The sequence below is a fragment of the Microtus pennsylvanicus genome, chromosome 21 (genome assembly GCF_037038515.1).
Source record: "Microtus pennsylvanicus isolate mMicPen1 chromosome 21, mMicPen1.hap1, whole genome shotgun sequence".
In the NCBI taxonomy this organism is placed as follows: domain Eukaryota; kingdom Metazoa; phylum Chordata; class Mammalia; order Rodentia; family Cricetidae; genus Microtus; species Microtus pennsylvanicus.
In genome coordinates this window covers 22179287-22251375 of record NC_134599.1, presented here as the reverse complement: position 1 = coordinate 22251375, position 72089 = coordinate 22179287, and the positions used below count along the sequence as shown (strand labels likewise).

Sequence of the window (72089 nt, the reverse complement as noted above, 5' to 3'; positions counted from 1 at the left end):
CTCCCTCCCTCCTTTTCCTCACTTTCTCTGTCCTTCCCTCCCTCATTTCCTTCCCTTCCTCCATCCTTCCCTCCCTTATTCCTTCCCTTCCTCCCACTCTCCTTTCCCTTCCTTCCTTCCTTCCTTCCTTCCTTCCTTCCTTCCTTCCTTCCTTCCTTCCTTCCTTCCTTCCCTTCCTCCTCCCTCTCTCCCTCCCTCCTTCCCTCCCTCCTTCCCTCCCTCTCTCCTTTTCTTTCCTTCCTTTTCTTTCTTCCTTTTCTTCCCCTTCCCTCCCCCTTTCTTTTATCCTTTTCTTTCTTCTTTTTCTGCATCATATTCTAGTTCAAAAGCAAAGCTAAAGGATCTGGAGTTTTCTAGTGTGGACACTATCAGTTCAATGGCTGGCAATCTGCTATGAATCCTTTCTCTTGCAAGAGCCCTTACATGTTTACAAGTTCAGCTGCTTTTGCAAGGCTTTTACCACAGCACAAATCCCCCCTGCATTTAGAGGGTAGTTAAGAAATTCCCTCACTGCTCAGCTGGCTTCAACTTGTAAGTCACATGACAGTTTCGTGCAAGCCTGCTAATACATCCTTAAGCTTTGGTCTGAGGTTTATGTAAACCCACGCCTTATTTGCTGAGTGTTTTCTGTCTATTTGTTTGTGTTTCATGGTGAAACAAAAAAATCCACTACAGAGGCTGGAGAGATGGCTGTTAACGAGAGTTAGGGGGACATAGGTGGACAAAGAGAGTGAAAGTGGGCTCCCCAAGATGGTGGCTTCTTGTTTCCAGAAGCAACTGGAAGGAGAAATGGTGAGAAGGCATGGGAGTGGGTTTCTAAATGGGACCAATGGGAGAAAGGGAGGACCCGTGACCCCTATGAAACACCCAAGCAGGAAGTGTCTGATTTAGAAGACTCCCTGCCTTAATGCTTGCTCTTTCTGCCCAATGTCTCCAAGCCTGGTTTTGTTTGTTTGTCTGTTTTTATCTATTCTTTCCTCCTTTGTTTTTGCCCCGTCATGCCCTAGATACATGCTTTTGTTTACACTTTTCCGTTCCTGTAACAGAAATGGGCAAAGGACAAAGAGCATCCCATATTCTCTAAATGATGGGTAAATTACCCACTCCAAGGGCATTAGAGAGGGGTCAAAGAGAATGCTTACTGTGGAGGACTTTTGAATGGCAGATTTTATACACGCAAGATATGATTAGGAATTCGTAGCGGTTACAGTGTATTAAAGAGTCTTATTGATAAGAATAGGCCCCCCTTCTTTTGTGGTCACTAGTGAGGAAGGAGGGGTTACAGGTACCCATACCCATGTCAGTGTATCTCCAGAGGAAAACACCCCCAAATATGTTATTTTGTGTTACGGTTGAGTAGTCATCATGTAAAGGATCCTCTGGAAGATTGTGACATTACCCATTGGAATCTCCTTAAACCATGGGCCCCTGATGCTGGGCGGTGGTGGCGCATGCCTTTAATCCCAGCAGAGACAGGTGGATCTCTGTGGGTTCAAGGCCAGCCTGGTCTACAAGAGCTAGTTCCAGGACAGGCTCCAAAGCTACAGAGAAACGTTGTCTGAAAAATAAATAAACAAATAAATAAATAAAGTAAAAAGAAGCACTCAGTATTTTTTCTTTATAATGGCCTGGCCTAAAAAGTAGCCTTTAGTGGAAAATACTCACCAGACTATGTGAAAACCAACAAGGTAAGACCATCTCCACAGCTGTAGCAGGCATGTTATGGGTTGAGAGCTGCAGGGCCAGTTTCTGGCTGGGTGAAGCTTGATGGGCTGTTATAGGTTTGAGTCTTTCCTAAGTGTAAAGGAAGCACCTCCAGGAAAGCCCCAGAGGTGATGGAGAGTGTACTGGAAGAGTTCCACAATATGGGCTGTCACGGGTTTGAGTCTTTCCTAAGTGTAAAGGAAGCACCTCCAGGAAAGCCCCAGAGGTGATGGAGGGTGTACTGGAAGAGTTCCACAATATGGGCTGTCACGGGTTTGAGTCTTTCCTAAGTGTAAAGGAAGCACCTCCAGGAAAGCCCCAGAGGTGATGGAGGGTGTACCTAAGAGTTCCACAATAGCTCAGAATGGAGTATAACAAAGGTCTATTTATTTGGGGATCAATTCGCAGTAAGGGTAGCGATCTGCAGAACTCTATGTGTGTTGGGAACTGGAACTGAATCCAGCAGCGAAGAGAGCCATGCATGATTTGTGTCTGCCTTTATACCACATGAGATCAAGGCCAAAGTGGGCTGATATCTTAAAGGCTTTTGAGTGAAGGAGTTCCCACAACACCTTTCCCTTACTTTAAAAATGGCTTGGCTAAGTCATGAGAGGAAAGTTACTATGACTATCTAGTCTTCAACCCCATCAAAGTCTTGATAAGGGAAATAATATTACCTGAGTAAGCAGGAAGTGCAATCTTCCAAAAGGTGCAAGAAATGACAGAGACAACAGGCTACCTGAGCAATCGCTCAAAATCTCATTTGCAATGTTGTAGCGACCAACTTTTGCTAAGGTCTAGAGTATCTGATAGGCCATTTTCAGAGGCAGGAAAATTTGAAAAACTGTCTTACTCTATCTTGGCAAAATTTGGTAGTCTTTCCACTAGTATCCTGCTTGTCCAGTTTGGACAATGTGCATTTTGTCAGTAGTCAAGGCAGGAGCAGTTCTTTGCCCAAAGGCCTGTTTTGTCAAGAAGGAAACAAGCTCCAAGTGTGGTGTCTTTGGTGCCCAACAGTCTCTCAGAAATATATTGGTGCTGCCAGGAGCAATCACGTCTCAGGCCAAAAGAATTAAATTATTTAAATGCCATATTTTAAAGTTATCTGAAGTGTTTGAAGATTACTTATCTATGTGGAATACAATCTCTATGCATCTAAAGAACTTGAGTAGTCTAACTATAAGTATGGCAAACATGGATGACTATTGACCTGTATTTCTTAATACCTATATAGCTTAAAGACTAAAACTTCATACTAAAAAATTGAACAATCTTTGAACAAATGTGCAGCAAATGAGGACAATGACCTCAAAGTGCAAGCAATATATATAAGTACTTGATCAGAGGTACAAATGTAGGGGATCATTAGGTACAGAGGACACCACTCTCCACTAAAGGGTCAGGAGAATAAGAAGGAGCTATGTTCTGGAGTTCTGGAGTCCAAATAACATGCTCTGAGCCCCTTGGTTGAATCTCTTAGGTTCTGGCTTTCCATGGTTAAGAGGGTTTGCCACAACACCAATCATCTGTGTTTGGTTCCTAAAGCCCTCATAGTGGAAGGAGAGACTACAGCTTGCTGATGGCCTCTATTTTCCACTAAGTTTTAGTGCTTTAGGGAAAAAATACATAATTGTATAACCCTGAGCTTTGCATATGCTTCCTAATAAGAATACACTACTGTGTTTCTCTGGATAGAAGAGAGGTGTTGAGTTTCACTGCTCTTGGTGACACTTTTCCACTTTGACCTGACCCTGGACCTGGTTGCTATAGCCAAGAACCTTTATAGATCAGAGAATGCCATTATCCTAGCAACCAAGAGAGTCCTTTCTGATGCCCGCTAGTTGATCTAAATGATCCCTGGAACTATAGCCACTTTTGCTCTTAATTAGACAGTCTGCCCCACCAGGAATGGCTTTTGACCTTTTCCCATTGAGGAGCCATTCTCTCTGTGACTGCTGTTTATGATATAGGTTTGTACTGGCTAATTTTATGACACAAGGCAGAGTCATCTGAAAGGAGGGAAAATGCCTCCATAAGATCTGGCTGAAAAGCATTTTCTAAGTTAGTGATTGATGGGAAGGATCCAGCCCATTGTGGGTGGTACCATCCCTTGACTGGTGGTCCTGGGTGCTATAAGAAAGTAGGTTGATCAGGCCATGAGGAGCAAACCAGAAAGCAGCACTTCTCCATGGCCCCTACATCAACTTCATGCCCTGTTTGAGTTTCTGCCTTGACTTCTTCAGTGATGAACTGTTACTTGGAGATGTAAGCTGAAATAAGCCCTTCCTTCTCAAATCGCTTTTGGTCATGTGTTTCATTACAGCAATAGTAACCCTGACTAGGACAGGAGTCTACTTGTTGCAGCCTCGAACCTTTGGTCCCATGGTTGTCTAATGAGATGTGATTGGAAAGATTGGTGTGAATAATCAGTGTCTGCTGAAAATTGGAACGGTAGCAGTGACCTCAGTACAGGCCCAGCATCGTGACTGAAACCTAGCTGACAGAGTCTAAAAGAACCCGTGAGCAACATGTTACTCATTTTAGTTGGGTGACAGTAGTCTCAGCCAAATCACAGGTCCCCAAAACACCTCTCGTCTGCTCATCTGGGGACCAGTTGTGATGGTCACTAGAGACAAAACTGTGAGTGAGAGAGGCCTAACCCTGTCCATCATCTGTGTCTCATACTGGGCTACTAGTTCCGGCTAATGAAGTTTCAGAGGGAAGCAAACATTCTTTCAGGGCTGACTATTGTGAATGAGTTATTTCTGATTGTGACTATGTCCTGGTTCTTTCCTCTTGAAATTAGAAAGTATGTAATTCTAATTGTTTCTCTAGAATTTCTAGAAATGACCAACTCTTGGAGGATTTCTGAGTTGGTTGGTGGGTGGGACCCAGAACAAGGCAGATAAATTTTGGTTCCTGGGCTATCCCTAGTATATTCTTGATCTTTTGTACAATAGTCTAATGAGTTGGGACTTACCTGCCCCTTTTCTGCATCTGGATCTATCTCCAAATCTGTGAACTTGGATGAATTTTTGATCACAGGAAATGTCTTAAATCAAGGGTGACTGGAGCAAGTAGCATCCATCACCTAGAATGGCATCACCTAGCATGCAATCGCCTAGCATGCCCATCACCTAGAATGCCCATCACCTAGAATGCCCATCACCTAGCATGCAATCGCCTATCATGCCCATCACCTAGAATGCCCATCACCTAGAATGCTCATCACCTAGCATGCCCATCACCTAGCATGCCCATCACCTAGCATGCCCATCACCTAGAATGCCCATCACCTAGAATGCCCATCACCTAGAATGCCCATCACCTAGAATGCCCATCACCTAGAATGCCCATCACCTAGAATGCCCATCACCTAGAATGCCCATCACCTAGAATGCCATCACCTAGAATGCCCATCACCTAGCATGCCCATCACCTAGAATGCCATCACCTAGAATGCCCATCACCTAGAATGCCCATCACCTAGAATGCCCATCACCTAGCATGCCCATCACCTAGAATGCCCATCACCTAGAATGCTCATCACCTAGCATGCCCATCACCTAGCATGCCCATCACCTAGCATGCCCATCACCTAGAATGCCCATCACCTAGAATGCCCATCACCTAGAATGCCCATCACCTAGAATGCCCATCACCTAGAATGCCCATCACCTAGAATGCCCATCACCTAGAATGCCCATCACCTAGAATGCCCATCACCTAGAATGCCCATCACCTAGAATGCCATCACCTAGCATGCCCATCACCTAGAATGCCATAACCTAGCATGCCCATCACCTAGCAAGTCCATCACCTAGCATGCCCATCACCTAGCGTGCCCATCACCTAGCATGCCCATCACCTAGCATGCCCATCACCTAGAATGCCATCACCTAGTATGTCCATCACCTAGAATGCCCATCACCTAGAATGCCCATCACCTAGAATGCCATCACCTAGAATGCCATCACCTAGAATGCCCATCACCTAGAATGCCATCACCTAGAATGCCCATCACCTAGAATGCCATCACCTAGCAAGTCCATCACCTAGCAAGTCCATCACCTAGCATGCCCATCACCTAGCATGCCCATCACCTAGCATGCCCATCACCTAGCATGCCCATCATCTAGAATGCCATCACCTAGCATGCCCATCACCTAGCATGCCCATCACCTAGCATGCCCATCACCTAGCATGCCCATCACCTAGCATGCCCATCATCTAGCATGCCCATCACCTAGCATGCCCATCACCTAGCATGCCATCACCTAGCATGCCCATCACCTAGCATGCCCATCACCTAGAATGCCCATCACCTAGCATGCCCATCACCTAGAATGCCCATCACCTAGCATGCCCATCACCTAGAATGCCCATCACCTAGCATGCCCATCACCTAGAATGCCCATCACCTAGAATGCCCATCACCTAGAATGCCCATCACCTAGCATGCCCATCACCTAGCATGCCATCACCTAGCATGCCTATCACCTAGCATGCCCATCACCTAGCATGCCCATCACCTAGAATGCCCATCACCTAGAATGCCCATCACCTAGAATGCCCATCACCTAGCATGCCCATCACCTAGAATGCCCATCACCTAGAATGCCCATCACCTAGCATGCCCATCATCTAGCATGCCCATCACCTAGCATGCCCATCACCTAGCATGCCATCACCTAGAATGCCCATCACCTAGCATGCCCATCACCTAGAATGCCATCACCTAGAATGCCCATCACCTAGAATGCCCATCACCTAGAATGCCCATCACCTAGAATGCCCATCACCTAGAATGCCCATCACCTAGCATGCCATCACCTAGAATGCCCATCACCTAGCATGCCTATCACCTAGCATGCCCATCACCTAGAATGCCCATCACCTAGAATGCCCATCACCTAGCATGCCCATCACCTAGCATGCCCATCACCTAGAATGCCATCACCTAGAATGCCCATCACCTAGAATGCCATCACCTAGAATGCCCATCACCTAGAATGCCCATCACCTAGAATGCCCATCACCTAGAATGCCCATCACCTAGAATGCCCATCACCTAGCATGCCCATCATCTAGCATGCCCATCATCTAGCATGACCATTACCTAGCATGACCATCACAAAGTAAGCCCAACACTCCATCATATAACTTGCCTATCATATAGCATGTGCTCAGTGAATGAGGCTTCTGGTGCCTCTTGGAGCTTGTGTGGTTTACATAGAAAGTGACTCTTATGAAAAACCAAGTGTTTAGAGGACATCTGGCATTGAATGTCTTGTGTCCCAGGGACTAGTAACAAGACAGCAATACGGCCTCAAGAAAGACTGAAGGAAGAAATGGGAATGGCAGGGGAATGAGTCTGGCCTCTCACTGGGGTAGACTAGACTACAATAGCTGCTCCATGTTGACAGGTTGGACATGTCCATCCAGTTGGACAAGTGAGTTAAGGATAGGGAAAGGGTATCCCTGACCCAAGGACCTCTCGATCTCTCTTCCATCTTACTGTAGATAGGATAAACTGGTCCAAGATGCTTCCAAAGTTGCCACTCAGCTGCCTTCTCAAACACCGGGCAGATTCAGACATCCAGACCCTCAAACAAGAAACCTGATTTCTTTTGTCAGGAGGTACAGCCCCAATATCTCCTAGATGTTTCTCTTTCAGGAAAATGGTGGGAGAATTTGGAACCACTCATAATCGCACAGCCCTCCGATTAGCAGAGCCTAAAGACAGCAGAGGGTGTTAGAGGCTTCCAGACATTGGGTCACTCCAGCTCTAGCCAGGGAGGTTCAGGTGGTTTGATTATATTGACGATAAACTCAGAGTCGCCAATAATGCATTGGCATCACATTAAGGAATGAAAGCGGAGCACCTGCCCTAATGTCATTTAACTAAGAACAAGCTCTGATTCGAATTCTCTACTTTCTTGTGTGTTTTCCATTGCCTCCTGCTTGTCTGTTGTATGAGTCTGAATCTGTGCCAGCCTTAAGGCTGTCTTTCGATCTGTCCCTGTGTCTGTCTCTGTGTGTTTGTCCCTCACAAAGGGCTTTGCACTCTCTTTTACTGAACAGCACAGACAGCATTGCATCGGGAAGGAAAGAGGGATACTTTACAGACATCTTAACAGAGCTTCACAGGGGATCGAGTCACTGACTCCAGCTGACCCAGATAACCCAGATAACAAACAATATCACAAACATTGTTCATCAAGCAATATCTGTATGTTGTCTTCAATATTTATGGTGGTCAATCTTGTAAGGTTGGTTTCAACCCCTATTTGCTGTTTCAGCACAAGAATATCATAACACACATGAAAACACATGTGTTGCTCTCTAGGTCAGGGCACAGAAGACTTCCTATCTTAAGACACAACTATGCATTCGCTTAAGTTATTAAAGTTGATTATATGAAAAATCCAAGGGAAGTAAGGTTGCTCGCTGCATTGTTCTCTTGAAGACAAAACTCAAGTGAATAAAAAAAAGGCCGAGCACACAGTAGGACAGCATGCTTAAGTGCCCTCAAAATGTGTTCCTGACTTTGGTGATGAGGTTACCTGAAGTTTCAGTCTCAGAATGTGAGAGAGATTTCCATCATAGTGCCTCACCAGGGAGAGTCTCGGGGTGGAAAGGCAAATGTGTCTGTCGGCTTGATCCTTCCTGATCACAGGTCTCACTGATGGTTACTCACCCATGACCTCATCCAGAGAGAAACATGTTTTCTGTTTCCCATAAATCCCTGTTCCTACTGCATGGCCCAGTAGTTGAGACTCATCTGGAAATCTGCACTGGTTATACAGAAGACAGGTGTTTTGTTACTGAGCTCAACAGTGAGGATCCTGTTCAGTGTAGACAGCAAGGCCCCCACTCCGTGTAGACAACAAGACCCCCACTCATTGTAGATGGCAAGGCTCTTGCTCAGTGTAGATCGTTTGTGGAGAAACAAATGCCTTTTGTGTAAACTGTCCCGTGTTGTTTGAGCTTACTGAGAAGCTGGCTTTGGAGAAGGAATTGGGATGTCCCACTTCAGACTGAAGCTTTTTTTTTTTTCTCAAAATGTCCTTCAAAGTGCTGTTTCCTGAGTCAGGCTAGCCCCTGACTCTGTGTCAGGGATAAAAGAGAACAAGAAAACAGCCAAAGGTTAAAGGTATCGTGACTATTATTTATCTCATGAGAAAGCTGCTGCTTACCAAAAGTGTGGTTATGCTAGCCACTTTATCTACCTTATGAAGTCTGTCTTGTTTTCTATAATACTTGCCTGGGAACTCACCAAGCTCCACAGTTTAAGAGTATTTACACAGCTAGCACTGATTTATTGTGCATGTAGTTTGGAATCAACTTTCCTTTATTAAGGTGGTGTTACACAGCATAATTTTTCAAGTTAAACAATTGCCATGATATCACCATGTTGCCTTGGCAAATACCATAGTGGCTAAGCTTGTTGATTTGTTAGTGTTAGGATGTCTAGTCACATTTTATTTATTTGGTTTTTGTTCAAACTTTATCTAAGTAATACATGGGAGTTGCAAGTTTTAGACATATGCTAATGACTTTCTGGCTGTTCAATAGCTTTTCTTGGATGCTGTACTAATGTATTAGAGGGATTGAAAGGAGGAGTATTTACTCATTTGCCCAACATCGTCAGCTAGGTTCTAGGGGAACTGTGGAGTATCTCCCACTGTTTTGTAACTGGGGTGTCGCCTGTTTTCTAACTCAGGAAGGTTCTAGAAACCCCTGGTAATCCCTAACCAGTGTCTAGTCTACCAAGGGAAGTATCAATACAGAGGAAAATTTTCCTCCATGCTTCCCAGTGAAGCCTTTGACTTATCCTCATACAGATGGAACACCTGGGGGAAAAGGAAACCTAAAGGAACCAGTGGTTCCTTCCAAGCCAAGTGAGCCTCAGAGACCAGAACTTTGATAGTGGGAAAATTGATTAATTTTGTCTACCTGAATGGTCTTAAACACCTAACAGAAAAGTATAACCAAAGACTAAAATGATTGGCATGTTTCTCTAACAGTTTAAGGAATCACACCCCTTAGATATTAGCACAAACCCATATGAGATATTACTTAGGCAACGATTTCTCATTAATGATATTCTTGATAAGTAAAATCCTTCTCAGATACGTGAAATTATTACTTTGGCTCAATCCAACATTGTAGCACGTATATGCAGCCAAGAGAGTCAGACCTGCTATTGTTTTGACCTAGAATCAAATTGTGGTTGAGTTTCTTCTCCAGAAGCCACTCAGAAGCGATCTCACACAGGGATGCTAGCCACTGCCGCTCTGGTAGCCATTAAAGTGACTCAGTGCAGATTCACTGTTCATTACTCTTAAGCCTGGCCTTGTATTGATCGTTACTATGTGAGACTTTTCCAGGAATGGTGACCCGACTCTGGGCAATACTGTGTTGGCTCTGGATGGTCTCTTCTCCATCCCTTCAGCCCCTCTACTTCTACAGACGGTTCTGCAGACAGATCACTAAATACACTTCCCACCAGGATTTCATCACAAATCCTCTGAACTGGTCTGGTGAGCCTGCTTCCTAAAACCCCTCTGTCTTAGACTGACACCTCTAGACTCCTCCACTTTCTCGGCATTAAGCAGCTCTCCCATTAAGCAGTTGGTGCTAATCTCTGAGAGGGGGAAATGAAAGAGAGTTAAAGAAGCAGAGGTAAATAAGGAAGATAATGGTGGGCTCCCTGAGAGAGTGGCTTTCTGTTCTAGGAACACATTGTAAGGAGAAACAGTGGGAAGGCATGAGGTGAGTTTCTAAACAGGACCAATAGGGAATAAGGGGAGGACCCAGGGGTGCTATATAATACCAAAGCCAGCATCCACTTAGTAGACTCCAAGCCTCCAAAAGGATAAAGCTATTATTTTTCCTTTCTCTATTGTCCTTTGTCTATCCTGGACATTCAATTCTATGACTGTGACAGGCAATAAACTTGGCCATCCCCTTGACAACCAACCACTATTACATTTAGCAAGTAAAGACCTTGACCACCAAGCCTGGTGACCTGGGTTCAATCCCTGGGACAGGGCAGAGGGGAGAAGTGACTCCTGCAAACTTTGCTCTGACTTCCACCTGCACATTATAGTGTAGGCACGACACAAACAAACATGGAATTTTAATTTTTTCTAAAAGAAAACAAGCAATTGCAGGAAACCTGGGCTTGGGCCTTGGTTCTGAAGCTGGGGCCTTTATAAACTTTACTGTATATATTGGGTTTCTTCATCCATATTATTCACAGGCCGTGTTCTCACATGGTGGACAGAGCGCTAAAGGGTCCGTTAGTGGGACTGTTTTTACCGGTTCACTAGTGGGACAGTCTCTACTGGTTCACTAGCCCTTTCAGGAAGACCATCTCTTCACGAAGGTCCCACCTTTGTCTTAGGATTCTAATGGACGAATTTTTCTGGGACATGAACAAGCAGTCCATGACATCCCCATCTCTAAATACCATAGGCTCCTATCTTCTTTGTTACCAGCATTAGGAAGGGATCGTTTGTGCTGTGAGACTATCCCTGCAGAGGGGCTGATCAGCTGGGCCTTTGACTACCCATAGACTGTAATGTTCAACCTGGAGCACCCTGTCTAAGATTGAGAGATCACTTGTCACATTTTACAACCCTGGTAAATAAATTTCTTAACTTCAGAGAATTGATTTCATTCATCTAGAAGCAGTCCAAGGGAAGAAGATCGAAAGAAAATAATTAGGCATAATTGTTCTGGGTAGAAACTCAGTAACAAGACAGAGATCTGGCAGCTCTTAAAATACTCAAGAGTTAGGGCACGGCATAAAAACCCAGCTCATACCTGTCACGGTGAGGGTGTGTGTCATTGCCAAAGGCAAGCTACTCAAGGACCCAGCTATGGATTCTGTGTACTAATAGAACAGGTGACAGTTAATACAGGCCCGGATGAACAAGAATCAGACAAAAATTCAGACGCTCGTGGGCAAGAAGAGGCAGAATTTAGAGGGGTAAAAGTCGGTTCAAGATAAGCCAGTCTGAACTGGTCTCATTTTGGAAACTCAGGATTATTTCCATAGTAAAATGAGACATCTGTGTGACTGCTAGAGGATCTTTGGCGCAGCCTAAGTTCCTGCTACAGCAAAGCACGGAGACAGTTACTATGGAGAGGGAGAGCCATGGAAGGGATCACAGCAAGATTTCGTCTAGGACCCACTTTTCCTCGTAGTCTCCTTTTAGAAGTGGGGAAGAGAGACGAGAGCAGGAATGAGTTATCCACGTGACCAAGGAGTAGAGGGAAGAGGTTAAGATCTTAGAGCCCTGTTATACTCTTACCTCTAAGCAGCCCACAGGATGCTATCATGGAAGACACATTGGACTGGCAATTGGGAGAAGTTGGCTGTATTAATGACTCACCAGGTGAGACTGGGCAAGTCTCCTCCAAGCCCCAGTTTTCCCACTGGTAAAACGTAGTAGAACCGGGATCTTTCAGTTCACGTGCTATTACAGTCAGAATCAGCTGGATTTAGTACTGATAACAAACAACTTCTCAATCTCGGAGACTTATTTCTCACTCATACACCGTGTGAATAACGACTCGGCCTGATCATGGCCAAGTGACCTTGGCTTTTAGAGATACTGGCCAAAACTGACATGTGTCATTGCCACTTAAAATTTACTGGCCACAGCTCATCACAAGTCATCCACTATGTGCCCAGAGGAGAGAAGGATGGGGATATTAGATGACAGTCCTATTACCGAGAGACAGCACTGGGAGCTATGCAGCTCAGGCGGATAGGACTCCTGGCCTGAATAGACGTCACAGAAAGACCATGTCAGGCTGCACTCGGAGATAGATATTAGCTGTCTATGAATCTAGAGGGAATAGAAGAAATGTGAGCAGGGTATGGGAAAGGTCAGGACGTGATGATGTAATGGGTACCACCTGTGTGGATGAACACACAGGAAAACAGATTAGGAAGAGAGAAATTAGAGGGCAAACCCTGCAGGGCCTTAAAGATGAGTCACACCAGGGGCTTGAAGAGATCCATCTTTTGTTTTCTTGGCCCTGGGATTTCCAGACCAGCTTGAGGTCCTATCAATCATTGTTGGGGCGGTTTTAGAAGCTCTATAGACGGTCCCTGCCCTCCTTTCGGCAGACAGGATGAGGCTCTGAGAAGCAGAGGCTTCATTCCAGTACACAGCAGAAGAAACTGGACAAATGCACAGGTTTCCTGTGAAACCCAGCAAGGCTTTGGTACCTTAATCAGAGCTTGAGCTAGGCAATAGATGAATTCCGCACACAGATAGAGAACCGAAGATGAAGAGGATGGGTGGAGTCTGAACATCCAAACAGAAGGTGCGCCATTGGCAGGAAGATGGAGTTAAAGAAGGGTTGGGCTGGAGTGAGGAGCTGAGGGGGAGGCCCTATTCTGAAAGCCAGGAGTTAGTCGCTTAGCTGCTGCTTTCACTGGGCATGGGAATCTACCAAGAGGGGAGCCCTTGCTAGGGTGTTCAAAGGGGCTGCAGTAGTCTTTCTAGGTGTGTGATTTCAAGCCAGCACTTCCCCAGGACGGCTAGGAGAAAACATCCAGCCAATGTTTTCCAAAATTAGACCTTATGTCCAGTGACCATGATATCCCAAAAGGGTGTTGCCTGGGCTACTGTGACAGATGCATTTTCCAAGGTCATAAAATGGAAAGAGGATAGATCTCTTCATCTTATAGTCTATGGGAGCTCCTTCTTGAATCCCCAGTGTTAACCAGGATGAGTCACATGGAGGACACGCTAGCTAGTACAGAGTCACCGTCAAAGGCACAGGTAACATCTAGTGCTAAACCAAGAAGGGAACCGGAAATGTCAGTCATCCGCCTCTCTAAGAATTATTTGTGGGCATTCCACTCTCCATGCTGAGACACCAAATGCTCCTAAGAGAAAAAGAGTAACGGCAAAAGAAGTCTATGGATTCATTTACCAAGTTCCCACTGTGAGTGGCTGGCAGAGCATCTGTCCCCGTTTAGTAAAATGGGAATCCCCAATATCCATGTTCTCAGAGCTCGAAGGCCAGTTGTGCTGGTACCAGAACATTCCTCCATAGAAATGATGCTGACATGCCCTCTTAGCCCCTGCTACTTATGATTCTCCTTTAAGACTCAGAATATGATTATTTAAAGTAATAATGAAAAGCAAAACAGGAAATTCTTATCCTTTCTGGCCGGAAATTCTTCAGCTGCATGGAAGGTACTGCCCTGAGGGCTTGCACCCTCCAGGAACTGTTTAGAAGTGATTTATGGTCCAAGATGGCGCCAGTCCTTCCTTACCCACTGGCACAGGAGAGGGAGGGACACAGCAGATCCTGAGAAGCTGGCTCTGCGTTATCTTGGAATGTACATTTCTGTTGATAACATGATCCACATGTAACGTATGAGCCTGTTTGTGTCTTACTCTGGGGTAGGAAGTACTAAATCCTGAAGCAAGGACGTTCCATTTGAGACTGGAAAGTTTCGCTCTTTGATATCTGCTTGTATACATGAATTCTAGGTAACAGGACTGAGGGACACTTTTTTTCACATATGAATATCTATGATGGCCCTACATTTATATTGAGTTATCTCCTTACAGGTGTTATTTTCTTCATCTCGTAGATATGAAAACTGAGGGTCCCTGGGGCTAATCACACTGGTCAAAGTTCCATGAATAGCAAGGGGTGGAACCACGAGAAGTATGATTTCAGGTCTGCGGTGTTGGCAGGTGGCCCTTGCTCATTGCTAGACCCTCCAGGCCCGGTCAACTGCTTGAACTGCAGAGACATGAGAAAATAGTTCTTAACTGAAAATTGTAAGTTCTGAGAGAGGAGGACAGGCTGATATTCTGCTATACATTGAGACATCCCTAGATTAGGTCCATGAAGACTTTCATTCCTTTCTAGTATTATGAAGCCAAAAATGGCAGATCTAAGGAAAGCTTTGGAGGGATGATCAGATGTCACCAGTGTCTTCTTGGCTGGCTATTTCTCTCTCCCTCCTTCATTATATTTTGGGTGTAGTATCCTTATATAGTCTTGTAGGATATTACCTCAAATTCCTGTAAGAGTCTCTGTCTCAGGTCTTTGATTAGGACAAGGCCAGTCATGTCAAGTGAGGATCTGTGTTTAAATCTGTCTTGTTCACACTCCTTTCTCTCTTTCCCACTATCCTGCCCATGTGCCTTGGAGTGTATATGTGTGTGCCTGTGTATGTGTGTGTCCGTGGGGAGATGGAGGGGTGGGGGCGGGACCGTCATTAACTGGCACTTAGCCAGTTTCTCATGTGTAGCTTATTTGGCTGGAAGACGATTTTGTTTATAACTAATTATAAAACGTCTTTATCTAAAAGGACACATAGGCTCTATTTGATCACAAGTCCAGCCCTTATGATCAACTCAAATGTGTCTGCTTGACTTGTTTACATTTGAGTGTAGATCTTGAGACAAGATGGTTCTCCCAGTGCCAACAGTCCCTGAATATGTGATTTTAGCACAGCATATCATGTCCACTCACTGGGATTGGCATCCTTATTGAAGAGGTTTCTAGCAAGCACTGTATTTTCCTCAATTGTGAGGCCCCATCTGTGGCGCTCTGTACTTGAGATCCTAGCACCTTGCTTGTCTACAGACTCTTCAAGCTTTTACATCCAGGAGCTCCCAAACTAGTATCTGGTGGGTCTTGATTTCAGACCTAGAATAGTTAATATTGATTAGGATTTAAATTAATTATAGGACTGACTAACCTAAGTAGCCTCTCATTCATTCTAATTTTCACGAATTCAACAATATTTATTGAGCATGTTCTGTTACATCCTTCCAACTCATTGTGATTTTTGGTGCACCTGAAAATTCATGAACTTTTTTGTTTTCTTTTCTAACACAACCTCTGGGTTAATGTTGTGCAGTAGGTATTATATGGTTGTCTTACTATGTCTGGATTGCTATAACAGAAAACCAAAGATTGTCTGGCTTATATACAATGCAAATCTATTTTTTTACAGTTCTGGAGGCTAAAGTTCAAGAACAAGACACTGGCATACGCAGTGCCCAGTGAAAATGTGTTTCTGAGTTCGTAGTCTTTACCTTGTAAAAGTGGGAAGGCAGATCTCCAAAGTCCCTTTCATAGGAGCACAAACTCCTTCATGTGGGCTCCACCCTCATGACTTATTTTCCCAAAATGCATACCTCCTAATACTGTGCAGCTTTGGGGGTTAAGTTTCAGCATGTGACTTTTGGGGGACACTAACATTCTGACCACTCAGTGGGAAGAAGTTTAGAGAACTTAGTCACATGGTGACCAGCAAACACAACCAGGGGCTCTACCCTCATCATCTGGCCTTTTGTTTGCCTCTGACTCTTAATAGAAGGGGGAATGATTTGACAGCTTTGGGGAATTCTGAAACTCTAAGAAAAGGAACTCAGCTCCCATGAAGCATCAGTGATAGTGGTCCCAGGATGAAACCTCAGTGATAGTGGTCCCAGGATGAAACCTCAGTGATAGTGGTCCCAGGATGAAAGAGGCTAGCAGAGCTGAAATGTCAGAGAGGTTTGAGGGTGTTGCTCCAAGGGAATCAAGCTGGTGGGGAGGAGGTAAAGGATGGGGGGCACTGTAGAAGCTGGTGCATAAGCCTCAGATCTAGGGGCTTCCTCCTGTGAGGCTTGCAGTCACCAGTGAAGATTCAAGGTTTTCAGAAAAGGGCTCTGGGAGCCCATAGATATGAGTCCTGTTACCTGCTTGTCAGGGTAAGAAATGCTTTTACAAGAGGAGGCTTCACGAGACCTCCAAGAAGAGGTAAAATCTGAAAATTTAGGGAATAAACTTTGGGGACTCACAGTACTTAGGGGCCATGCCTTGATAGGGAGAGGGGACCAGCCAATGACTCTGGTTCTAGAAGCATTTAGTTTTGTATGTTTGTGGGACAGCACAATGGTAGCACGACATTTGGTTGAAGGACAGAGAGCTGAAAGTCAGTGACCAGAAGGTTCTCAACAGTTTGAATAAGCTGACCGTGAACATGAAATATGCACTAGTAGGGACTGGCCCCTGAGCCAAGCTAATGGAGCCACTGAGATTGTTTTTATAATTTATCAGCCCATCTGTCACTCTCAGTGTAATGAAAGATGGTGTATGAAAATCTTTCTTTCTTTCTTGGGTTAACCTTTCTACCTCCTTCCAGAATTCCATAATTTATCTTGTTCTATTCCTGCCTTGCTCTCTTTGGGTTTGGTAGGATGCCCCCACTCATTCCTGTTTGCCTGAGACTTCGCTAGTTTTTGTACTGAAAGTCCCAAGACATTCCTAGGTCATGAATAAACAAGGACAGCAGGTCATCCCGAAGGGCTTTTCCTTTCTTAGCCTCAACCATGTCCTTGACTGTGAATTGTTTATTAAACAGTTCCACTTCCCCTGAGCTCCTATCCAGTTCTTTAAACGTATGGATCACTGTTCTTTCTGGCCATAGGCCATGCTGTCATTGTGTCTCCTTACCTTCCTGATGGCTCCTGACCCTTATTCCCCTATCACACACACATTCTCTTGGAAACTGCCCAATCACACTTAGCACCACTGGTTTCTGAGATCACATCCTTTCCTCCGAGCTTACGTCTGGAGGGTGACTGTCCCTTTCCTTGTACTGCCCACTTGGGGTACAGTTCAAGACTCAGATCTTCATCCCATGTTCTCACTGATGTCCACAGAAGCCTTCAAGAATTGGATAGGAAATATAGTCCACAGGCTTTCGAAGGCATTGGCACCATTTGGTTTGAAGGTACTTCTAAATTGCAATACTATGTAAACTTGCAGAAGGTCACATGATCCTTCTAGAGAGTGATGTGTTTCCATCCAAAGCTGTGATGGCAAGTTTGGATCTATCTTAAGCAAGAAAATACTTCTCAGAGCTTTGGGAGAATATCTCATCTTTGACTTGGGTGAAGATGTTTTGGGCTCACATTGGCTTAGGAGGCTCTTTTCTTCCCCTGATTTTGTTTGCATCGTTCCCTCCTGTTTAGTAAATAATCAGCAAGTTTCTGTTCACACAGGTCATCTTGGAGCAGTCATAACCTCGGTGGAAGCATGTGAAGATCAGCTGATCAAGTCCTGGAAGCATTTTAATGTGGTCAAAAGAAAATCCTCCCAGCCAATGGAGGTCATCACTCAACACAGATTCATTCATCTTTCCACTGCAATTAAAGGGCAGAGTGTAGCCATCAGCGAGCCCAGGATCAACAGCTAATGAATAGATACATAACAGGTAGTTGAAGACATGAGCAAGGTCAACAACTTGAAGCTCTAGCTTGGCTATTTTTAGTATTAACTATCACAATTTTAGAAAGAAGTTATGAAGAGTAATTTATTCTTCTGGTTTTGTGTATGTAAATAACATCATAGTCTCTGTACTTCAATTTTTATTATCTTCCAAAGATTTGCCCTTGGGTAAAGAAGCTCTTCATTCCTTCTTTACACCTTGTGTTATTGTGTGTGTGTGTGTTTTCTTAAGTTTATATAGCTCAGTATAAAGACAGTAGCAGTGCATGTCTTTGATAAGCCTTTGCTAGAGCTGGGAAGACAAGATATACCTAAGAACAATGGATATGTCTTCCTGTTGTTAACCTCGAGTCTGTGCTTAGTGAATGATAACCCCAGGCAAGTAATTTATTTCTCATATCTCATCTAAGCCTGTCTCTTTGAGGTTTCATTTGCACCACAGGGACATAATGGCAATACTTGCCTTAGAGGACTGTTCAAAGGTTTGGATAAAAAGCACGTTAGGAATGTAGCCAAGTGTATGGCATGCATTTAACAAATATTTCTGAGAGTTATGTATTTTTAGTTGTGTGTATGCATGCATGCTCACTCGCATGCATGCAGGTATGAGCATGTGTGCATGTGGGTGTGCTTACATTTGTGCAGGGGCCTGTGGAGGCTGGAAGAGGGTTTCAGATCCTCTGGAGCTGGAGCTACAGACTGTCGTGAGCTGCCCGCCATGAGTGCTGAGAGCTGAACTCAGGTCCTTTGCAAGAGCAGTATGTGCTCTTGACCACAGAGCCATTTCTCTCATATGATTATTAATAACTTAATAGCTAATATACATATATATAATAAATTTATTTAAAACAAAATACTACTTAAATAGAAATAATACTAAATAACAAACTTAATATTCAACAAAAGTCTTTGATGACATTTTAATTTCCAGATTGAGAAATTATGTTACTCAAGACATGGTAAATACAGGCTTCCAACTTGGGCCCGCAGATACCAAAGATAAAGCATTTTCTCCTTGATGATTCTGCCTTGTTCCTCCAAACACACACACACACACACACACACACACACACACACACACACACACACGTCGCATGAAGACAGATTGCACAATAGTCTGGAAGCAAGAGATATGGCTTTAGAAGCTGAGGTTACATGAGGTCTCTATGGTATCTTGGGCAGAGGGGAGCCCTAGTAGGAAAAGAAGTTGAAGGTGAACTGCTCACAGCAGACACACTTTTGCCTTCTAGTTGTTTACCTCATTGTTGGAGGACAGACACTTAGGAATGGGAAGGTTAAGAGATACTGCTTCTGTTGTGAGGCCAAGTCTTAGGTTCACCGGCACTCAGCAATGGCCGCACAGGCTGGGAGTATCTCTGACTTCTGCCTTATAAGCTGTGTCCCACGGGACCTGTGCAAGTTTATGTAGCACCAAACACCTGTAGATCACTGGTGATTAGTCTAGACAGCTGGGAGGAAACATCAGCAACAAGAAACACTAGGCCTACATTTCCTAGCTTACATCTGATTGGCAGACAAATTAAAGACACTTGGAACCCTTAGCCACGTGCCATTGGTTTTAAATTAGTAGGCGCTCCCAAGTTCAGAAGACAGGTTTCTCACAGTGGACTTTTGAGTGGGACTTAAAGAGTTAAAGGGTGATAGCCATGTTAAGTTCATTCCTTATCTACCCTCCATGGGAGGTTGTTAATAGGAAGTGAGGCAAGGCTCCCAGGACCTCAAAGAGGGGAGCGAGGCAAAGCAAGTGTTATCCACCTGCCCTGGGTCCATCACGGGCCCTGTCTCATTGCATTCTCATCAGAAACTGGAGGGTTTAACTAGCTGCATGCTACAGACATGGTTCAAAGCAGAGCCTAGCAATGTGCTCAAGCGATAGGGTGCAGATACACAAGCTTTGCCATCTTCAGAGAGAGTCACTCAATGATACTCGAACACTACAATATTCTGAATCTTCAAATTATTCATTGTACTTTTTAATGTCCTCCTCCAAAGCTGGAGTATGTACTAGAAACAGGGTGGGAAGCTTCTAGTGAGATTCTTTTCCAAGTTGTTCACAGGTATTGTCCAAAGCTGGTACATCACTGAAGAAATGAAAAAACACCCTCCCACTCCTCCCACATCCACAAATGTATATAAACCACACACACAAATATAGAGGCGAGCACCCAGGTATACACATATGTAGAACACATGGAAAATATACTTTCCCTAATGACACACACACATACACACATACACATGCGCACACACACACGTGCGTTCTGCAGACACTGTGGTGTTCTCAATATTATTTTTTAAGAAGTTGGAGTAAGGCCAGGGACTATCATAACAGAGTAACTCTGTGTGAAGCCGCTGCAGGCAGCGGGAAGGCAGAGGAAGGACATGGGAAGGTTCATTTTACTTTTTAACTAATCCGTGTTTAATTAATGTTCACGGAGAAGGGGGTGGACTGAAACCGACCGTCTTTCTCCCATGGCAAAGCTGCTTTTTTTCTTTTCTTTTTTTCCCCAATTTTTTAGTCTGGAAAAAGCAATGACCTGCGGCTTGGACTACATGAATGATGCATTGAATTTCAAGGAAAATTTGATTTTTACATTGGAAGAAAGTTGGAGAGTTTGCTTTTTAAACACTTATCTAGAGAGATGCTTTTCCTGAACTGTAGAAAAAAATAATTCTCTTTCCCCTTTGCGTGACTTATCTCCTTTTCCTCCAACAGTAAGTTAGCCTGGGTTGTTTTTTTCCCCCACACATGGTTCGAATGAAACAACAGCAAAGGGCGGAGTTGGAACATAATGATCCCAGGACTTGGCCATGGTAGAAGGTAGGCTCTCAACGGGAGCTGAAGTGGGGCACAGAGAAGGGGCTGGGCACGGAGAAAATCAAACACACACTCCAGACCCGCTACAATTGTACAGATGCATCTGTTACAGGTCATTGATGAACTATTCAGGCCTTGAAGTCCCAGCTCATAGCAGAAATAGCCCCTCACAGTGTTCAGCCGTGACTTGTTCTTTTTCTTTCCTGTCTCTATATGAAGTGTCTCTAGGCAGCAGCTCGAGAACAGCATTGTTATGATATTAATTTCATTCCCACACAAATCTCCTGTGCTATAATGCTTGGGTTTTGTAAAGTTGAGTCTAGAGTCGTACCTCAGGGAAGCAAAAACTCACTGGCCTTTCCCTCTCTCTGTTCATGTTTGAAAAGTGGGGGTCTTGCTTTCCTAGGAAAAGAAACTAGACACTGAGATAGCTGAAGGAATAAAAAAACTTCTCGTTTTTCACAGACTCTATGCCCTGTGGCTCTTTGCATCAGTCACTGATAGCAACTCAGACTTGGTTGGGGCTTCCCAAAGTAAAACTCCCTAGCTTTCTTGATCTTTTTCTATGTGTTCAGCCGCCTAGATGCTCTTGTTCATTCACAAGAACCTTCCAAGAAGAATCAGATGCCACGTAGCACTTATGTTCCGGCAAAGCCCTCATAATGGCAAAGCCCTCATACCTATTTGCATAGTCAGCTAACTAATTCCCACAAGGTCATCTTAGAGTGGTTTCATTACCAAGCAGTTGGCTTTTCAATTATGCAAACACGTATTTATTGAACATCTCCTATTTGTCTGATACTTTAGACAGGCTGGGCTGCCTGGAAGTTGATTCTGAGCTGGAGTCCTGGGAATTTTCCTCGAAAGCGTGCCTGGGTCCTGCCCTTGGGAAACAAAGAGGGAGAAAGCAAGATGAGGCAGAGGGGCAGTTAGGTGGCAATGCAGTCACAATGCCTCGGCTTGGTCCCATGGGGAGTTATGAGGCTTGGTAGAGCCTTCCATGATGAGGCAAGGGGGCTGGGTCTTCTATGCTCCCCTTGACTAGTCACTGACTCTAACTGCCCCTGACAATGAGCCCAGGATGCAGATCTCAGCCTCTGCAGGAAACTTCTGGAGACAGTCTGAAGTCTAGGGCTAGCAGCTGTCAACAAAGGCGCCATCTGGAGAATGACGTTCTCGAGCCTCAAAGGGGGACCTGGTGATACCGTGAGATGTCTTCTGCTCTGAGCAAAGTGCATTCTGTGCTCACAGGCATTTGTGATGAGTACAGAGAGCCAGGGTGGAATTAAACAAGCATGCAAGGGATGAGACTTTGAACGGCACCTGGCAGGCAGAGGAAGCTCCCGATGCTTTAGGCATTTGCCAAGGATAGCAGAGATGAAGACATCTTATTTGGGGGACATTTTCATTGGGCCTTAAAAGATTCTTAGCTTTGTCATTCTTAAGTCAAAGGGTAAAAGTTTACATCCATGGTGGGTAAAGCAGGGCTTCTTTCGCACAAAACTCCAGAGTAGGACATTGGACTAGAAGCTAAATGAGTCCCCATGGCTAAGGAATGACATCTGGCCCAGCGTTGAGGCACAGAATCAGTTTGATTGTTTTCTCTCCATCCCCAGAAGTTCCAGGAAGCACTGCGGAAGAGGTCACGGCCACTGGTATCTCCGGCCTCAGTTCCAGTTGCCCTGGACACACTGAGGTATCAAGAGGACAAGCTGCAGCTGCTGCAGACCTAGAACGGCCACTGTGCTCAGGGCACAGAGTTCCCGCTGGCTTCCCTGCCGTGGGTTGTGCCTTTTTGTTCCATCACACATTGCTGAAGATTTTTTTTTGGAATGAGAGGAATTGCTTCCTCCAGCCAAAAAAAGCTGAGGAGGCATTCAGCAAGTAGGTGAAGACCTACAGGGAATTCTGCATGTAAGCGCTGCTCCAGGAGGGGTGTTCCTAAATGCCTGCTCGATCCTGTATCTTTCAACGTCCCTGCCAGCTTGATAGGGACCCTTTACCCTGGCTCATAAAGTTCGGGAATTATGGCAGCAGTGTCTGTCCTCATGATGTCTCCTGGTTCCTCAAATCAGCCAGCAGGCTTTAGTAGTACCTTTCTCCTGGGGATTGAGCAGACATGGAGGACGGGAATGGATTAATGGATTACCGACCTAGTAAGGAAAAGGTCCAGACAGCAGAGGATTGGTGCATCTTGCATAGTCAGTAATAGGGGTAAGGAAAGGGAGTGTCCTTATGACCAAGGACACCTAGACCAAAGTTAGATTTAACTAGCATCCTCATGAGTCCAATACGTTTTTAACTTACTCAATGGTGAGCTAAACCTAATCCCCTAGTCTCTTCCTGTGATAGGATTTGGAAGCAAGAAAGGTCACCTCCTTCCTACAACAATCTATTTGTTACAGTTACAGGGTCTCAATTAGGTAGCCCTGGCTGGCCTGGAACTCACTCTGTAGACCAGGCTGGCCTTGAACATACAGACATGGTTTTGCCTCTGCCTCCCTAGGGCTAGGATTTGAGGTGTGGGCTATTATGCCCAGTTTTACTGTTCATAATCTTAAATGAGGTTTTAGTAATGCCTTGAAAACAGATACCAAAGCAGAAACCCAGGGACCCACTGAAGTCCTGCTTGCCGCATTGGCGGCTCTGCCATAACCTCTGAAGTTCTTGGGTGTTCTGCATTGCAGCTACTACTTCTACAAAGCCATCCAATAAGTGTGTCCAGCATTCACAGACTGGGCAGCACCAGATCACAGTGGCTGAGTGGCGGTGGGCTCCAGAGTCTAAGGTCACAAGTACCAATCACAAGCTTCTGAATACTTTTCAGGCATCAATACTTGGGCACTGCTCTGTCCATCACGTCTACAGCTAGTCTCCCTCCATGCCTTTCCTGGGGTTGGTTGGTTTCCTTTCTTGACATAGGTAGAATTCTCCCCTGTTCTCTGATGCCTGTCTCTTGTAGTAGAAGACAACAAAACTAACCCATATAGAATATTGATCTTAGTTGGAAAGCTTTCCCACCATTGGTCTCTGTATCCTCATAATGGCTCCAAAGGACCGAAAGAACCTCTACTTAGAGGAACAATGGATGGAGGCACAGAGACCACATGGCTGGTCCCATCCTGGAACTCAGCACCTACTCTTCCCATGCTCTACCCATGCAGCTTCATGTCTATGTGCTGACCCGTCCCCCAGCTGTAGCTGCTACCATGATGCTGCAGTGATGGTTTCTGGCTTAGGAAAAGGGACATAGCTCATGCAATCCCAAGGGAAGTACATAGAGTCCCTCTTTCTATCTAACAAGTCTTATTTTATAGTAGTGAGTGTCCTAAGTAAACCCTGTCTCAGTCAATTCTTAGAAAAGGTCTATTACAAAACGTGTTCGTGTTGTGTACGTGTGTGTGAGGGTGCACATGTATGTGGAGGTCAGAGCTCAGTAGTATCTTTCTCAGTTGCTTTCTGCCTTGAGACAAGTTCCTTCAATGAACCTGGTGCTCACCAGTTAGGTAGACTGGCTAGTGAACCCCAGGGATCTATTTGTCTCCATCCCCTAGCTCCCCACCACTAGGGATCATGGGTACACACCACTGTACCCTCAGTTTTACATGGGTACTGGGGTCCGAAATCAGGTCCTGCTTGTGTATCAAGTACTTTAGTCATTGAACCCTCTCCCCTACCCTTTGAAAAGGATTACTGCTTTGAAAATTCCTGTGCCATTCTCTCTGGAAAGCTTCACCACGCCTGGTCCTATCCAGTAAAGCACCACTTTAGTGTACCCTCCCAATGCTGATCCCCAACACACGGACAGACAGACAGACACACGGAGGCACATATACAACAGACATACCCACACACACAAACACACAGACGTGCACACAAACACACAGACATATACACAGATACACGGACACACAGATACACAGACACACAGACATACAGAGAACACATACACACAGAGACAAAGACACACACACCATTCTACCTAACTGCCTCCATGGTCCCCCAGGGTTAGGAAGGCAAACACAAGGTGTTTTTCCTAATGCCGTCTACTAGCATGTTTCCCATTGGCCTATTTAACCTTATAAAAAACCTCAGCTCAAAGCTGCCCAACCAGGAAGTCGATGTGATAGTTGTTAGTCACCTCCAGCGAGCCACTTAAGCAGTTTCCCCTAAGTCCATCTGGTAGGTAGGACCTAAGATCATCTCTCTGGATTCTGGCTGCAAAGTAGCCTTGAAACTGTAGTTTTTCTCTTTCCAACTGATCTATGTTTTTTCTGTGTAGTTCTTAGCAGACAAGGGTCCAGTTCCCAACACTTACATCCCTGCACAGGCCAGTCCTACCAGTTTCATGCTGTAATGCAGTTTCATGTATGTATGTGTGCGGGGGTATGCAGTATATATGTGTATGTGTGGGGGGGGTATCTATAGGCAGTGTCTGTTTGCCTGCTTGTGAGTATGTGTATATATACACTGTGTGTGTGTGTGTGTGTGTGTGTGTGTAGGTCAGAGGTCACACTGCACGTATTCAATTGCTCTCTATCTTTTGAGTCAAGGTGTCTCACTGAATCAGAGCTCATCCATTGGATAGACTGGCTAGCCAATGCTGTTTCCGTTCCCTCAGTGCTAAGTCACAAATCACACCCACCCTTTACACGGTGCTGCGGGTCTGAACTCAGGTTCTCATGCCTTGTGGCAGGCTCTTCATGGACAGCCATTTCCTCAGCTGCCCATTGAAGGGCCAGGTGGCTCTGGAACATGGCTAAACATGGATCAAGCATGCAGAAGTATTACCCAAATCATCTTTTCTTCTAGCATCAGGTGTTTTGCTTCTTAAGAGGCTGGACCCTCGTCTACCAGCAACTCTTTGTCCTTAGGAAAGGGCTTATCGGGGTTCACAGCGGCAAAGGCCTCCGCCACCAGTGAGTAGAGTCTCTGTCTAGTCCATGTCACCTGTCCACAGAGGTCAGATACGCATGAGGCTGACCAGGGCTCCGTCTTCACACCTGCTCCTTTACATCAGGGGCAGCTTGTTCACACTCCTACTGCACTAGCAGAGCATTTGCACAACCCACCTAACTTTAAAGGGGAAGCTCAATTAGGAGAGCACACCCTTACCGCTCAGCTGACCATATTTTTCCTCCTCTGTGACCATATTTTTCTTTTCTTCCATGCACTGGAGATACTGATAAAATTTTCACTTGTTTTCTCATGGGAAAACAAGCTAGCAGGGTCCCTGGAGGCAAAATTCTCATCATGCTTTGCAGTGTTTCTAAGTCTGCTATGATCTTCTGGCCTGGAAACACTGTCTAGGTTTGGATAAAAATTCTGCCTATCATCCTTGGATTAGGAGGGAAGGACAGAGGCCCAAGAGTCTGGCTCCAGAACTTTTTCTGGGTTCTTGGTAAGCATTTCCAAAGAAGGACAGCATTCCTGGGTTCCATTGGAATACTGGGTGAGTGGGACCTATTAATCATCTCCTGAACCTGGCTGTAAGGAAACCTGGGAACCTCAGTTTCTCTTTCCAACCGATACACCTGCCCCTGTGTAACTCCAGGCACCAGTGTCCAGTTCCCAATTCCTCTACTCCGCAGGTGTCTGCCCTCACCCCAGGCTCTCTGTGATTTCCACCTTCGCTCTGTCTTGAAGGCATTTCTGACTCCTTCGAGTTCTCCTATTGCCTGAATCTCTCCCTACACGCCCTCTCTGTTATCAGTGTTTTGTAAGTACCACACTTCTCCACTAGGATGTGAGCTTTTGGACACTCTAGAAGTTGCTTAGATTCATCTAAAACAGACCTGACCACACACGTGAACTTTATTATGTAGTTCCAAATGATTCAAAGACTAAATCTCTAGGATTTTCCCAAGAGTCTTTCTGTGGGGAGTGCTTAGGACCTCTCAAGTGAAAGATGGCTCATGGATGGATGGACAGACGACAGAATAGTTTGAGTATGCACAGAGGCCAGTTAGTATTTCACAGGGAGAATGAACAAGTTTATTCTCCTCAGAGTTCTCGATGAACAAACTCACACATTCTTGTTCTTGGAACGGAGGGAACCGAACGAGAGTGGGGTTGACTCAGAGAAACCTCTCGCCAGTCTGTGAAGAGAGGCCCACACCCTACTGTGGTGGGCAACTCACCTAGGTGCACAAGTATGTAACTATATTTTGGTCAGGATTTAACTCTTTGGTACAGGATTGTGGGATGTTTCTGCACCACTGGCAATCTTCAGGGTCTAAGCTGATTGTACGGGAAAAAGGTGTAGAGGATTTTGTAAATGCCATGACCACTCTGTGTCTTCGTTTCTCATGTGAAATGTCCCTTTGGATGAGGCGGAACCACTGCAAACCCTCAGGTCCTGCAAGGGATCAGGAAGTCACAACAGCTAGAGCCAGAGGGGTATGGCCCAAGTGAGAAGAACTCACCCCCCCCCCCCGACCACCACGTTGAGAGGAGACCCAAGTACCACCTCCTCCTTCCAGATGGCAGAGGAGAATAAATGGAACTCCCTTTGTACCTTCTGGATTCTTTTGGGTGTTCTTGAAGACAAGATGGTATACGGGGAATAGAGGAGGACAGGAAATATGGTATGAGCATCATACACGGTGGCATGAGACTCACACACTCCATTTCATATGAACTAAAAAAGACTTCACTTTCTACTTTCTTATATCAGCTCCAGCTCAACACAACATATAGGGGAATGGTTCACCTGTTGGGTACACTGGGGCTGTCTTGACTTGAGATCTCTCTGTCTTAGCCATTCTCTACTATTGACTCAAGAGAAGAAAAAGTTTGCTGAAGCAAGCATCTCCACTCCAGCAAAGCAAGAAACAGTGGCCCTGGTAGCTTCATGTAAGCGAGTCCAAGAGAAGGTATTCCATTCCTGACCTCTGAGTGGATTAACAACTTTGTTCCAAAGTTGCCAGTAGACGCCCCATGTCAGAATCTAGTGCTACGCAATGATGCTCAGTTGCCAGGAGGGTACCAAAGGATAAATGTGTTGTATTCACATGAATCCTAATGACAAACACACTGCGGTTATAAGCACATTGTAGATACACGGAACAGTCTTTATACAGTCTGAACATAGATACAAAATAAGTTACAGTTGCTTTGTTTTCCATCACAAGTAGGAGTGTAGCAGACAGTCACTGGGTCAGTGGCCAGGGAGCAAGCCAAGGAAAAGGCCAAGAGGAGGATGGAGGGCACTGATTACAGTGGGGATTTTTTGCCAAGAACACTGAAACTCTACAGAGAACAAGGTCCCAGTCCTCTCAAGATGGTCTTCTGAGAACTAGCACAGAGTCCTGCTTGGTGACATCCAGTGGCTGAATTTGAGCTGGGATGCTCAAGGTGAATGGATGGGAGGCTCAGCAGGAATAGGCACAAACAGCATCTAGCAGGTCAGCCCACTCTCCTGATGGCTTGGTTGGACTTCTGTGATGTTGGGAACACGAGGCACAGGGCCAGAAGGCACAGTTTGCTTCTAGGAGATGACAGATGGCCAGATTGATGGCCCACCAAATGCTGGCGAGCGCTTTTCCTTTGCCTGGATACTCTGGGAGGCTGTGTGAGGGGTTGTGTGTTCAGATGGTGCTGTGCTCTGTCACCAGATAGCAACATTGGGACCGTTATCCATCACAGAACAGGGACAAATGGAGGATCAGAATCCTCTCTCTTTGGGACCTCGGGAGTTTGGGAAAGTCACCTGAACTACTGAGTCTCTGGCTCCTCACTTGACAAATAGAGAACAGGGGTGATGTATACTTGCCTAGGGCATTAGTGAAGACCTCAGGGACCAACATGTATAAAGTGCCTAACACCACTCCTGCCACCCGGGGTGGGGGCTTGGTATATGTAAAGAAACTGAGTATCCGGACAGCCTGGGCCTAATAAACCCATGAACTACAAACATCCTGTCCATGAAGACCACAGGGCATCTTCCTTGTGCTTTTCTACCAAGGTTTCCCCTTTCTCTCCCTATCTGGGATTCTTGAAGACAAAATGGCAGACAGAGTTCAATTAAGTTCAAGTTTGTTGAAGAAGACAGAGTTTTCTGTTTAGAAAGATAAAAAGAACATGGGCCAGTGTGTCTCTTCAGGTCTGGGATGTAGTGCCCTAAGGAGGTTTCTCCATTTGATTATCCTCCCCCAGCGTCTCCTTTCCCTCACAGCTCCTAGCCCCTGAGTAAATTTCTAATTAAGAAGCCAAAGAGGAAAAATAAAAGCACAGAAAAGAAAGCAAATTGTCTGTTCCACAGAAAGCCTTTTCCATCTGCTCAGAGCCTAAGTGTGGAGGCACTAGGGGTAGGGTGACTTGGGCCATCTGTGGGCCAGTCAACTGCCTCATGTCTCTGGGGAATGGGAGAGAGAGGGGAGAAGTTTGGAGACGCAGGCTTTTATCCTGGGATAGAGGAGGTATAGCTGCCCTTCTTCCAACCCTGGGAACTTGGAAGTGTCCAAACAAGGATGAACCCTTCTCATCTATATATCAAGTCGCGCGTGTGTGTGTGTGTGTGTGTGTGTGTGTGTGTGTGTCTATGGTCATCATGCCCCTTCTCTCTTCTAACACTGCCTGTCTGGTTACCTGGATCTGTCACTCAGATACTTTCCTCTTAGACGGAGGGAGGAGATGGGCAGGCAGCTCATTGGGCAATTCATGCCCCTCCAGCTTGACTTTGATAAGGTGGTTGGCCAGGGCAAACTCCTCATCATCCAACATGCCATCCTTGTCGATGTCGGCTAGTTTCCAGATCTTGCCCAGCACACTATTGGGCAGCTTGGAGCGTACCATCTCTTTTTTGGCATTGGCACCCGTGATCTTGCCATCCACTGGGGACAGGGTATAGAAGATCTCGTCGTACATTGGCTTGTCTCGGGCCACCACCCACTCAGCATCATCAATACCTTCCCCGGCCCCCTCTCCATAACCATGCCCGAAGGGACCTTGCAGGGTTCCCTCGAATGCTCCGCCTTTCACCATCTGGACAGGTCGCTGGGTCTCTTCCTGGCGCACCAGCACCATGAGCTGGGCAATGTCGTGTGCTAGCATGTCATCTACCACCTCCAGCAGCTTGCTCTTCAGTGGCTGGAATTTGCTGAAGTCCTGGGCCTGCAGCTGGTCCTGGGAAGAGAAGGAAAAAGGAGGGAGTAGAATACAAGGGAAGATTTTTCCACATCAGGGAAGGTACTTCCTACTAACTCTAGAATGCTTGCCCAGTTCTTTCTGGTGAAGGCAGTGAGGCCAAAGGACTGTGTGAGGAGATGAGAAGCAAGAGCTGAGGAACAAGTGTTGGTTTGTTTATTTACATCTCTTTAAATATTATTACAAAAGGTAACTCTTATATTCCTTCCAAAGTAAGTTTTGGCTGTCAAATGGTGACTCTTGAAGGTGGTGGCCCTCTGAGAAGGAGTCCTGTGGGTCTCCAGGAGAGCTTATGTTTTAAAAATACACAGCAGCCGGGCGGTGGTGGCGCACGCCTTTAATCCCAGCACTCGGGAGGCAGAGGCAGGTGGATCTCTGTGAGTTCGAGGCCAGCCTGGTCTACAAGAGCTAGTTCCAGGACAGGCACCAAAGCTACAGAGAAACCCTGTCTCGAAAAACCAAAAAAAAAAAAAAATACATAGCAAAGTGCTTTCATTACCTGCTTACTAGCTCACTCTCCTCAGTACCCTGGGAGGTGGAAAAGTCATACACTATTCATATTTAGTGAGAGGGTCAAGGTGATGGGGATTGAAAATTAGGCAACTATAACCATAACAAAAGCCAAAGGTCACTCCCAGCTTTCCTGTTCTCAATTAGGATACTCAGTGGAATTGCCTGGTGAGATGTCTCAATAGTTTGGACCCCTTCCCAGCATTCTGACCTAGTAGGCACTGGCAGGCATGTTGACTTTACAAAAGCCGGTCCCCTTGCCAGGGCTACCAGCCCACATCATAAAAGAAAGATGCTCTCCTTTCAAGACCTTTGCATGGAGACAGCAAGATGGGCACACGGTACTGAGGAAAGGTACCATCATGTGGCAGAGTGTAAATAAGGATTATGGGTTAACTTAAAATGTAAGAGTTAGCTAATAATAAGCCTGAGCTATTGGTTGAGCATTTATAAGTAACATTAAGCCTCTGTGTGGTAATTTGGGGAGCAGCTGCTGGGTATTTGTGATTGAGCAGCTCCTTGACAAGAAAGTTCTGCCAACACCTTTACAGTCTTGAAAGGCCCTCAACATAGAACATCCAATTTTTACTTTCTTCTTGTTCAGTAGTTCTTAACCTTCTTGATGCTGTAACCCTTTAATACTGCTCCTCAATATGTGGTGACCCCCCCCACATAATATCATTTTTATTGCTACTTCATAACTATAATTTTGCTACTGTTATGAATAGTAATATAAATATATGTGTTTTTGGGTGGTTTTAGGTGACCCCAAGGGAAGGGTTGGTCCATTATAAAAAGGTTGCAACCCACAAGTTGAGAACTATTGTTCTAGGAGGACACAGCTGCCCACTGCTGCCCTGATTTGGCCACAGCAATCTCATTATGTGGGTAGGGGAAGAGGCCAGGAAACAAGGATTGGCATGTGGAGTCCACTGCAGAAAACTTAAAGGATATCCACAGCTACAGTTCAAGGGCAAGGCTGGCAGGACACTTCTCACCTCCTCTCTAGGGCTGGGTGATGAAGAAGGGCTATGGAGAGCAGAACAGGGCTCTATGCTAAGGATCTTGCAGACAAGATATTTCACTGGGTCCCCAGAACTTGTGTACAAACCCCTTTGCACCCCCTGTTTCGAGCTGACACAAAAGTTCAGTATGCATCTAGTCTTTGTGGTATGGTGGCTTCTTGCTTGGCTCCTGGGGACAGTTCCCAGCTTTTCTACGTAAGGGTAATGTGAACACTTTGCTGGGAAAATGCTAAGACCTTAGCTGATTCTTGTACAAAAGGCAGATGAAGATGTTCCTTCTGAGAAGACCACACACACACACACACACACACACACACACACACACACACCAAGTGGTGGCCCTAGGTTCAAGGGCTTCCAACATCCCCCAAAGATGCTGCCACAAACTATTCCCAAGAAAGGAATAACCAAAGTACTTAAGGGCCTTTATTATTATCCTAGAGATGGTGGAGATGGGCCCTTCACTAGATAAGGTCTTCAGTGTCACCAAACACACCCATGCCTTTGGGGCTGCTGGGCTGTTTCTCCCCTGGCTTGGCTATGGCACTTGCTGTGAGTAGTGGTCCATCAGGAAGGACATATCTAATGTCACCTCCTTGCATCCGACTTTGGGTTTCTCCCAGGAGCTCTGTCAGCCCCCTTCATTCTCTGGAAGCCAGCTAGTGTGACCCTGTCTCCCTCCATAGGGTCTCTGACCCTCATTACCTGCATCCTCTTCAGGTTGGGGAAGTCCCCGGGGGAGATCTGGTGCTCTCGTTCAATCCGGCCATAAATCTCAGCCAGGTTGTTCACCAGTTCCTTCTTTTTGGTGTCCTTCCCAAACACTGAGGGCATCTCCTTCTTCAAGGAGCTGATGATGTAGGCATGGACCTGACAAAGAGGGACAGAGGACAACCTCATGAGGAGCCCAGACTGGCCCTTCTAGTCCTTCCTCCTGCCTCTGCTTCCGAGACCATTTCTCTCTCCATCCCTCACAGTGTGGGGAAGTAAGGTCACAGTGGTGGGGGTGAGAATGCTTCCATTGCTGATGCTGTAGATCTGACCACAGTGGTACCTTCTGAGCACGAAGGCATCTAGTGCAGTGGTGAGCATTTTCACACTGTTTCTCTACATCGACATCAGCCTGTTCCATTTACAGATACAGAAAAAGGCACAGAGAAACTATAAAAGCGTAGCTATCCTGAGGGTCACTGGGGTGCGCATGGAACCAACCTAACCAAGGGACTGCAATTCTTACAACTGACCCTTACCTATGAACCTGTCTAAACTCCACCTTTAGGGGCCAGCCTTACCTTGGCCAGCCGGGCTCTCTTGATGAGGTCATTGAGCTTTCGAAGAGCAGCATTACGGGGGAGACTCTGGATATCTCTGAACAAGTCCTGTTCTTCAGCTTCAAAGAGCTTCCGGTTGTCAGGAATGAGGAGAGGGTGGGACCAGAAGGAGCCGATGTAGACCCGGATCACCTCTGGTGTGTTCACGATCTTGCCCAGGGACCACATGAGGGCCCCATATACCCGCATCAGCTGCTGGGTCTCAATCTGGTCCGCCTTGTTCAGCACCACTCGCATCTTGTCCTCGTGGTTCTTGAGAGCCTTGATGACCTCGGAGAACTCGTCGGAGATGTCCAGCTTGTGGGCGTCGAAAAGCAGGATGATGCGGTCCACCCGCTCGGCAAACCATTCAAGGACAGCAGCAAAATCATACCCTGTGGCAGAGGCATAGTCAGTGGGAGGAGCTTTGGGGCATGGACCTATAGTGAAGGGTCTGATGTAAGACAACACAGTCTTGGAAAGAGCCTGGCTCCTCCCATTTGGTTCTCTCTCTCTCTCTCTCTCTCTCTCTCTCTCTCTCTCTCTCTCTCTCTCTCTCCCTTCCTCCCTCCCTCCCTCTCCCCCTCCCTGTGTGTGCAGTAGTGGGAATCAAACCCTGAGTTTCATGCATGCTACATAAATGCTCTTTTACTGAGCTATAGCTCCAAACCTCCTTAGCATTTTCCATCTATAGAATGGTCATTAGTGAATATTTGGCCACTAGGATGATGGAGATGATGCTCAGTAAATGCTGGATTCTATTATAAGCATTGCTACTCCCACAAAGGACAGCTACTACCCAGTTATCATCGTATTAAAGTCGGGAGCTAGAGTTCCTGCTGGAAAAAAAAAGTCTAGATGAGGACAATAACAGCTAGTCCTCATCAAGAAAAAATAAAATGAAACATTCAATGAAATGAATAACAGTAATAGGCTTACCTTAGCTATGATATGAAAATGATTTCCTCATGCCCCTAAGGTATACTATAACAATTTATTATAGAATAGAAATCAACTATCCCACATAATTTTAAAAGTTAATAAAAATATAGAGTGTTACAAAGTTGCAATCTTTAAAATGATAAGACAAAATCTTTACAAATATTAACTGATAGGCATATTTGATGAATCCAATACATTAAAATATACAAAAAATACAAAATACAAAAAGATACACCCTTCTTTAAAAATGGATGCAAAATTAAACATCTATGTACTATTTTTCTATAAGGAACAATAAATTACCACAAACTGGTCATCTTATAAGCAAAAAAACAAAAAAAAAAAAAGAAAAGAAAAAAAGTCTAGACATTGCTTTTGTGCCGAGATTTTGAGGTAGGGTCTTACTGTCTTGCAGTAGCTCATATGGGCCTTGAACTTCTTAGAAACGCCAGTTTAGCCTCACTCTTGAACACCGCCGCCATCCCCCACACCATACCCACCCCTGCCTCAGCCTCCAAAGTGCTGAGATTCCAGCAGCGCATCCTCAGCAGCTTGGGCTGGTTTCTGTTTTGAATTTGAATAAAGACTCGGAAATTCTTTACAAGGTACCAACAGCAAAACAGAAGATGCAAGTGACCAATGCAGATTCAAACCACGCCCATCCCTGGTTGGGACCGAACTCCTTACAGACCCAAGTGACTTATTCTCCTATAGTTCCCAGGCTCACTTCCTTCCTCACTCCTCTGCTGCAGTCCCAAATTCCCAACTCCTGTTCTGTACGGAGTCCTTTCCTGAGGATGTGACTGGGCCGCTGGCAGCCACACCTTGTTATCCAGCCCTGAGCTACTTTAAATCCGCTGGTTCCAGGAACTCTAGAGCGCCTGTTCTGCTTGGTGCCAAGCAGCTGTGGATCATGGAGAAGGTCATGGTTTGGCTATGTAGTGGAATCCAAAAGACTCATATTGGGGGGACTGGTTGCCAATTTACTTTAGGAAGTGAATGGATCATGAGGTCTCTGAGACAACACCTCAAGTCTGATCCAGGAGGTTTGGATAGGCATTTATCCCCCTCCCCTCCTCTCTCTCTTTCTCTCTCCGTGTGTGTGTGTGTGTGTGTGTGTGTGTGTGTGTGTGTGTAGATATATACACATCTGTGTTCATGAATGTGGATGCCAGAGGCCAACCTTGGGAAAGTCGTTTTTCAGGAACCATCCTCCATGTTTTTCAATACATATTATTGTATCAAAATAATACAATATTCTCATTGATCTGGAACTCACCAAATGGGCTATGCTGGTTTCCCAGAAAGCCCCAGGAATCCCCCTGTCTCAGCTTCCCCAGTGCTGGGATTATCAATATAAGAGGACACCATGGCTTCTATGCGCAGCTTTTATTATGTGGGTTGCAGGGCTCAAACTCGGGTCCTCATGTTTACATAACAAGCACTTCATAAACTGAGCTACATCTCCCTAACAATAATGGGTACCCATTTCCCTCATGTAATTAGGGACCTCTCCCTGTGGCCCCAACCTGAACAAAGTAGCCTTATCTTCCTCCATCCCCACTGCACCCAGGGCGCACATGGTAGGTCCTCCATCTCCATCTGCTGCACACAGTATACACAGAATCCTGTTCTGCCTTTTACATCAGGGAAACAGAGAACAGCACATCTCTGGGCCTTAGTCTTCTCTAAACCAGCACCCACCAATGCCTTGACCACAGGGTTGTGAGGATCAAATCTAAGAGAAGCAGATGACATTCTTACTCATGACCTTGGCCAAACACCAGGTCCCTTTATAGAGAACTCCTCTGTGTATGGCCACAGGATGGAGCTTGCTCTGCGGGTCTGTGTTTCTGTAGGATCACTGACCTGGGTGTGTTCCCTGTAGTTTCTACTCAGTTACTACCTTGATATGCTGCGCAATAGAATCCCCTCGCTTATCCTTGGTCTCTGTTTCCAGGATGGATGATCTCTGCACTTCCTTTCTTGGTTTACAGTTCTCTGTGTCTTCATCCAGAGGTGTGAGGATGGGGAACACAGTCATATGGAGACGAGACACAAGAATGCCTTTATATCTATGGAGAGGGAAAGGCTGAAGGCCGCTGCCTCTGTGCCCTGGGCATGCCTACAGGAAGCCTCCTCCAATCTGCTGACAAGCAGATGGCTTCCAGGAACCTTTCCTATGATGGGATGAGCACCGAGGCCTCCTATTAATCCTCCCACTTCTGCAAATTCGGCAGGCTCTGGTAGCTGCTATCGACTGACAAGCAGGGAGAAGCCTCCTCTGTGGTGTGCGGTTGGGAAGACTGTGAGACTGAAGCCATGCCTCTGCAAGCTCCCCTCAATGCTCACCCTCCTAGCTCCTGACTACTTGGGGGCCCGTGCAACCTCTAGGATGAATGTGAGGTGCTTCCATAGCCTGGACTTATAGGTAATCCCGGAAATAGAGGTACAGGAAAGGCAAAGACTGGGCACAGTCAGGAGGGGGACACAGAGCTATCTTTCCCATTTGTTTTCTGAATGGCCTTCTGCCAAGTCTGGACCTCTTTTACTTGGATGTAAAAAAAAATATGGATAGTAAAAACTGGCTTAATGGAGGACCCATGGTGTAGCCATGAAAAGCAGGCCAGATACTAGGAGGAGGAGAGAACTCAGTCTAGATGGAGACCACCCTAATGCCCAGGATGCGCAGTGTGCCCACGGCGACTGCCTGATACACCCCTTTAACTCAGGAATGGCTCCGAGACCCTCAGGAATGACTCCTGAACGCTTTCAATAGCCCATGGTCTCTGAATCATAGGGTGGAGAGACAGAATAGTGGTCCTTCCTGAATTCCTCTTGGAATGTCTGCCGGCACCCAGAGATCCAACGGGTAGGCTCCAGGCTAGAGTCTGGGAAGCCTGCAGGGATCTGCAGCTCCCGCCCCCGGGCTCCAGGGACGGGGAAGAAAGCATTTCTAATTAATGCCAGGCAGGAGGAAATCAATGAGACAAACTCAATAAGCAGGGCCACTCCTTAATAACCCAGCACTTCCCTCGCTGTCTGATAGACACTGCGGTGTTCTTTGCCTTTTCAGCTGCAAAACGAAACTCAGTGGAGGATCTCTACAGCCTCCCATCACCCAGAGTGGACAGGGTGTACGCATCGTGCACAAGAGGGAGTACAGACATAGAGAGGTGAGCTAAGGGCATTCCGAAGTACACAGCCAGGCCAGATGCTAGCAAACGAAGGCTTAGAACCCAGATCCACACTCTCTTAGATCTTAGTCCCGGGTGAGCCTGCAACCCAGAGGCTGGAGGCTTACTTATAATGGACATATAGCATACCCTTCCCCAAATCTGTTAAGTCCTAGGGATGTTTAAAAAAGAGGGAGATACAGAGACATGCAGCATCAAATGGGAGCCTTTGGCTGACAATACGGAACAATACCCTGGACGCTTCCAGGAAACAACCACAAAGAATGGTCCAAGCAGACCCATCACAGGCCTCAGGTGACCACGAAACTGGCAGTGAGGTCTTCAGAAGGCATCGGGGCCCAGCTGCTCTGAGCATGCATGGGTTTAGCAGCTCATCCTCTGAGGAGCCTGGGAACTCCTCGGTGCTCAGGGGTAGGCTAGGGGTGTAGGCTACAAGCTGTATTAGCACAGACCACTGACGTCTCAAGAGGAAACCTGGAGAAGACAAGTTAGCCCCCATTCCTGCCTAGTCTTTCCCAATAGGTTTTGGGAATGTACTGAACGCTGAGGACTGGGACTCGGGAGACCAGGACTCACATCCCAATTGTGTCACCTGCTCTGAGCCTACTGAGCACTTGCTTGGGCCAGGGTCTCCATCTATGTGCAGTCTTGGGTTGAGAGCATGAAGCCCCGGGGTGGTTTTCCCAGTGTGGAACTGGCAGATTCAGTCTGAACACAGTCAGGAAATGTGCCTTCCATGTGAGAAGGCATGATGCCTTCCAGCACCCTCTGCACACTGCTACATCCGTGCTCCTTCCCGGTAATGAACCAGGGCCAGCCACATCCTGCCCCTTCCAGGAACAGCTTTCTGTCTGCCTTTCCTGCCTCCTCCAGAGACTCTTCTTTCAGAACAGAGAGTTACTCCTAGCAGGAGAGAAAAGCTCAGGACCTTCCCTGGCACTGCTAAGCCTCAAGGACCCACAGCCATGGGCTGTATGCCTGTTGGTCCGTGACTATCTTCTCTGAGGCTTGGGAGTAAATGGGTGCTGAGTTGCACAGGCCATGCCCTTGAGGAAGAGGTTCTTGGATCCTGCTGCGGTGGCAAGATGGACAGACAGATCTATGTCAGTAAGGAGTCGTGGAGTGAATGGTGCTGAGGCACATGCCACAGGGAGGCCTGTGTCACCTGAGGTCAACTCAGGAGAGAGCCCTGGCCACTTCCCAGAGAGACTTGCCAGTACAAGGCTGACCGTTCCCGGAGGCAGACTTCTGAGTGCTAATTTGGTCCCAGTCCAGGCTGCGAGCACCAGGTTTGGCGAGAGTACATCTCATCTGATTTTCCTGCTAAAAGCATAGCACAGAAAGGCGAGGCCAGTGGGGTACTGGGGTACAGACCTGTAACTTAAGAGGATCAGGAGTTCAAGGCCAGCCTTCAAAAATCCTAAACCCACACTGAAAGGGTAATGGACTACGCAGAGGCACATAGCAGATACGACAGGAGAGGCCGGGAGTAGGTGACCAGCTCAACACCCGCCAGGAACGCCGCTTACCTCGACTGATCCTCTGTTTCTCCCCGGAGAGGATCCCTGGTGTGTCAATGACACTGATACTCTCCAGCACGGCGTTGGGCAGCTGGGCACACACAAACCTGCACGGAAGGTGAGAGGAAGGCTATGGTGAGCTACTGAGGCACCTCACTGGCTCAGCTTCAAGGCTTCAATCACCCGACCATCCCGTGGGCCACAGGGTACCAGGTCACCTGCTGTGGACATGCTAGGTATGCCGGCTAATCCCAGGAGTGAGTTATGATTCTCTTGCCACCTATCATATCCTGTTTTGGAGTGCTTGGTACCCAGGATGCTTGATAAAATGTTGGCTGCTCCACAGTGAAATCCTACCTCTCGTATGTGTCCAAAGCCTTGTTTTAAATGCCTGTGGCTTCGTAATGATCCCTGGCCAGCCACTTCCTTCCTTGAAAGGCTTCACCTAGCTTGGCCAACTCCTGATGGCCAATCAGAACTCTACCTCCTCCAGACAGCGCTTCCAGTCATGGGGCAAGAGGAGCCTGGAGATCTGCACATAGTCAGGGTATGGCTACCCCCTTCTGATTTGATCACTCTGCATTCCCCTCCCCCCCCATCACTGTGCATCCTACATGTGTTCTGCAAGCCTTATGTAGCATGCGATAGTAAGCAGATGGATGCAGAACAGAAGATCACAAACCCACAGGAAGCCATGCTGAAAGTGACTGCGGTATGCCTGGAGATCTGTTCTTTGAAAAACTCCCCAGGTGACCCCGAGGCAGTCTGGGCTCATGCTCTGAGCCCTTGCTGTCAAGAGTCCTATGACAAACCAACTTTGATCCCTGCCTCTGGTGGAGGAGGCAAAGATGCTCGCTGTGCCCGGCAATGACAAGCCAGGGTGCAGAGGTGCCAGCATCCCAAAGCCAAAGAAGGGTTTGTTAGAACCTGGCAGAGAGATGGTTTGGGGGAGGTAGAATTGGGGCTGTCCTTGAAAGATGAGTCATACCACCCAGGAGTGTGCTTTCTGGGCAACTGCAAGGCTAGCTCAGCCAGACATTACTCTAGGATGACTGTCTAATGCAGCGATGGGTGCTGACGAGGTGTGGAACTCTATAGCCAGCACTGGACTGACGACTGGTCACTACTGGCAGGCCCCAGTTGGCCCTATCAGCCTCTGTCTTAGTGGTGTGTGCACACGGTCACCCACCCTCTAGTTAGAGGGTCCTACACTAAGCCCCTTTCTTTGGTCTCTCCCTGCTTGTATTTTTCTCTCTCGCTTCAGGTTCTCCTTCCTGGAATCCCTTTGCTCACCCTTCCAGTGTCATTTCCCCCCATCGCTTCATGCCCAGGTCAAATGCCGGCTTTCCCACATCACCTTTGGGACTACTCTCCCCTGCTGTGAAACAGGCAGCTTATCTTCCGGAGGGAGCCCAAGGACTAGACTGAGTCTTACTTCTCTTGCTGAGCCCACCACGCTGCTGCCTCCAAGGACTAGAGTTTCCTGCGCTAAAGCGAGCACTCCACCTCCTCATGCCATGCCTGGGGGATGGGACAGTCCTGAAGACAGCTGCTCTGCTTTCTTTCCTCAGTCTGTTCCGCCAGAGCCACACAGTATAGGTCCCTGTGGCCAGAAACCCTGAAGGAACCTCACCTGTGTCTGCTCCTTCCAGTTAACATTTTCATCCCCAAAAGGGAAGCAAAGCTTTAAGGGGAGACGGACTCACCTTCTGTGTACTCCCCAACCCCACAGTGCCTTCACATCTAGGCTTTTAATGAAATCATTTTCAGAATATTTTAAATTATATTTTTTTTTCCTACAGTTTAAAAAAGAAAGCGATCCAGCAAGACAGACAATGAGGCTGCGTCTTCCCTCACCCTTCTCCCCCTCAATTCCAAGTGTGAAATCCACAGTCACAGCTACACACTCTCTAGATGCTTTTCCTCTCTCAGGTTATCTTTCTATGTTTGCAGGAGGAGAGCGGGGAGTCCAGAGAGTCTGTGACTTGCATTTCGTCATCTTATGGATGAAGACAGCAGTACTGAAAGAGGTTATGTGTTGTTAACCAGACTTTTCATGCATATGCGTCCTTGGTTTCAAAAGTCGAATTAATCATATAGTCAGTGGGCCCTCCTGGGTTTGGTTCATGACATAAAGGCACTCCTCCCTCAGAAATGTGCTGGCTACTATGGTAATTACATAGATCTGTTATCATAACTGACCACATGCCATTACACAGAGATACTATTATCACTGTAAGCAGTTATCCTGAAGGAGCTTAACCGCCAACCTTGGCCCTCCCATCTCTTTTGATAACCGACTCTCAGGTAACCCAAGTTCTTCTCTCCTCTCACCTGGAAGCTAGCTCATCTTTGCTTCTGAAGAATGAAGCTCCCTCGCTGACTCACGGTCACTCGCTACAAACTGAGGTACCCGAAATTGAATGCATCATGTCTCCCACCCCGAGACGCCCCAGTTCACCCCCAGCTGGCTCATCCTTCTACATCCCTTTCAACACATACTATTCTGTGTTTTAGTATTCCATGTGCCCTTTCCCCCTCTACCTGGATCAGGCATCTGTCCCTCAGCTCCAGGTAGCGGAAACTCCGGGTCCCAAGGACCCCACCTCATGCACCTCAGTACCCACCACCCCGATCCATTTATGCAGATTCAACTTTCCTTTCTAAGAAACCATGCCCACCTCCTGAGGATCCTCCCTACTAGACCAACTTCGCACAAGTGATTTCTTGTCCCCCGGGAAACATATCCTGCCAGTTGGCATTCCACACTGTCCCACACCAGGTCACCTGTCCCTTCTTGTCTCAAAGTATTGTAGGTTACAGGTCACTACAGGAAAGTTTACAGGATAAGAGATATTGAGAATGTTTCTGGGCAACAGGCCTCAATTTCCAGAGATGGAAATGCTATAAATGACCCATTTCTCTCACTGAAAAATTAGGAAATAAGTTTAAAGATTAATTTAAAATTCTTTTAAGTATGTGTTTCTATGTGTGTCTGTGCTGGGTGGTGCTGGATCCCCTACAGTGAGCTGCTGGAGGTCAGTGCTGTGACGGAACTTGACTCCTCTGTTCTTAACCTCTGAGCCATCTTCCCAGTCCAGGAATCGAATTTAAAAACAAAAAGCAGGAAATCCACACAGTTACTAGCTGTCCTCCATAACCTACCATTCTGTTAGTTACTGTGCACTGACACTGGCTGTCCTAAACATAACCTACCATTCTGTTAGTTACTGTGCACTGACACTGGCTGTCCTAACCATAACCTACCATTCTGTTAGTTACTGTGCACTGACACTGGCTGTCCTAACCATAACCTACCATTCTGTTAGTTACTGTGCACTGACACTGGCTGTCCTAACCATAACCTACCATTCTGTTAGTTACTGTGCACTGACACTGGCTGTCCTAAACATAACCTACCATTCTGTTAGTTACTGTGCACTGACACTGGCTGTCCTCCATAACCTACCATTCTGTTAGTTACTGTGCACTGACACTGGCTGTCCTAACCATAACCTACCATTCTGTTAGTTACTGTGCACTGACACTGGCTGTCCTAACCATAACCTACCATTCTGTTAGTTACTGTGCACTGACACTGGCTGTCCTCCATAACCTACCATTCTGTTAGTTACTGTGCACTGACACTGGCTGTCCTAACCATAACCTACCATTCTGTTAGTTACTGTGCACTGACACTGGCTGTCCTAACCATAACCTACCATTCTGTTAGTTACTGTGCACTGACACTGGCTGTCCTCCATAACCTACCATTCTGTTAGTTACTGTGTACTGACACTGGCCTTCCTCCATAACCTACCATTCTGTTAGTTACTGTGCACTGACACCGGCTGTCCTAACCATAACCTACCATTCTGTTAGTTACTGTGCACTGACACTGGCTGTCCTAACCATAACCTACCATTCTGTTAGTTACTGTGCACTGACACTGGCTGTCCTCCATAACCTACCATTCTGTTAGTTACTGTGCACTGACACTGGCTGTCCTCCATAACCTACCATTCTGTTAGTTACTGTGCACTGACACCGGCTGTCCTAACCATAACCTACCATTCTGTTAGTTACTTTGCACTGACACTGGATGTCCTCCATAACCTACCATTCTGTTAGTTATTGTGTACTGACACAGGCTGTCCTAACCATAACCTACCATTTCTGTTAGACACTCTACCCAGCATTCAGACTCTCACTTGCCTCTGCTTCAACCCGGCCAACGATATTATTGTTGTCCTGTATTACACATGAGCAAAGTGAGGCACACAAGAGCTTGGTAACTTGTCCAAGATCAACAGTTCAAGGCGGGACCTGATTCCAGGCTTATCCAAAGCCAAAGTCTAGGATCTTCTCTTTTACTTGAAATATCTCCGATAAGAAAGAGTAGCCTTGAAATGAAGTGCAGAGTACATGTAAAATGGATTAACCATTGACAAGCACAGCCAGGATCCTGTCCACTCCAGTTGCGAAGAGTTATAACATGAAGGCTGAGATTAGCTTGCCATGCACTCTCTAGAGCAGTGGTTCTCAACCTGCGGGTCGCAACCCCTTGGGGGATTGAATGGCCATTCACAGGGGTCGCCTAAGGCCACTGGAAAACAGATATTTACATTATGATTTATAACAATAGCAAAATTACAGTTATGAAGTAGCAACACAGATAATTTTATGGTTGGGGTCACCACAGCATGAGGAACTGTATTAAAGGGTCACAGCATTAGGAAGGTTGAGAACCATTGGTGTAGGGCTTTCTCCACTCAAAGCCTCATGGTGACTTTGGTATTTTCAGGCCTGAACTCATCGTAAGGGGAGGGAGGTGACCTGCCCAAGGTCACACAGGGAGCTTAAGAGGACTACTGGTCAAACTCAAGGCCTCTCTAGCTTTCTTTCCAGGTAAGAACAAGAAAGAACCTTCTAATGCTTCCTTCTGCTTGGACAAATAATCCCAGGCATAGTGTAAGCAAGTCCTGGAAAACATGTAACTTCCCTTTGATGCTTTTACTGGGACAGGGCAGGGTAGAGCCATGTGATTCATGACACTGTCAGATCTCTCCCTACTCAGGAATTAGGTGGCCTCAGCCTAGCACTCAGAGCTGTCAAGTTCCACAGCCCATGATGATGACTCAATTACACTCAGGAGACAGTCAAGTGGCTAGCATAGAAAAGACAGTCTCCCAGAACCACACCTCTCTCCTTTCACCCCTGTGCTTCAAAAAGAAGCAAAGAACCCACCCGGAATTGTGCACCCATCCTGCCCCCCCCCAGCACCCGGACTCACCTGTTCAAGAAGGCATTGCCAAAGGCATTGAGCTTTCGGAAGGGTTTCTTCGGATCCACCACCAGGGCGTTGCCGGGGATGATCCCCTCTACGTCTCCTTGCATCACCGCTATGAAGGAATCAGTGGTCGGCTCAGGCCCAATCCTCATGCCTGGGAAATCCTGTTCCAGCAGGTACCTGCAGGAAAGGGTGCAGTCATGTAGGCTTGGTGCTCATAGATGGCCCGTTTGTCTACTACACAGCTGCATAGACACAGGTCACGGGGCAGGGACAGAGCCAGAGCAAGCACTGTGCAGAGGAGGTGGGATTTAGCTGAACTCCACACACTCAGTTTTCTCGGTCCTTTCCCCTTTCTTGACTCAGGAAGGGATGAAGGAAAGCCAAGGCTTGGACTCTGAAGCAACCATGGGCTGAAGTCGATCCCTAGCTAGGGTACTGCAGAGTTCACAAATCAAGGTTCCTGTTGAAATTCACACACACAGGCCAAAGAATCAGATGATCCCAAGACTCTCCTGGCTTCCTGAAGATCATAAGCTATATACATGACTAGTTATTTAATATAGAGCGTTTATACGTGATAGAATGGAAAAGCAGCCTGAAGGGTAAACTACGCAAAATGAATTGCAGCCCATCCTAGATTATTTTTGTATGTTCTGTAGAAATAGTCCATTTATAAACATGCTACAGTTTTTGTGATTAAGCATACTTTCACATAGATGACCGAAGGTTTTTACTTACTTTTATTATTTATTGTGTGTGTTGTAGTCTTATTTATGTATTTGTGTGTGTGTGTGTACGTGTGTGTGTGTGTTGACATGTGTCACTGTGCCTTTGTGAAAATCAGAGAATGCTTTAATGAACTGGCTCTTGCCTTCCACCGTGAGTCCCGGGATGAAACTCAAGCCATTAGGCTTGGTGGCAGGAGTCCTTCCCCTCTGAGCCATCTCACTGGCCAACTGGAGTTTTTAAGAGTTTATACCTTCCCTTCTTGTCACGACCCAATTGGCGCAGCTTCCAGCATATGATCACATTCAAGACACCCTGTGTTGGACTGCCACAAGACCCCTTCCCTCCCTTGTGTCCTTAGGCTCCGGGAAGTTTCCATACCAAGAATTCAGTTTGTGGAGGGATTCTTGGTTAGAAAGTCTAGCTTTGCATTCTTTGAAAGGGTTTAGGTTTTATCGTTTCTACCTGAAGTGGAATCAAAATTTACCTTTTAACTACGGACGTTTTTCTACTGCACTTGACACCCGCGCATACACACGTACCCTGCCCCCAACTGGCACAGACTTAGCAACCACAGAGGATGTTGTGCAGCCTCTAGGTGGGAATTTACATACTCTGTAAGATTATGCAGATAATAGCTATGCAGGGGTTTCGTTGTATGCGTAATACATCTGGGAGACAGCCCAAATTTACTTTACCCTTGTTAATCACTATGTGTAATCCCGTGATGTGAATTATTACAAATACTTCTTGGTGAAATCCTTCTTGCTATCTAACAGCAGTTTCTATTGTCTAGAAGGGGGAGAAACGGCTGTTCGGGAATTGACACACCTCAGTGAAAGAAAGGAAGCGGAGGAGGGGTGGTTGCCTATTTTTAAGGGGGTGGTTTTTAACGCCTTCCCTTTCTACTTCCTGCACCTGATTCTGCTCACTCATGACCCCAAGCAGGCCCCTTCCCTGATCTGAGCCTCAAGGTTTGTTCCACTAGGAGACTGGTCAATGTGATCTCCGGAGGGCCTTCTGTTTCCTGGGCCACTGCGCCAGGGAAGCACTCTGGGTGGTATCATCTGCAGCCATTTATTCTCATCCCTTGATGAAGAGCACTTTTCGAGGGGGCAGGAGGATGGTTGCTTCTGACATTCTGGCCACGCACGACATGACAGGTACCTCTCTGTTCTTCTCTAGGCCTGGGCAGTAAGAGCCAAGGCTACCTGCTTCCCCTGCTCTGCTGCCCCGGGGAGGGGCTAAGAGCAAAGGCACATGCTTACCCAGGGAATAGTCAACACCACCACCAGACAACAGAGCCCTTTAGGATCCCAGCACAAGTTTGGACACAGACAGCGGGAGGCTGGACTGAAGATAACTGCATGGATGTGTCCTAGGGTAGGATTGGCCAGACAGAGGATAGTCCCCGAGCATCTTTTGAGAGAGCCAAGAGACACTGCCTGAGAAACACAGACCTACAAAGTGAGTCCTCAGGAACAAGGAGCAACGAAATTAACTTTATGGTTGGGACAGAGGGGTCACCACAACACGAGGAACTGTATCAAAGCATTAGAAAGGTAGAGAACCACGGCTTTAGAAGATTCCCAGATGATTCAAACACATGGCCCAGGGCATTATGGGATGCTCCGTATCAACGCTATCATTTTCCTGGTAATAACCATCGACATGTAATAGCAATTCTAAGTCACATTTGATTCTGAAACTGACAATGCTGTCTCTTTTGTCCCTGTGGTGCCACTTGAGGTAGTCACTGAGGAAGCGGAAGAGTGACGTAGCTTTTCTCAGAGTAATGGGGCTGGGGCCCAACCTCCAATCAGTGAGGCATGGTGTCACCCTTCTACCATCTTGGATGCCTCTGAGAAATCACTCCCCAGAAAGCTGACCAAGGCCTGAGGAAAGACAAAGCAGCTCCAGAGCCAGAGGCCCAGCTTCCCTAGCCCAAGCTTGAGTCCCCTGCCATCCTTTGCCTCTCCAGGTTTCCTGCTGGCTTCCTCGGGTCCCCAGTGGGCTCTCCGTGCCTTGAGGAAGCATTCAGAGCAGCACTCTACTCCACGGTTCCCAGGCAGTTTAGGCCGGGTTGCTATGGACTAGGTCCCCAAGGAGCCTGTGGGAGCAGCTGCTGCAGCCCCAGTCCCAGAGGAAGTTGTTGATTTTTCAGAGCCTGGACTGCTGTTGTCTAAGAGGAGAATTAGATAACAGCAGTATTAGGAAGCTTTGTAAGTCTGGGTCACCTCGGGAAGCCCCTCATACCTCGACTAGCCACGCCCAACAACTGGGAATATAAAGGAAGGATTTCTCCCAATCAGAGAGTCACTTTGAGTTCTTGCATTGGAACTGTGATGAGAATAAACATGGAAGTCACACACAGGGCTGTACTTTCTGCTTTCCTGGTGACCTTTTTCCCTTGGGGACTTCCTGAATGAGACAGGACCATGGGCTTTCTAACAACGTGGGCTATGCCTTTTAGAAGGCACCCAATTTAAACACTGGCCTCAGCATCTCCCACTACCACACAGAGTATCATAGTTTAGCCTTACTGCTTACCTGCAATAGGCTAGACATTGTTCATCTCACTTCAGATCCATATGGACTAGGTTGGAAGTGTTATGTCCTCATTGTCAAATGTACCTGGGAAGTAAATCTACCTTGAAGGCTGTTCGGAAGGTTTGATGGTCACAATCATTACACATTTAATTGGTACCAAATAGTGATTGTCTCATCTCATTTTAAAGGGGATGAGACAGAGACAAAACACGTGTTACAGATAGCCTAGGATTTGAACCTGGTATTTGGATGTAAGAACCCATGCCTTTAATCACTATACCTACCATCTCCTTCTATGGCTTAAGCCTCCTCCAAGAAATGGAGCCACCTCTTGGGACAGGCCAAAAATGATGTCCTGCCCTATGTGGAACTAGAAACAGAAAGTGAGAAAATATACAAAAGTCTACGATTTGGCAAGAAAGCTGACTAACGTCGGGGCCTGAGGGAAAGGGGAGGCTTTGGGACCCGCAAACCCAGGAATACATGTATCTTCAGGAACTCAGGTCCTGGGTGCCCACTCAGTCTCAGTGCCTGCAGGTGGCACACAAAAGTTGCTGCTACCGGGTGACAGGAGCAGGTCCTGGTCCTGTGGTTTTCACAAGGACAATTAGGAACAGTAAGGCCAGATCTGTGGGAATCCATGTGCTGACTTGGGACAGTTGATGTTGGCAGGAAAGTCCTGTGCAGCCCGTGGAGGAGGTCGGTATAGTGGGTGTAGATGGGAACTCTGGGGACAACTATGTTACAGCAAGGCCGCTTATTGGTTCCTGAAATAATCACACAGAAACTGTATTAATTAAATCACTGCTTGGCCCATTAGCTCTAGCTTTTTATTGGCTAACTATTACATATTAATTTAACCCATCTCCATTAATCTGTGTATCGCCACGTGGCTGTGGCTTACCAGCTAAAGTTTCAGCACATCTATCTCTGGTGGTGGCTCCATGGCATTTCCTTGACTCTGCCTTCCTTCTCCCAGCATTCAGTCTAGTTTTCCCTATGTACCTAAGTTCTGCCCTAATAACAGGCCAAGGCATTTTTTTAATTCATTAACCAATAAAAGCAGCACATAGACAGAAGGACCCCCCCATACCACAAATGAACTGAAAGGATTGAAAGATCCATTCTGAGGCAGCCTCAAAAATGTCCAGAACGAAGAAAGCAGCAGCAGCAATGAGCTATATTCTTTAAAAGGCAGCTCAGATTCCAGCCCTGAGAAACATGCTGTACTCAGCAGATGAACAAAGGGCAACATGCCCAGCCCAACAGGTCAGCTTCCTGCAGAGTTACGGAGCCATGGCCTGAGGTGGCTGGGCCTGCTGGCCTCTTGTGCTCACGTGACCCAAAACTTGCTCACCACATATGGGTCCGGGGAAACACAGAGTCTAAGGAGGCCACCAGAAGGCCCGGAGGCTACAGTCAGAGAACTGGGTGGGATAAATTCTCAGAGACATTTGGGTTTGTCTTGTGGCGCCGGGTACCCCTCACACAAAGCCACCACTGTGTCCAGAAAGGAGAATCTATTGAGGAATCTCATGCACTGCTTCCTTACGGGGAGTGGGACAGATCGCCTCTGTGGCTGGGTAAAAACATTCCCACAGCTGGCTAATAAAAGAAGACTGAGTCCAAGCCTGGCTGGGACGAGCAGAGACAGGGACACGTGAAACGAGGAGGGACAGAACACTCTGAGGCTGTTCCGTGTGGCCACCCCACGTCATCAGCCTTACCTGCTCCATGGCATGACATCAGTTCAGTTTTGAAGTGGAGTCAGCCGAAAACTAGCATGTCTAGTTTGAGGTCCCACACACTGACAGGATTTTGGTGCCTCCTCTCCTTTACCATCCAATGCAAGATAAATAAAAGCTAAACCATAAAATATGTGTGGGGAAACTCAAAACAAATCTGATTTTTTCCCCATGAGGGCAATTTTTCTCCATATGCTTCTTAACTAGAACATTACTTCATAACATTTTCCTCATTTTTTTAGGCCCTTCTTGGTTGGCAATCTCAGTATGTGGTCTCCTTTACTGATGACCTAAGAATCCAGGGCTCGGCACAGAGCCAAGAATCTCAACCAGGCCTGCCTTTCAGGCACCCATCTCCCCAGACAGAGGCCCAGGCTTTGAGCTGCTACTGAGACTACACCCTGGGGAAAAGAACTGAAAGGTTGGGGGAGGGGGAGGCTGCAAATACCGCTGTTGGAGGCTCTGGGTTGGGTGTCCCAAGTCATCTGGAGAATCTGTTGTTCTCTTGAGTGGCTTAGGGAACTCATACAAATTTACCACCCACATGACCCTAGACAAGTTGCTCAAAAGAATAGGAGGGCCAGCGAGATGGCTCAGTGGGTAAAGGCGCCTGCTGCCAAGCCTGACAGGCTGAGATAGATCTCTGGCAGAGTGGAAAGAGAGAACTCATGCTGGCAAGTTATCCTCTGAGCTTCACATACAGTACACACACATATAGGCAGGCACATACACACGCACGCATGTACCCACATGCTAAGTAAACAAATAGGTAAAATTTCCAAAGAATAGCCGCTACCTACATGATGTAGAAAGTAGGGAAATGCCTACTTCCTAACTACGACAGCTAAAAAGTAAAACCATTTCAGGTAATACTCAAGTTCTGGGAAAGCAAGGCTACAGCAGACGTTGCCCACAAGGACACAAACAGTAATTAGAGAAAATGATCCCTTCCACGTCGCCTGCAGGTACTCGGCAGATCCCCACCTCATCTCTAGACGCGGCTCAGATGTGTACTCAAGCCTTAACAGATTCATCGTAGCCTCACCCAAACCACACACACTCTCCCCTCATTTGGGCAACAGCAGACCTCAGGGTTCCTCCTCTGCACAGCTGTGCAGCATCACGAGATTTTTGTGTCACGCATCTGTATCTTTGGGTCACTCAGCCATGGCTCCTTCTACTTTAAAACAAGGTCAGGATAATTCTTGTTCCATTAGCCTGGTTGAGTTTTAGGGAAACAGTAACAGTGTACACACAAAGTGGGTGGAAGGCTCTCTATGGCTAGGTTAAGAAAAGTTAGCTACACGCCCCCAGGCAAACTGGCCATGGCGCCATGTGCACAGGACCCTCAGCTACGGGAAGTGCTTGCTGCAGAAGGATAGTTTAGAGCTCAGATCGTCTGCTCTTAGCATTCCCTTCCTGGCTCCACCCTGTGACAAGTCTGCCCACCCAGACTTCTGCCCTTCTGTATATAGTATGGGGAGGCAGCATGCCCTTACCTTCATCAGGCTGTGGCAGTGCCGGAAGGAGACTGTCCCCTATCTCTTGAGGGTCAACCTCAGCTAGAAAGAAGGGAGGGAAATGGCACCACCCCCATCATGGTACCTGGAACTAAATGGTGTTGAACTGGCTATGAACTATCCAATTCCCATGAGGTGGTTGTTAAGACTCACACTGTACAGATAATGAAACTGAAGGTCAGAGAGGAATGCTGCTGTGACCTTATCCTTCTTATCAGTTTCTTGGCTAGGAAGTAAGGGAACCCAGGTTCTGCTGACCTAGCCTGGGTAAGACCTTTGTGCCACAGCCAATGCGGACAGGATACAAACCTTTCTTTCTCCAATGGTGTCTCTAGTGCCCTCCAGATGCCTGGCTTCAAGATGATTCCTCAACTGGACCTGAGGCAGGCAGATACAGCTCCTCTAGCCTGAAATGCTTTGCTCCCTTCAGAAACCAGTGAGCCTTAGATAGAAAGTAACTGGATATTCACCCAGCCCCATTTGGAACCCAACAGACCAGGACCTTTGAAGATAAGAGAATCCTTTGGCTCAGGCTGGCAGGAGCCTGAAGTGGTGTAGGTACTGCTGCAGGCAGAAATGGGTCCACAGATGAGTGGCTGTCCCTGGGATGGTGGCCTCTCTACCTTTGGGGGTGATCATATACTAAAGGCCAGGGTAAGGATTGGGACCCCCATCCCTATCTATCCTGGGACTGATAAAAGATGATGCCACCCCAAGAAAACGCTGCACCAGTCACCTTCGGTGGAGGCTGCAGAGTTCTTAAAGAAGCGTGAGCACTTCAAAGGGCCAGCTAAGATGGCCTCACTTTGGAACACCCAGCATCCCCGAAGTTTAAGGTCCACTAAAGAAGAGGCTCAAGATCAACCCAGACATTCCAGTGGGGGTTCTGAATCTCAGACCTCCCCATGTCAGCCCAGGCAAGGTTCAAGGAGGCCACAGTAGCCGCTGGTACCTGGAATGGCCCACATCCACCCCTACCGCCAGCAGACAGAGGAGGCACGGAAAGAAACAGGAAGGGGTGGCCAGCGGGTCTAACAGGTCCAAGGAAGGAGGGGCTTAGAGTTGCAGGCCAGCAAGAGAAACAGCAGAGGCGGAAGGAGGCTGCCAGGAACACAGAGCTACTGTGCTCCAAAAAGACAGACTGTGTTGGAGGGAGCAGCCCACAGACCAATTTATTGTTTATTTTATTACTCTGGGTTGCCGGGCCTCAGGCCAGGGAAGTTATTTCAGGCAGAGATCATAGCACGTTAATTAGTTATTAGAAGAATGTCTTTTCTGTGTGTTCTTCCCAGGACAAGAAATAGGACTTCATGGTGTGGATGAAACTGAGCTGGAAAGTGGCTGGAGACTAAACGCCAAGGACTAGGGGAACCAAGGCGCAAACCCTTGTTTCTGGAGGGGAAAGGTTCCTTTGAGGTACAGGCCTCAGACAAAGATGAAAAGGCAAGGGACAGACAAGGGCACACAGAGGAAAGTGCCAGTTGTGCCTACTGCCATCTTGTAAGACAACTGCAGAATGTGACTCTTAATACAGAACGTTTTTTAATTAAATATTTATGAAAAATGCTGCACAACCTTTGGCCTAGTAATTCTGCTTCTGGGAAACTCTGGAAAAAAGATAGCCGGTCTGTGCGGAAGATGCTATTCAGGGTAATCTTGCAGTAGCGAACAAATTAGGAACAACCAGGAAGGCTCAAAAGCAGTACAGCTAATTAAGAAACAAACTGCATCTCCATGAAGTGAAATATTATACAGCCCGCAAAATGACAGTTATGTGGGGCATATTCACACTATAACGATAACTTAAAAAAAATCTCTAGCATACAAATTACATTCATGGCATGTCTTCAACAGAGTATAAAACAGCTGTAGTACAGGGAAGGTAAATATATTATTTTTAATGTTTTCTCCTGGGGGCTGAAGAGATGGCTCAGTGGTTAAGAGCATTGCCTGCTCTTCCAAAGGTCCTGAGTTCAATTCCTGGCAACCACATGGTGGCTCACAACCATCTGTAATGAGGTCTGGTGCCCTCCTCTGGCCTGCAGACATACATGCAGACAGAATATTGTATACATAATAAATAAATAAATAAATAAATAAATAAATAAATAAATAAATATTTTTTAAAAAATGTTTTCTCCTGGGATTTAAGTTAGGGACAGTTTTGTTTCATTTTCATTTTTTTCCTCTTCTTTACTTTGTAGTAATAAATGAAATTGTTGGATTTTATGAGGGGGAAGCAAAGTATGCAGTTTGGTTTGGGAAAACCCAAATGTTATGCCCCCTTTTGCTCTGCTAGAGAATACTCTCCCCCTTTCTGCCCTACCAGATGACTCTCTCTAGAGGGGAAACAGCTTTGGAAGCATGAGCTAAATTCAGTTACTGGTGTGAGCGGGAAGGGGGACCCCTTGTGCTTGGAGGATAAGAGAGGGGAGGGATCTGCCCTCCTTAGCCTTCTGTCCCCCTCAGATAAGGGCTAATGTAGGGTACGTCACCCTGCCACTTTCTCAGACCTAGTAACAGCCAACGATGACTCAGGCAAAATCAGGAGGGTATCTCACACAAAGACACTTTAAACCTTTCTCTGCTCGGGACCCTGCTCTTAAAACACATGCCTCGCTTCTTCCCTCCCATTTTGCAAGATGGCTGCTGGGAAATTCCCAGAGCTGAGGTCCTGGGGAGAAGCTCAGGCATAGAGCCTACCTTGCAAGTACCCTTGCTGTGGGAAGATGTTCCAGCAGCTTAATGTCCTTAGGGTCATGACAAAGGATGATCAGAGGGCCAGGGCAGGCTGTGCAAAGCTAAGAACAGTTTGCAGGTGGCCCACATTTCCCATGAGACAAAACCTAACAGACTGGAAGGCACTGATCACAAAAGACCTGTGTACCCAACCCAGGTATCTCTGAAACACGTTTGGTACCAATCGGTGCTTAATAAAAATGAATGGCTGATCTTGAATCCAAGATTCTCCCTCTGTGTTTCCAGTTAAATCCACTCAACACTACAGGCAAATTTAGGGTATTCATGTATTTTTCTAAAAATAGCTCTACATCTTTCATTAGGTTTTTTTTTAAGGAAAGTGATTTAGATTTTTAAGAATAAAGTGAAAGCAATTGATTAAACTCTCCTATTTAAAATAGAGTCAGCAAACCATTACCCCCACCCCAGGCCCTCACTTTAGAAATCATTTGACCTTGTAAAGCTGCTGGTCTAGTGGACAGCCCAAAGACAAACTTGACTTGGTGCCCTGTTCAGACATGACAGGTAAGCAGGCTGTGTGCAGTACTCCCAGAAGTTTAGCACGGAAAAAAATGAGTCACCGGGCTGTCAACTCTCCTGATCTCATCACCAAACAAAGCACATGGCTTTATACATCACAAACACCAACCCAGAAATAAGAGGAGAGCTGCTTCTGCAGGGGAGTACCCTTGACTCTCGCAGGGCACCAAGCCCTCTCTCCACACTGTAAGCACCCATAAGTACTCCTCAGCCTTTGCAAAGACAGCCTGGCCTTGCAGACTGTTACACTGAAGACGGAGAGAGGCCTGCTCCTCAGATAGGGATGTTCCTGACTCTGGTGGAAAATACGCAGACCTCTCTCTTTGAATGCCTGCCGGACTTCTTAAGGATACTTCTAGCCCCCAAACTCTATCATTTAAAGGAATGGAAGACTCACTGTTGAAGTTATAGGCTTTTAACTAACATTTCCTCACATGCACCTAGGGCCACATCCCAGGTCTGCATCCATACTGTGTGGCTCTGAACCATCACTTCCCCTCCGCATCACCTCTGCTATCTTGCCTGCAAAGTCAAGGGGCTGGATGAGGCACGTCAGTATCTCCTCTACTTTGGTGAGTCTTTAATATTATTACTGAACTATTAAGATTAAAGAAGGAAACAGATATTAAAAGTATTCTGTTTCTGGGCTTGCTTCACATCCTTTGAGTCTCTAAGAGAAAGACGCAAAAGCTCTGACACAGAGAAGGAAAAATGATAAAAAACAAAACAAAACAAAAAAAACCAAGAGGCTCCAAGGTCCACAGTCCACCACCACTACTCCCAGGCCTGTGGCCCTGAGAACAACTCAGTTGCAAAGGTAAGGCTGCTCTACACAAGATGAGAGGCCCTAGCCAAAGGGAGGGTTATGACACCCGGCTATACGAGATGCCTGGTTCCTTCTTTGCCTCAGCTTCACAATGCACAAATCAGAAAACAGAGATGATTCTTAATTTGAACGCTTCAAATTGACCAAGGGCTAAGAAAGCGGAGCGGCATCATGTAGGATTCAAGGGGGACTTGGCAGCAGGATCAACTTTTGAGGCCTCCCACAGGGATTTCTTCGGAGCCCTTAATCAAGACTTTGCATGTCACCCTGAAGGCTCAGCACTCAGCCGCGGCTCACCTGATGAAGGTGGTCTTCCCAGTAGAGTACTGGCCCACCAAGAGGACCATGGGCTTGTTGTCGAAATCAGCATCCTCCAGGGCAGGCGAGTGGAACTCATGGAAGCGGTAATATTCTTCCAGGGGCAGCAGCTTACTCTTGTAGAGTTTCTTGAGCCCGTCACTCACAGTTTGGAAGACCTCGGGGTCCTTCTTGCGACGATCATCGTTACCCAGCCAGCTGAACATCGTGGCAGCTGGGGAAAGGCTCCAGGGAGAGGCACCCGCCTGGGTCGAGTCACCGCCGCCACCTCACCGGAGCACCGGGCTCAGATGCACCATGGCCCGTGCTGCCCCACTTGCTGGACCCAGCCCAGTCCCTGCTTCATCCGCAGCAGGGCTGGTGAGCAGGGTGCTGTGAGCTGAGCTAGGAGAGCTGCAGCCTTGGAAATTAAAAGCGAACCTGCTGGGAAGCCGGTGCGGGGTGGGGGTGGGGAGGTGGCGGGGAGGTCCTGGGTCTCCCCAAGATGCGTGGCTAGAGGATGCTCGGGCTCCGCTGCTGTGGTGCCCAGGCAGCTCCGAGTAGGCTGCCGCGCACACAGCTCCGCATCCGCAGCAGCATCCCGCCGCCCCCGGCGCGTGTTTAAATGCCAGTCGTGCAGGAAGTCCCCGAGAACTGGCAAAGCCCAGCCGGCCCCACGGTCCGGGCGACGCGAAGCCGAGCAGGGCGCCGCCATGTCTGTGGGCAGGCTCTCTGCGACCGAGCGGACTCTATCTGCAAACTGATGCTTCTAGAGTCCTGTGGGAAAGCACTGGTATTTCCTTCCCAGCCCTGGGGATTTGTCTTAGGAGCAGCGCCCTCTCAGGGACAGGAATGGCGCCTAATACAGCCTTGACCTACTCTCCCTGTTTTGAGACCCAGTTTCTTTGGTTACTGAGATCAGTTCCCTGAGGACACCAGTACTGTTTATCTGGGGAAGATTCCACTGTTGGGGAGTATTTTTTCTTGGGGCATGGAAAGAAGGGTCTGATGTCAGGTGACATAAAATAATCTCAAATACCAGTACCAATAATTAAACTTTTCTTTAGGTCTGGGTTGAAGACAAAACTGTTTCCCTCCCCTGCCACAATAAAACAGGTAGCCCAGCAAACCACACACACGTAGGGAGTGTGTGCTAAGAGGCAGCAACATAATTTGCACAACTACGTACAAAGCTGAGTGCAGCAAGGCAGACCTGAGAATTACAGCAAACACCAGAAGAGGGACGTGGAAACCGGGATCATCTTTTGCTTTTCCGTGGAAAATCTGTAGGCATCACAGGAAACACGGCTGTGAGATGGATCTTCAAGAATGAACCGAGAGAGACAAAAGGAAGGTATTTGAGGACAAGTAAAGGGTTCTTGTAAAGAAAGGGGGCCTTGGTGCATCCGGGGCAGTGTAAACAGTTTGGCAGAGCTTCATTCAAAAAGCTGGAAGGTATGATTGCAGACAATCATGGAAGGATGTGCACACCAGGACAGGGAAGCCCCATAATGGCTGTATTAACAAAATGCCCACTGCTGAGATCTCGGAAGATATTCCCAACTCAACATCACAGCATCCCCGTGGGGAAGAACATCCCATAGCATCTCCAGCAATGCCAAGCAGAGTGGTGGAGAAACCACCAGGTACGGCGATGGTGGGGGGGGCAGCAACACTGAAGGGACTTAATGACAGTATTAACACTATTGAGCAGTGTGATGGCAAGTCATTCCTTCTACTCAGGCAGAGGGCTCCCACTGACCTCCCTTCAGCGGACAAGTAGCTAATGGACCAGATGGGGTTGGAGAGACTGGAAGCATAAGAGGCTGGGGGAACTGTCCAGAAGGTCAGGGAACAGCAACAATGGGGAAGGAGGAGAGGTGAGATCCCAGAGACTCTGGCACAGAGTTGACAGTGTGATAAATTATAAAGAGGAAAGGATGGCGACTCAAAGCCTAAGGCCATTTCAGATTTTCTACTGCTGGAGAACCAAAGAGTTGGAAGAGCTCTTGCAGTAACTGAGGAAGCTGGCAAGGGGGCAGAATGAATAGATGTGTTTGAGCTACGGTGGGCCGCCCTTGGAACAAGCCTGGGTGAGTGGCAGATGCATGGGTGTGCCGACACTGTGGGATTTCCGTGGGGACCATTAGAGAGGGTGCTGAATGGAATTTCCTTAGTTCAGGTCTCCCGACCCCTTGTTGAACCCAAAAGCGGACTATCTTCTTCTGAGCACTGTAGCTAGGGCTGAGAAATCACATAGTTTCCCATTTTATATTAGCACCAACATGCGAACCTAAGAGACAATATTGCAGTTATTTATTGACTCAGTGGTGCAGGGATGGAAATCCAGGCTGAATTATCTAAGAAAATTGACAAGGTGCAGTTAAGGTGTCTATAGAACCATGGTCCACAAATAACTTAGCTATTCCATCCACAAGAAGGATAGACAATAAGGAGGTAGCAGGAAGGAGGGAGCAATATCGGAACATAAACTGTGGGAACCACCCAGTGGGGGGCCTTTTCACTGCTGCAGTGGGGAAGATGATGTTGTTTTAGCATAGAGATAGACCAGTACAATAATGACAGAGTCAAAAATTTCAGCAAACACAGAAACATGACACACAGAGAAGTTGCCCTAGAGATTGCAAGCATGTCACCATAGGCCAGGAAGAAACCCTTAAACAAAGCTCAAAATACAAACAGCAAATGGGAAAGAAAAATGTTTGGAATTAGTAGAAACTAAGAAGACTGGAGCAGGAGAATCATGAGTTCAAAGCCTAGGCCTGGAGAGACGCATTCGTGGGTAAGCCCTTGCTATGAAGCCCGAAGATCCATTTGGGTATACAAATCTCCCAAAAGCAGGGAGGGTGGGATGCCCTGCCTGCCGTCCCAACACCCAGGCAATGACAGGGCATTCCTGGAGTAAGTCCATCTTAGCCAAAACTCTGGGTTTAACAAGAGACCCTACCTCAAGGTATAAAGTGGGGAATGATGGAGGAAGACAGTGTTGGCTTCAGAGCACGCATGGATGCATACTTAAAATCACACCCAATTCCCCACATGCGTGCCCACAAACCAGCAAACACATATAGGCAAATTTGTATGTACCAGATATATATGCATATATGAAAAAAGTTCAAGGCCTGTGCTGCAGGATGAGTTCCAGGTCAACCTGAGTGGCTTAGAGAGACCCTGTCTCAAAAACTTCAACAGAGATGGGCTACAGGTTAGTGGAAAAGCAATGCACTTACCTAGAATGTACCAGGACCCAGGTTCACTATCCAGTAAAACACACACACACATGCCTGAAGAGCATGTGTTTCCATTTCATTAAAAGCATCCTTCCCCTGGAACACAACTTTTTGCAGCAGCATTTATCTCTAATCCTGCTATCCCCAATTCAGCAACCAACCCAGTGCTGACCATGTGTGCGGGAGGGGGGATGCTCAGTCTTACCACCTGTAAAAGAGCGGTTGCATGCCCCCTTGGTCTTTGGTAGACAACGCTAATGGCAAGAAGCTTTACATCCAGGCCTCAGCTCAGGTTTGCAAGGGTGACAGTGGCAGTGTTGGTTTTCTGGATTAAAGGAGAGAATACTTAAAGCATGCTTAGCTCAGTGCCTGGTCTACTAAGAGCGCCTCTCTGTATCATTAGCTCTTTAGTATAATCACTATAACTTTTATTCACTTCATGGTACTGCCCTGTATCATGTTTAATAAGCTTTTTAATAAGCTACTGATAAGGTTAATACTCAATAACTTTAATATTTAATAAGTTACTTAATAAGCTCTGAACAGCTCCGTCTGGTCCGTTTGTGTCCTAACTGGGGGTGGTTCATTAGCTCCAGGGAATATAATTGCTGATAGTAGGAGCTGTGACATTCATTGCTAATAGTAGGAGCTGTGACATTCATGCAATCCGTTGGGGATGTCGCTATGAAATGTACCTCCTTCTACTCGTCTCCTTTCTCCTCTCTTTGGCGCCAAGACCACCACCATCTGGAAAGAGGTAAAGGGAGAAGATGGAGGTGAAGTGGCAATCCAGCATGAAAGCTTCACCTTTCCAGGGGAAGTTAGGGGAATCGGGAAGTATCCTCCGGGCACAACCAGTCACCTGCAATCAGGACCATTTTAGGTCTCACAACCCCAGTCCCCTCCCCATAACCCAGTGCTCCTCCTAGAGCATCACGTGCATAAACAAGGGTGTTGGTACTGAAATGCCTGCTTCTACCATGCAGAGTTCCTTGGAACTCCTACCCTCAATAACCCATTGGTCCATTCCCCATCTCTCCAACGGACTGCCACCATCAAGTCCCACATCACTGGTCCGTGTCTGTTCTGAAGAGTTGCGTGGACAGCTTTCCCACAGGAGTAAACCTTTCTCCTCATCCTCTCTGTTTCTGAGCCACCTCATATGATTCCAGGATTCCCATGACTTCATTCATCCTCCTTCACTGTACGTGTCTTCCAAGTGGTCCCATAGTTTACTCCTAAAAAACAACAACAGAGGAAACTCAGTTACACACAGAGAAATGCCAGTTGTTCCTACTGAGAACTATGTGAGCCGTATCATCCTGAGTTGTGCTGCTATAATAGAATACTCCAAGCAAGATGGTTTATAGTGACTATAGACGTATATGCTCCTAGTTCTAGATGCAGGAAAGTCTAAAATCCTACTTAGTAGCTCTTGAGGTAGCAGGATGATATCATCCCATTATCCCAGGTATAGCAGAACCGTGCTCACTGGAGAAACCCACCATTTCAAGAAGAAAAGCCCATCCCAGGGAGGCTGTGAAGAGTATCTAGGTTCATGAGAATGCTAGCTGGGCTAGCTCAGTTTCTTGTCAGAGAAGCTCAGCTTCAAAAGGCTGGACATTTGGAACTGACAAGACACATGAGCCCTAATTGGAGGACCTCTTCCTCACCTCCATTGCCGCACTCTGCTTTTGTGGCACAGTGTTCACAGAGAGGGGTGCTGCCTTTAAAGTCCCACACCATCTCAGCAGTCTCAGAGGGGAAGGGAGGATGCTGTGCAGAGTATTCAGGCTCAGGAGTCAGAAAGCGTTGACTCTCAGGATACCCTTACTTGAGCAGTCTTTCATCCTGGCTACCTTTCCCTTTTCCTTTGGTTTAACAATAACAACAACAACAACAACAACAACAACAACAAACCACAAAAAAACCCACCACAACAACAAAATCCCAAATTTCAGCATTCTAAGAAGTAACTTGACTCTTGAGGCTATGGGGGAATAGGCAGATAGATGGCACAACACAGTGTCGGAGGAGAGGAAGTACGAATCCTCCCTAGAGCCGGCAGCTAGTTTAGTTCTGAGCAAAGTTCTTCTTCTTCCTCCCCCTCTTCTTCTTCCTCTTCTTCCTTCTCATGTTTCATTTTCTTCTTGAGACAGGGTCTCACTATGTAGCCGTGGCTGTCCTGGAACTCACATTGTAGACCAGGATGTCCTCAAATTCAAAGAGATTCTCCTGCCTCTGCCTCCCGAGTGCTGGGATTAAAGGTGCACACCATGACACCAAACCTCAGAATTCTTTTTGATCAAAGCAGGACCACGCCTGTGGTTCCAATCCCAGATAAGCTAGCCTATCCCAACAGAGCAGGATACTGATTGTAAGAAAAACATGCAGAGCATAAAACCCTGGGGCCAAAGGGCAGTGAAGCAGAGCAGGTTTCTGAGTCCCTTTCTTGGGCTGGCCAATGAGGTTTCTGTATCTCCCTCTGAAGGGAACTAGAGAAAGCTTCAGGGGAGGGACCCTAGCTTCCCAGGCTTGGTCCTGGGCCAGTGTAGGCTGCATCCTTCATTCATTGCTAGTGGGATTCTTGTTAAACAAACAGGAAGCTTGGAGATGTGAATTGCCTGTAGTTGGCCAATGATCATAAAATAGCAATATCATAAAAATGTCTACAAGGACACAGAAACTGATAGAGGCAGAAGATAAAAGTGTGAATTAGTTAGAAATACAAAAACAGACAGGAGGGGACTCAGAGCCTGTTCTGGGGGAGCTGTCCATGTCTATCCTGGCTTGCTACACATCAGACACAACTTACTTCTCTGTTTCAAATGTGTAGGTCTATCGTCTATTCTTTACCTTTTTAAGTGGTAAAATTTGTGTGTGGTACTTGGGTAAGTTTGAAAATGTCCTATTGCAAAGGTTATTGATTTTATTCCTTATGGTTTCTTATTACACTTGACTTCGAAAATGTTCCTTTGTCGAAAATGTGAGAACATTTTGTCTTTTCTTTCGTAAGCTTTCCGTTTTTGTTTGTATCTTTTATAGTCATTGTCTCTTGAAGGAGACCAATCTACTTGAAAGCATTTCTGGCCTTGCTACTTCTTTCTGCCAAATCATCTTCCATTCTCCTTTGATTTGTCAAGACATCTTGAAGAGAAGTTGTTCAGAGCCTGTAAGTCCTTTTCCAGGTTGTCTGCTATGTCTCAGGAGCTTTTATCCACTTTTTGTGAGGTGGTACTTAACTCATGGAAACTCTGTGACTCTCTAACTTCACGGCATCTGTAACCCTCTCTAAACACAGCTTCCACATCCTCCCTTTCTTCCTGTCATTCTCTCCCTCCTCTTTTTCTTACCCTTTTCCAATCTTTCATTCTGTTTAACTGAAGAGTAATTATGAAAATTTGGGATAATTTTATTTCCTTTCTTTTCTATGCACACACACATACACAGGTAATCAATTATCCCTCTTGTTTGGTGTGTCAGCTGCTGGTGGGTAGCTGTGTCTGAATTGCCTGACATAGCTGCTTAAGGAAGGAAGGTTTATTCTAGTTCATGATGGTCATGGGGTTTGGTCCATGGTCAGCTGGCTCCATGGCTTTAGGTGGAACATCCCAACATCAGGAATTGATGGCTGAAGTTCTTCTCTCCCACCTGGACAGGGGAAGTAAGAAGAGACGGGAGGCCTATGTGATCTTCAAACACACACACACACACACACACACACACACACACACACACATCCTCTTTTCTCAAGTTAGACCCCATCTTTTACTCTTTGCACAATCTCTTAAAATAATGCCATCATCTATCTAGGAACAGCACATCAAACTATGAGAGTCTCTCTCTCTCTCTCTCTCTCTCTCTCTCTGTGTGTGTGTGTGTGTGTGTGTGTGTGTGTTCGGGAGTGCATATCAGATTCAAACTGTAAGGGCTAGAAAGAAAGAAAATCTACAAAGGAGAGTATCTTTATTGTAACCAGGCCTCAAATTTATCAAACATGTTTGTCGGTCACGCCTGACACCTAGGCAGTGTCCCCTGAGTGTTATTTCTGGGATCCCTGGGCAGATGGTAACACCATTCTGAGGACCTGGGGCCACTGTGGCCCAGTAGGCTGGAGACACTGTTATCAAGGGTCTCTCTAAGGTGGAAACCCTGTCCTGGCATCTCCTCAAAGGGCTCATCCTTTATATAACGGGCCAGAATGCACATGTTAAAGATACGGGGAGATTTAATTGACAGAAAATTCAATGTGCATCAGGACTATGATGGCGCTGCCAAGATAATCACGCAATGCTCCCTGCCTGAAATCAGCGTAGGAAATACTGCGCTCAGTGTTGCCAGAGTCTCTGTGGAGACCTTGGTTCTTATTCCCAATGACATCTCCAAGGGCCATTGCTCTCTCAGATTAAAAACAAAAAAGCTGAATCTTGGGTCCCAGACCTCAGCAGAGCAGGGAAGACACACCCATTTTCCTGAATGTTCCCTCACAGCTCACAGTCAACTACATTACCTACGTTACTGACTTAACCACCTAGGAGGCTCCTGATGGTGTCTGCAAAGGCTCGTTTGACTGTGAGGTAACGGGTTGCTAAGCTGGATTTTGAATAATTGTATGTGTTCCATTTTAAGAAGTGCTATTTGAAATGGCTGAACCCAAAGCAATCCATCCACCAGTGTGGCTTTAGGGCTTTCTGGGTCTCAGCGAGCACCGAATGCTGGTACTCTGGAACATTCCTGTACCTACCTGGGCCTTCCTCTTTGTCTCATCACTCCAGGCTGCTGCTGTGATTAAGCAGACTGGGAGACTTATAAACAGATGTTGATTTCTTGCAGTTTGGCAGTGTGAAGTCTGGGATGGGGCACTGGAGCCATTGGGGTCTCTTGAGAGCTTTCTGATTGCAGACTGATGGTTTCCGTTCCCACGTGGCAATAGATTGACAGGGAGAATCTTTAGGTTCCTTTTGTAAGGACATCAACTCATTCATACGGGCTTCAACCTTGTTGATTGAACCCCTGCCTGAAGGCTTCCCATCTGCATCCCTGTCAGCTTATGGGTTAAGGTTTCCATCTATAAATGGAGGTGATGTACCCAAACCCGGTCCATAGCACCTTAGTCTTGGTTCTGTTTCTCACACATTCTCTTGTAGGTGCAGCGAGCAAGTCCCACTCATTGCCTGGGGTAAAGACTTGTTACAAAGCTCTCATGGAGAGCCAAACCCAATCAATAAGGAATAATCACACCTCCAGGAGAAGTGTTTTATGTTCATTGGAAATGATTATTTGAATTTCTCCACTAAGTTGCACAAAGTCTGGGATCATTTATCATTCCCATTTTGGTGATGATAACACTGAGGCCATCTGTGGCAATTTAGAGAACTGAGGGTACCAGGGAGACTTAGTTTCTCGGGGCTGTTTCCTCATTGCTGAAAGTTCTGGCTGAAAGCAGCGGGGCCTTATGCATTTGTCGTTACATGATTGGTCTTCAGTGCTTTGTCAGGCACAGAACTTTGGGAGGAAGACATCTCAGTATAAATCTGTGCTATGTTCCTTTTTAACGTTTTAGCCCATGCAATTCAATAAAAGCACCATTTTTCTGAGGAACCAGTCCCTTCATGGTATTGCAAGCTTCAGGATGACTAAATGACATAGCTGTTAAGGTGAGGAATTTCTTTGAGGGCTCTAGAAGCTTCCACACTAAAGTCATCTCCTTGGATTGTTACATGAGAGGATGCTGATGAGTAGGGTTGGCAGGCTGCCACCTCTATTGGACGCGTCACTCTGGTTAGGATGCTGGGAACCTGAGGGCTTCTCACACCTCCTTCCATTGCTTGTCCTCTGCAGCATCAGGCCTATTACCTTTCTAACTCTCTCGCCCTGGGAGCTTGTCAGGGTTTGTTGCCATCAGGCCTCCATTCCTACTGGCTCATTTTCACTGATGTGTAGCAGAACCCCCCCCCCCCCCATGGAAGGAAGCACGGAAGCCACTCTGTGCCCAAGGCCATCAGTCTTCCCAGTCACAGGCTTCAGAATGCCAAATGAATTTCCTGCTGAGGAAGATAGGCCAGGTCACAAGTCAAAAGAAAAGTCAAAAAACAACAATCCAAAGCAGATGAGTCAGCAGAGGCGAAACCAAGAACCCCCAGGGAAAATGTCGCCAGGGGCAGAAAGGGGAATAGAGGTGTTCTTTAGGAGGATATTGATAATATTGATATATGTATTGGACTATGCCAAACACATGAATAACAGAGGCAGAAAATGAGAGATTATACTGGGAGGGGGGGGATGTTTAGACATTTCAATCTTAGAGCCAAAAGAGGAGCTAAAGGAATTGGAGGGGCAGATGACACACACGGCCTTTTCTGGTTTCTCTCTGAGCAGCTCTTGTCTTTATGTCTCTAGATCAATATTTTTTTAATGGACTCCTTGGCCCTTGACAGTCCATTATCTGTTACACATGCCTTATGGTGAATAAAGTTATTATCATATTTTTTCCAATGGTTGTGGGAGAAGCATGTTTTTAAAAGAAAGAAGAGGAGGAGGAGGAGCACGCTGAACTCATGCATGCTATGTGAGCATGCTGGAGAAAGGCGAATCTGCACAACCTGTCTACTGATGCCTGTCATTTGTGAGTGTGCCCATGGTGCCTCCAAGGGCTGTGCAAACCTGCTGCCCTGGCCTGATGTTCCATCAGAGTGGCCGTAACGAAAACAGAAGGTGGTAGACAGACGTCTCTCCCTTCCCTTCCACTTAACCCCAGTCTGGCCAAGATTCCTCTGACCCAAGACCAGGTGAGTGCATACAGTCCAGTTTACACTATTCCGTGGACCCTTGAGACCTTGTCTCTACAACTCCACGTTTTACTTATTTACTTTCTTTCCACAGTCAATTAGTTGCCTCAGATAGCAACAGCACTCGAGAGCGCTGTCTGGAGTCCCCTTTCCCGGGAAAGCAAGGAGCCCACTTTCCATGGAGAGCAAGGCTAGCTTCTGCTGCCTTTCTCAGACCCCATCTGTACTCTGTGGCCAGGAGACTACAGATGGCTCGGGAGCTGTCGGATGGCATCCCGCCCTCCTCGAGTTGGAGGAGGTCTACATCTGTATTCTGTAGAGGTCTACATCTTCATGCTCCCAGCAACCTCGGATGCCCTTGACTTTGCCTGGTGTTCTAGTGCTCGGCTCATGCCCTCTGCCTGCTCCAGTGTGTGTCGCCACGCCCTTCCTGTATGGCACACACTTGCTTAATTTGAGTTCGCCAGGGTTATGGGTTTCAAACAAATGTCCTTGGAATTCTAATTGGGCTTTGGATGCCTTAGGAAAACAGTGGTCTGTTGAGTAAAACAGCTTGTCTGTTTTTAGTTTCTAGACTTTGCAATGCATTTCTTAAAGAACATTTTCCCCATGACAGTCTCGAGCTACTGTGAGGGGAAGGGATTGATAGAGTGGGTCTCGTAACTTTCTTCGGAACCTAGCAGATGACTTTATTTATGAGCTAGCTTACAAAGTCCCTTTTTATGATCTGGATGTTTGGGGATAAATTTCTAATTCTTTGAAGGTATATACACGGAGACAGCAATTTCTCCTTTCATTCTTCTAGACGAAATTGTTCTTGTTAGTTAGAAATTGCTAGTATTGTTCTTCCTCCCACTCACAAATCAAAGCTCTTCTTCTCGGCTTGTTAAATCCTGGTTTTGAAAACATAACACCAAGCGAACAACAACAAAAGCTAGTGCAGAGTAAGACATCCCCTCAAGTTGATTTTCTCAGGCTTGGAACCCCAGGTCCTGTCCTTAGCACAGCAAAAAGAACCCTGTGCAAAGCAATGGTAGTCCACAAATGTCTGGTTTTATTATCTCCACACAAAAGGAATCCAGGTTTACAGTATAGCCGTAAGTCTATCAGTAGTTCACCTGTGTGCAACTATACTTGACCCAAGCGCTTCAATGCAAGCTTAACCAAGCACCATGCATGATCCGTGTGAGCATGGATGAATGCTTCAGGTAACTCTTGACTATCATACCAGGCACTTTAATTCGTGCCTCGACTGAACTTTTTTACTTCTTATTTTATTGCCCGAAAATCCAGAAAATAAAGGGTTCCCTTAGATAAAGGAATTTATCTATGTTCGAAAGTGAAAATTCATGATAAGAGAAACTGATGGACTCTCTCCACAGTAGTGAGAGCTGTCACTATCAGAATGCTTTCTGATGCTGCAAAGAAGCCAGGGTTTGGGCTGGAGGAACCAACAGGAAGGAGAAACTTTGGAGAATGCAGTTTAGTTGGTGGAAAGGAAGTTTGAGGAGTGTCAACAGGTGGGAAATAAGCCCTTGGCACAGTCTTTCACAGCATGTGGGTCTCAACACCTTGGGCTGCATATTAAATATACACTTCAAATCATAACAGCAGAAAAATTACTGTTATGAAGAGCAAGGAAAAAAATTGATGGTTGGGGGGTCCCCACCACATGAAGAACTGTAGTAAAGGGTCACAGCCTCAGGAAGGTTGAGAACTGCCTTAGAGGGTAAAAAGACAGATTTAACTCCTATCAATGTTTGCCTAGTGCAGTCCCAAACAGTCACAGAGTGTCAGAATAGAACATTGAGAGATGGTGGTGAGGACACCCCTGTTTTGTGTAATTGAGATTTGGAGAAAGGAAGTGAATTACTTAGCCTCTTGTAGTGAACCTGAATCCCGCCCCGCCCTTCCCCTCCCCTCCTTTTCTCTTGTCCCTTCCCCTTCTCCTTTCCTCTCCTTTTCTCTTTCTCTACCCTTCCCCTCCTCTATCTCCCTCTTCCGTTATCCATACAAAGAGGCACAGCTCTTCCCTTCAAGGAAAGAAGAAACAGTTTATCCTGGGAGCAAATATGAGTGACTATGACCTGGGAACACAGATTTAGGTTACCGCAAATACTGTGCTCCACTGTGGTCACAGTTCCTTGAGGTTTTTTTTTTTACAGTGTTTTAAAGAAAATTCTGAACCAAAACACTCCTTAAACATGTTAGTGGAAACATCACATAGCAAAGTTTTATTTACAGCAAAGCCCCCAAACTTCTGCTGTGGGCCTTAGAAACTTCCTGGTGACATTCTTAGTCTTTGTGCTGGTAGAGACTAGGTGTCTGTCCTACATTCCACAAAGATATTGGGCCACACACAGAGATGGGCAATAAATGGCCATTTAAGGGGCTAAGAGAGTCTAAAAGGATTTGGCTGTGGATCTGCCACATTCTAACCCTGCACCATAATGGAAGTTTCTCCTCAGTCAAATAGAAAATTTCACTTGGGCGTGGCCTTTTCTCTGGGAACCTCAGCTCATATTTGTGCCCTCTTCCCCTCTCTGTCCTCCCTCCCTTCTCTGCTTCTCTTTTTCTGTGTCTCTGCCTGTCGGCCAGTCTCTAAACAGATTCTTTTTATACTTTATGCCCTTGAATGGTCCATCCTTTTACCTCAGGCTCCTGAGCACTGGGACTATTTAGGGGCACAGCTTCCCTCCTGGCTGGACTCCCTGCTTTGCAATAGAATCCATCCTTCTCAAAGGGGTCACTTGCTTCCTCCCTTTACTTCACCACCAAGGTGCAAAAATCCAGCAATTGCTCAGACTCTGCTGCCCAGGGCTTCTTGCAGATTGCCGTAGTCCTCCTGGGAACCTAGCTCTCCTAAGGAATTGTTTCCGGAGGAAACAAATTCTTGGCTATAAACCAGCTAAACCCACAATCCACTGCTGGGTCAGACCTCCTGTGCCGCACAGAGGCCAAAGCTTCTTCGTGGGCTCAGTTGCCATTGTCTCAGGTATAGTTTGACCTAGTGAGAAATTAGAGCCTGGGGAGGGGACATATGGCCTTGGAAATGCCCAAAGTTCCCAGGGCTGGGGTGGGAGGCCGATGAGCCCTCCCTGATCATCTGTTTCCTGTTAATAATTTCAAGAGTTTTCATGGGAGGAAATGACTCTCTGGCTCCGCTAATCTTTGACACAACTCACGATAAACCCAATTATGAGTCTAGTATAAACAATTCAAACACAGAGTGGGCTTCAGCTCTGGGCTGGGAGTGGGATGGTGTCTCAAGGGAAGAGATGTGGCTCAGCCTGGGATTCCTTAGATGAGGATAAGGAGTAGCTAAGGGTTAGGAGGAGATAAAAGTAAAAACAGAATGACGGAGAGGTTGGTATAATGGTGAGCATGCACTTATGTGTCAACAGAGCTCTGTGGGGTTTTCATAAAGCTCTTCTTACATTCATGACCTGGCATAGGCCTTGAGTTAGGGATGCTCTTTTTCTTGTTTCTTAGAAGAGAAAATTGAGACGTGGTTTGACCCCTTGTCTTCATTTCCTAGCCTCACTGTTCTTGCTGTGTTTAAAATACTTTCAAACCAAACGACGTGAGGGGCAGTGTGAACAAGAACCCAAGGGACTCTGAAGTCAGAATTTGACCTGGGGACACATACTTTCTTTCTTTCTTTTCTTTTCCAGTCGCTAGGAATTTATTTATTTATTTATTTTTATTAAAAAATTTTTATTAAAAATTTCCGCCTCCTCCCCGCCTCCCTTTTCCCTCCCTCTCCCCCCACTCCTCACGCCCCACTCCCCTCTCCCTCCCTCTCCAGTCCAAAGAGCAGTCAGGGTTCCCTGCCCTGTGGGCAGTCCAAGGTGACACATACTTTCTTGTCCAAGATGATGAAAACAGTAAAATGCCACATGCCTGTGTCTTAATCACCTCTTTGCTAGCTGTAAATTGCTTAGACAATTTACCATTCTGTGCCTCGGCTACTACTTTATAAAATAGGCATGATAATAATAGAACCAACAGCTAACATTGTGGCAATTTGATGACACACTACCTGTAATATGTTCACTGATACACCTTGCATGCCATTGGCATTCAGTAGATGTTGGCTATTATCATTGATATCATCGATATTATCTTTATTAGTTTTAATAAAATGGTGAAACATTAATCAATTAAGATCAGACATGAGAGACTAGAGTCAAGAAAAAAATCAGAGAAGAAGATAGGGTGGGCAAAGAATGAGTTTGAGAGATAAAAGGTCCAATTGATTACACTTCCCAGATTCAGTACCTACTGGGTACCCATCATGTTTCTAGGTTCTGGGTTCAAAGGATGGAAACAGAGACAGGCAAGCTCAAACCGCTGCTGAGGAAGCTTGTGTACTTGGTGGTGGGAGCCAAGAGAAAGGCTCCAGAAGACCAAGAACTCTTCACATGGAAGAGACACATGAGATCCAAATGTTTTGAAGGAAGACTTGAAACAACTTCATCCAGTATGCAATGCAAGGACACAGTCAAGAAAGATATGTGTTCTATTTGTGTGTTTGTTTTTCGAGGCAGGGTTTCTTTGTGTAGCCCTTGGCTGTCCTGGGTCTAGCTCTGTAGACCAGGTTGGCCTCTAGCTCACAGAGATCCACTTGCCTCTCCCTCCCAAGTGCTGGGATTAAAGACATGTGTCATTATTGCCCAGCATAAGTGTTCTTAGTACCAGGCTCTGTTAGCCACTTTCCACCCCTGTGACCAAATACTTGACAGAAATGAGTTAAAAGAGAAGGGATATATTTGGGCTGTGGCTTCAGGGAACTTTAGTAGTATCACAGGAAGAAAGGCATAGCAGAGCTTTGGTCCATGGCAGTGGAAACATGACGTGTGGCTGTTCACATCACAGTGGACCAGGAAATAGCAAGGACTTGAGCTGTGACCTTAAAGTCTCTTTTATAGTAACTTACTTTTGCCAATTAGGTGCCACCCAATAAAGGTTCCACAGACTCTCCCACAGCACCACCAGCCAGGGACCAAACCCTTAAACTGTGAAAAACTGTGGGGGACATTTCTGATCCAAAATATAACAACAGTAAAGTAAAATAAAATTGGCCACAAGGGGACTGTTGGAAAACAGGGGTGGAAAGCCCAAAACTACAGTAGTACAACGTGGCTATAGCACAATGAGCATTACATAGCTCATCTTGAGAGGAAGCCTCCTGAGGCTCCACGAGACAGAAGATGAAGAAAGTAAATAGACAGCCGGGGGCTGCAGGGAAGACTCCATGGTTGAGAGCACTTGCTGCTCTTGAGGAGGACCCTGGTTCTCCCAGCCTGGTAGCTCAGAATCATCTGTCATTCCAGGTCTGATGCCCTCTTTAGACCTCTGCAGGCACCAGGCATGCACATGGTACATATACATATATGTAAACAACACGCATACATAAAGTAAAAACAAATAAATCTTTTCTAAAAAAGAAAACCCATAGCAACCTTCCCTATTACTTCTCTGCCTCTGGCTAATGTTTAGTTTGAAGTTTGAACACATGGCTGTCTAGGAATCTTAGCTTTTGTGAGTGAAGATATAAGTAGGCATCATTAAGTGTTCCTCTGTGGACCAGACTCTAAGCAACATCCTTAGGGAGTCCATCAAGGCTTGAAAGTGTAAAGGTGACTGTCTGTCAATGTATTTATAGGGGTTAATATTATGCCAACTTGACATGAGCTAGAGTCATCTGAGATGAGGGAACCCCAAATGAGAAAATGCCTCCATAAGATCTGGGCCATCAGCAAGCCAGTAGAATGTTTTCTTAATCTTCTTAGTTACTGATCGATGAGGGTGGGCCCAGTCAGTTTTTGGAGGAGTCATCCTTAGGCTTCTAGTCCTGGGTTCCATAAGAAAGCAGGCTGAGCAAATCGTGGGAACCAAGCCAGTAAACAACACTCCTTCATGGTGTCTGTTTGCATCAGCTCCTGCCTCCGGATTCCTGGCCTGTTTAAGTTCCTGTCCTGACTTCCTTCAATGATGGACTATGCATGTAGACTTGTAAGCCACATAAACCCTTTCCTCCCCAACTTGCTTGCAAGGTGTTTCATCATAATAGTAGTAACCCAAACTAAAACAGTATTGCTGCAGGAAGTTTTCTCAGTAGGGTGTTTAAAGAAAATATTGGCTTTGTTGCTGGGCAGTGGTGGCACACGCCTTTAATCTCAGCACTTGAGTTCGAGGCCAGCCTGGTCTATGAGAGCTATTTCCAGGACAGGCTCCAAAGCTACAGAGAAATCCTGTCTTGAAAAAAAACAAAAACAAAAAAAGAAGGAAAAGAAAGAAAAAAGGAAAAAAGAAAGAAAATATTGGCTTTGTATAAAACTCTCACAAAGTTCTGAGTGCCTCTCTCCCTTCCAGGGAACTCAAGATGGGGGAGGAGTCACAACCCTGAGAGATGGCATCTCAACCAAGCACCTATACATAACAGACAATCTTATACTGCAGCCTTCCAACTACATCAGAGTGTGAGCAAGATCTCCTGGGCATCTACTTTAGTTCTAAGCGTTGGTCTGCTTTGGCACAGAGTCCTTCGAGCACTCCACAGTCTCCACAGAGTCTGGGTTCAGAATGCAGAAGGAAGGTACTTATTTCATCCAGCTTGAAGGCTGCAAGCTCAAGAGTATGTGGAAGTTCTGGAGACCCAAGACTCTTTGTAAATGCCCCCTCCCCAGTTTTGACATTATGGAACAATGTGACCTTGAGGAATAGACTTTAGCCCTTTGGCTTTTGTCTCTTCATCAAAGCGGGGAAAAGATAAGGAGTGTCTCTGGACCTGGGTAATCTCCGAAGTCTCCTCCAGATCTGGTTTCTCTGGGTAGATGGTTGTTAGAGTTGCCGATACCACTGGGTGCTGTTCTTCTCCAGGCTGCAGACCATCCCAGGGGCTTCTGCAAGTTTCCAGATGGAAGGAATCAGGGAGCAGCTAGCTCCTGCCCAGGGTCTTGTGAGATCACACAGATCAAGGGGTGGGGGCAGGCTCCTCTCTGGTTTATTAGACTGGGAAACAAGCCTGGTTTGAATTCTGTGAGGTGAGATGTAAAAGCCCGGATGACATCCACATCCTGCGAGGATGAAATAATTTTCAGAATGTCATTTGTCAGTGTGGTGCTGGAGGAATTCTATGGAGACTAGAAATCCAGAAACGTCCATTATTTGCGCAGTTTACTAGTCTCTGGTCGCAGGGGAACACTAATAAACTCTATGAAGAACACCAGAGCAAGGCATCCGGTTCTCAGGTCAGCTTTCAACCCTTTCCTAGAAAGGCAGGAAGTAATGCTTGATATATGGGATGCAGCGTGGAGTCTTGGAGTTTGTGGCTATT

The 72089-nt window shown here is 46.5% G+C and overlaps 1 protein-coding gene across 1 annotated transcript; it reads right to left on the bottom strand.

The window, feature by feature from the left end:
- Nucleotides 1-27806: 27806 nt before the first annotated feature.
- On the bottom strand, nucleotides 27807-55470 carry Ehd3 (EH domain containing 3). Its single transcript, XM_075954964.1, has 6 exons — nucleotides 54709-55470; nucleotides 43766-43942; nucleotides 38482-38579; nucleotides 32796-33208; nucleotides 32209-32373; nucleotides 27807-29947 (listed from the first exon to the last, which is right to left on the bottom strand). Exons 1-6 carry the CDS (start codon nucleotides 54933-54935, stop codon nucleotides 29420-29422), a joined length of 1608 nt encoding a protein of 535 aa, XP_075811079.1. The 5' UTR covers nucleotides 54936-55470; the 3' UTR covers nucleotides 27807-29419.
- Nucleotides 55471-72089: the final 16619 nt, after the last annotated feature.

Excerpts from the sequence above, each read along its gene's own strand:
- Ehd3 (XM_075954964.1), bottom strand. The coding sequence starts at position 54,935 with ATGTTCAGCTGGCTGGGTAACGATGATCGTCGCAAGAAGGACCCCGAG. Across the intron at positions 38,580-43,765 it reads GGCAATGCCTTCTTGAACAG|GTTTGTGTGTGCCCAGCTGC; the intron begins GTGAGTCCGGGT and ends CCTTCCGTGCAG. Across the intron at positions 33,209-38,481 it reads GAAACAGAGGATCAGTCGAG|GGTATGATTTTGCTGCTGTC; the intron begins GTAAGCGGCGTT and ends CCTCTGCCACAG.